General features: G+C 42.8%; 1 protein-coding gene across 3 annotated transcripts; it reads left to right on the forward strand.

Moving 5' to 3' along the window:
- The first annotated feature begins 7479 nt into the window (after positions 1 to 7479).
- SH3BP5 (SH3 domain binding protein 5) lies at positions 7480 to 58665 on the forward strand. 3 transcript variants are annotated; one of them, XM_015617886.2, is made up of 9 exons: positions 7482 to 7604; positions 9782 to 9844; positions 19888 to 20016; positions 38830 to 38994; positions 47001 to 47131; positions 51005 to 51047; positions 52928 to 53147; positions 56274 to 56534; positions 57208 to 58665. In XM_015617886.2, the coding sequence occupies exons 1-9, from the start codon at positions 7524 to 7526 to the stop codon at positions 57387 to 57389; spliced, it is 1275 nt and encodes a 424-aa protein (XP_015473372.2). In that variant the 5' UTR covers positions 7482 to 7523; the 3' UTR covers positions 57390 to 58665. The 3 variants fall into 3 exon arrangements, with proteins under 3 accessions (XP_033367821.1, XP_015473372.2, XP_033367822.1); XM_033511931.1 differs by lacking the exon at positions 7482 to 7604 and adding an exon at positions 9487 to 9653 and having other exon boundaries at positions 57208 to 57389; XM_033511930.1 differs by lacking the exon at positions 19888 to 20016 and having other exon boundaries at positions 7480 to 7604; positions 57208 to 57389.
- The last annotated feature ends 483 nt before the right edge of the window (positions 58666 to 59148 follow it).

The following is a 59148-nucleotide window of genomic DNA, read 5'->3' on the forward strand; positions in this document are numbered from 1 at the left end:
AATGCTGGGAGTGAGAAAAAAGGGGCTTTTTACACAGGAAGCATTTCACTTGTACAAATCAAAGACTGATATTTTTAATTCAAGTATTTTAAAGGTTTGAATTCCCTATATATGTGAAAGGGCACACTTGAAATATAGATTAGGATCTTGCAGACATTAAATTCAGATTTGTTAAACTGACATTTTTTTCTGTATCTAGATACTTCATAAGCTCATATTTTCTGGCACAAGGTAAAATAGGGTTATAATGAATCTGGAAACTAAAGAGGAGGGTATAAAAGACATTTTCTATTTCTCCTGTTGCTGCTTATAGGCAGTCAAATGTTGTTAGGAAGCAAATAGACAGCGCAAAGACCTTTCTTAATATCTTGCTAATGAGACTTGGCTGTGGAAGGGCCTGTCCCCATCTCTGGGCTTCCCAGCTGTCTCCCTCTTGGCTGCCAGTCTGCCTTCACAACTCAGAGGCAGGAGTTCCCCTTTGGTTGCTCATCCCCATCTTTTTTTTTTTTTCCCCTCTAGATATAGACCATGATTCTGCCTTTTCTCTTTGCACTTGAGCTGTTCATGATGATAATGAGATCCCAAATCTTCCTGTAGCTACCTGGTCTTCCCAGCCCTGTTTGGAAGCTTATTTTGAATAGGTATTAATTTCCCTCATCCTCTGGGCCATGCTTTTATTTGAAATGTCTATGCTGTTTCCCTCTGTTAATCAGTTGGCACTTATAAGAAATGGGATTTGTGCTGGAAACCAAAGGGAAAGGTTCTCCTTTCATCAGATTGCTGATGCTTGAAAGGAATGCTCTGAGATCTCCGACGGAAGCTCAAGATCTTAATGTGGTGTGTTCAACAGCTTAAAATAGGGTATGAGTGAATTTCCTGCCTGATAACAAGATTAGTAAGAAGCAGAGTCTGTGGCTGGAGAGCCTTCAGCAGTCACCTGGTTGCCTTTGCACAGAGCACTGCTCCAGCCCGCACACAGCAGGTACCTTTGCTCTGCAGGAGATGACTCACTGCAGGGAGTGGGTGTCGCAAAGCATCTGTCAGGAGCATTGCCTGGGACCAGGAGGCACATGGAGACCCTTTCCTGGTGAGCTGGAATGTGCCAAATGCATAGAGCAGCCATGCTGCGAGAGGGAAGGGTTGTGGAATTGCCAGCTTTAAGCAGCCCTTCGTGGCTCTCTCACAGAAAGTGCACCAGACACATGAGTACCCTGAACCAGACCCACAGGAACTTCACTACCTGGCGTTTCTTGTTTGTCCTTACATTTTCATAGGGACTCCTGCCTTCATAGGTGTTGCATTTGGTTTCATGAGCAGCATGGGCTGATGGCAAGAAACCTGTGAATGGATTTCATCCTTTAATTTATCAGTGAGGAACCTACTGATACAGTTAAATAGCCACAAATATGGAACCGGGCTGAACACTAAGAAAAGTACTAAAAAAACGAGATGCATTCTTGCACGTGGCTGATGTTATTAGAGATTCAGAGGTGGTTCTTTAAATAAGTGCTTTAAATGTGGTTTGCATAGATGTCTAAGTATAAAGAATAAAAGATAAGGGTGGGTGTTTTTATACTGAATAGCAATGATGTATCCACACCCCTGCAAAGTATTAGGGAATTGTCAGGCTGGGTTGAGGAGAATGGCACTTGCATCACATTTTGGCTCTCACGAGCCAATACCCCTTGTCTAAGATCTCATTTTGGGTACAGACTAACACCTTTGCATTTGATCCTGCTGCCATTGAAACTGATGTGAGGCTGCTTATTAATGAAAGCAGATAGCAGGACTAGGACCCTGAAATTGATATATTCAACTTAAAAGGGTGCAGTATAAGGTTTTTCCCTCTTCAAGTATGAAGCACTGTAAAAGGGATCTTCCTTATCTTTCAGCAGCAGATCTGAGGAAGAGGCTCATGTTATTCTGTTATTTTCTAAATCTGCAAAAGCAGCACACTCTGCATTTTGGCCAGAGGAGCAGCAGGACTGCTGCAAGTGTAGCGTCATTGTATGGATGGCTTTTTCCAGTGGGAAATTCCACCACCAGCAGCCCTGCCAAAAGACAGCTTGGAGAAGGAGAAAATTTCCTGTGATAATGGTGGTTCTTTCCCAATGAAATAAGAATAAGCAGGGAAATCCATCAAGCTGTTAGTCACACATTTTTTGCACATATATATAGCACAGTGCATGTGAGTGTGTCTATGTGTGTGTATAAAAAACTATAGTGCACTCACACTCTCTGTATGAAGCACCATCAATTTCAGGCTTCAAAATGATAAGAAAAGTAGCTCATGATATGATGTGAGATAAAAGTATATGCAACAGAAAATGGCCCAGCAGATAATTTTGTTAATAGTCTTTGTATTTCGTTTTTATGGAAGATACTAAGATTAGTGTGGCTTGAAAATAGATTGTACCTCTTTAAAATGAGCCTCCTTTCTTTGTAGCCCTGTGAAGCCTGGAGGTTATTTTTAATTTTAAACAGTGCTTATTAAAGAGAAGTGAAATCAAAGGGTATTTTGGAATGTAGCCTTTTCTTTAAATACATTCCTTGTAGGTGGGGAAATCTACAAGTTTCTTGTACCACAGATGCTCAAGCTCCATTAATATGTCTTTGTGTGCAAGTTCATAAGGCGATACCATCTTACAAACTGCTGTAGGAGAGATAATTGATTTTTAGTGCTTTCTAAAATGCAGAGCACAAACAGGCCACAACCATTGTGAGTATGGAAGCGTGAAAATTTGCTTGAGAAATAAGCCAGGGGAAGTTTTGATTCTGACCCCTTTGTGTTTAATACCCTGCATATGCATCCAAGAAGTTTAAAATCTTCAATAAATGCAGCGCATATCTGCCATAAAAATTTTGTGCTTAGCTTTCTATAAAAGATTAAGTGATAGAGGCCCAGGTCTTCAAATGTACTATGACTGTGGGGGATATCCCACTTAATGTTTAAAAACGTTTCCAACACATGCAGTAAACTTCTGAAAAACCAGGAAAGTATACAGGACTTGAACAATGACAGAGCAATGTCTTTGCTGCAGCTTGGAAGATAGGGATGGTGGCTCTGTGTTTAAATGAGACATTCCCTCAGTTAAATTTCTGGTGTAACATTGCAAAAGTCAGTGTAGTAAACTGCTCTTCAGGGTTAATTCAGGTAAAAAAGTACATGGTAGAATTTACTATGGTAGATTTTATGCTTATAAATGTATTTTGGGAACCTTGTTTGTTACTCCTTAGAATTGGACTGTTTATACTTCTGTGTTTGTTTGTTAGCAAACTATTAAAAACCAAATTGCAACAGCACTTCAACATTTGAAGCCAATTGGAAGTTAGCCTCTAGCACCATCATCAGTGGAAGCAGAAGAACTTTTCAAAGCAGAGCTGTTTCACCAGTTCCCTTGAGGAGACGCGCAGTGTTCTGTAAGCAAGGCTCTCTCTCTTAGGCTGTTTTCTCCTTGAACATTTCCATGAGCTGAAATGTGTCTTCAGTGATCAAATGTGCATTAATGAGTCCTGAACTCTGCTTAGTTTGCTATCAATGTTCAAAAAGAGAAGATACATGTTTATGAGGAAGGAAATGCAATTTTTGATTTGTATTTTGGGCTCTTGCCTCTAGTGCTGGGGCAGAAGCAAGCTTTGAGGGCAAATATGAGCAGAAATTTAAATGTAAAATGAGATTTGGAAAAAAAACAACTCTTCCTTAAATTCCATTCAGAATCTACCATTATCAAATATATGTAAAATTACACAATCCATTCCCTTTGAATTTTATCCCTAAATTAACTATAGTCATTAGGATGTTTCCTCAGGCAATTCTTCACTGATGCATACTTCTTCCCAGCTGATTTTATTTAAAATGCAACTTCAAGTTCCCCATCGGCTGTTCAGCAATGTAATAGTGAATCTACAAACCATCTTCCAGAATGAGGAAGAAAATTCTGCTCTGTATTCCTTCCTCAAAGTACAGACATTTCAATCTTTCCCTTGCCAAATCTTTCCCTTGCCTGTACACTGAGGATTTCTGTGGGACCAGATAATGTGGTTATGTAGCAACTTCCCCCAAAAGCAGAGCTGTAGCAGTTCTCTCAGCCAGAACATCACCCTTGCCTAGGGATTTCTGTGTTCTAGGGCATGATGTTAATGATAAGGCTTATACCCTAAATGGCTGCTGTCATGCCACAAGACACAGGTGTTGCCTGGTACATTTAAATCGGTTGCTGAAGCAACTTGGATCGTGCTTTTTCCTGCACCAGAACCTCTCCTTGTGCTTTTTAGTTGAGCTGTACCCTCTTCAGCATAGCTCATGTTAAGTTGCAGCCCAGCCTGACAGGTCTGGACTAATTCTCTGCTGTGGCCACTCTGGAATCCCATTAGTGAAAGAGCAAGCGGTTTCTTCCTGCCTTGGCTTCAGAGTGCTTTGCTCAAATATTGAATACTTGGGACTAGGGTTTTGAAATATTGATACAGGAGAAAGTACAGACTGTCTCGGTCAGGCCTCGTGCAAGCTTTGCTCAGACGCCTTGGCGCGCGTAGGGCCTGTGGGGGGAGCGGAAAGGTCAGCAGGACTGGCTTTCTGGGTGTGGGGTGGGGCTGGGGAGCAGTCTGGCCTTCAACAGATTGTGTAAGAGGGATTTGATGGGATGAGGTCACTCATGATTTGGCAAAAGTAATACCCAAATGCCATCTATTGCAGATCACGTCTTGCACAGTATTGACCTAAACAGAGCATAGAATCACAGAATGCTTTGGGCTGGAAGGGACCTGAAAGATCATCTAGCTCCATCCCCCTGCCATGGGCAACAATGTCTTCCATTAGACCAGGGTGCACAAAGCCCCATCCAGCTTGGCTTTGAACACTTCCAGGGATGGGGCATCCGTAAGTTCTCTCAGCAACCTGTGCCAGTTCCTCACCACCCTCACAGTAAAGAACTTCATCTGATATACCATTCCAGGTGAGGTCTCACCAGAGTGGATCAGAGCGGGAGGATCTCCTCCCTCACCCTGCTGCTTGTGCTTCTCTTGATGCAGCCCAGGATGTGGTTGGCTTTCTAGGCTGCAAGCACACATTCCTGAGTCATGTAGAGCTTCTTGTCAACCAACACTTTCAAGTCCTTCTGTTCAGTACATTCTCCACCCAGCCTGAATTTGTGTTTGGGATGGCCCAGCCTAGGTGCAGCAGCTTGCACTTGGCCTTGTTGAACTTCAAGAGGTTGGCCCAGACCCACCTCTCACACTTGTCAAGGTCTCTCTAGATGACATCCCTTGCCTCCAACGTGTATCACACCACACAGCTTGGTGTCACCAACAAACCTGTGGAGAAGGTGCTCATGTGTGAGGCCTGCCTGTGTGATACTCAGGTTTGTTCCTCAGGTGTTTCTTGGGGCCTGCTGCCCTCTGCATGGGACAGCAGTTTCAGCAAAAGCCATTCCATGGTGAAGAGAAGAAAATGAACATGTAAATAATAGCCTTGAGTCTTTTATCGATCCTTATGTGTACTGAATAGTCTCCCTTTCCCTGTTCTGTCAAATCTTTTCCTTCAGGCCACTTTTCTGTTAATGCTTTAGTGATGTCTGCAGTAATGACAGATGTGCATTCTTCACCGATTTTATTATATGTAGATCTTCCCAATGTATCGGTTTGACATAAAATGATCTCAATAGCCTCAGGGCTCTATGAGAGATTTCAGATTCATGGGAAAAGGGGCTTGTGTATCCACACCATCTCTTGCACAGTGCTAAGCTCTGCAGGCAGCTCTCCCAGCTCTCTAAATCCACTGTGCAGCTGAGGAGAGACACAGCTTGCTCTGCCTCGATGGTAGCAGATTGACGAGTTTGGCTGGAGGTTTTTGAGCTGCAACAATCACGAGGATTGTCACAGCAGTAATGGAAGAACAGGTTCCTCTGTGCAAACATAACAAATCCCTTTGGGAGTGCATGTGTGTGCAGGAGAACTTCTGTACCCCAAGCAGAGGGCAGTGCTTTTTGTGACATCACCGTGGGTCAGCCTGGGTAGGTTCTGGAGGAACATGGCATAGCTGCAGTAAATCTTTTAGACAGTCTTGCATTTTAGAAATCGAAGTGGTAACAGCAGGACTGTCCACATGAAGTCTTCCATGTGCAGCTTTGTGTTTTCATGCTGTTTTAGGATGATAGGAATGTTGGACATTTGACCATACAGTCTTGATATGAGCCACAGCACACCAGGGAAGAGAAATGCCAAGGCCCTGGGAACCTCTGGCTGTGTGTACACATTGGATTCCCTTAATGGACAGCAGTAAGAGTAAACACATGGCTTTGGCTGATTTGGTTTTTGGTTTGTTTTTATTTTTTTCCTCCCCTTTACATGATGATTTCTTCTGCTGTGAGCAGTGAAGATGTTGCAAACAACCCATCTGCGTTTTTGCAACACCTCCTCTGTTCCTTGATTATTTTAGTTTGTTGGTGTCACTTTGCATGTTTATACTATTTTCAAATGTTTATGTCACTCTCTTGCCATATTTTATTTCCACCCCCTATTGCTTTATAGCATTTAAAAGAGCTTGACTGCTTTTCTTTTGCCTCCTTTTTTACCTTAGTTACCTTAGCAATATTAATTTTATCTTCTTATTTTATCTCCCTCCTTTTTTAATCTTATAAAGAGATATGAGATTCTTTTTCACCTTCAGTCTCACAAAAGAAGCTTTTTTCTTCACCACATCAAAATTTTTCATTTTTTTATTACCTTTTGAGGATTTTTCTAACAAAAAAAAAATGGGGTTACATTAATAGTGATACTTTAGAGGTGGAAATATATTCCTCATCTGTTCAAAATTACTTGTTATCCACCCCTGTGATTAGGTAGACACTAATCTGAAGTGCTCTGCTAGACATGGGCCATGTATGTACATACTTCTTTTATGAAGTTCTTTTTTTACTGACAACAAAAGGATGTGTCTTCAGTATGTCTTCTGCTGCATGCAGTAAGTACAATAGTTGCCTGCTTAGCTGCCACACAATAGAAATCTGGGTTTCATTTGAATTTTCAAGGTTGTTGAAAGCGCCTTTAGTATTTTTCTCTTCTCCCTTTCCCCTGATTTTTTTCATTATTTTTTTTTTCTCTCCATAGGCATGTCAGCCTCCAGCAGAGCTTGAAAAAGAGGAAAGAAGAAAAGAAGGAGGGGGGCAAAAAAAATAAATTAAAAAAATCCAGCAAGGTGTCCTTAGCTCTTCCCCGCACCTGGAACTACTCACCCTGGTTTCACGCAGCGCCGTTGCGGGGGGCACCCCGCAATCAGCACGCCAGAAAAACGGGGTGTGAGGGAAGGTTAGGGCGGGGGAAAAAAAAAAAAGGAAAAGGCGGCGAGGGGGCGGGTGTGAGGGGGGAAAGGAAGGAAACCCCGCAATTTCGCGCTGCGAAGGCACAAAGAGACGGGGGCGCTGCGGGGAGGGAGGGGTTCCCCCGGAGGCGGGGCCGGAGCGGCGGAGCGGCGGCCGGGAGCGGCGGAGCGGCAGGCTGCGGCGGGAGCAGCGGCAGCGGGAGCCGCCATGGAGCCGGGGGGCCGGCGGGGCCGCCCCGCCGAGGAACCACCGCGCCCCGAGGACGAGGAGGTGGACCCCCGCATCCAGGTGAGGGCCTGACTCCCGAGGGGCGGCTGCGATGTTCTTGGGGGGGTTCGTTTCAATGTGTGCGTTGTGGCTCTGTGTAATAATGGGTGCCTTTTATTTCATTGCTTTTCAGGCGTATGTGCTATATATATATATATATGTGTATATATATATACATACATACACTTACGTGGACACAGGCATACATATAGACACGCATTTATTTATTTATTTATTTATTTATTTAATTCTATTTATGTAGTTAATTTTTTTCCCCCCGGAGCAGCCCCGGCTGTCTGGGCGCCCGAAGCGCCCCCGGGGCTCCCCAGCCCTTTGTTAGCCCGGGCATCGCTCCGCGCCCGGCTCTGTTGGCTGTCCCTCCTTCTCCTTCTCCTCCTGCTGAAATTCACCCCCCCCCTCCCCTTTTTAGTTTTGACCGTGGCACCGTGACCTTGCTTGTGGAGCGGGGCTGGTGCTCAGAAATTCATAAATGCGGGAAAGCGTAGGTTTAAAAAAATTATTTCGTTGTTTTTATCATTATTTTTTATTTGTTTTAAAAAGGAGCGTTAGTGGAATATGGTGCTTCCTCTCTGTGAATGCCTTCTGCAATGCTTTTTATTCTTGCGTGATGTCTAAACAAAGCTTTTCTCCCCAAAATCATGTCTCGACCAATAGCCTGGTGCAAACTTCAAGCATGCTGTGGTCCCTGAAATGAAATGTATTTTTAGGTCTCTGCAGATTTATGGCTTTTGCCTCCAGCATTGCTGGGACTTTTTGTCATGAATGAATATAACATGTGTGTACATTGCTGAGAGGATCCTTGGCATAGATCCCTGCTCGCTGTAATTGTCATTCTTTTCTCCATCGCGAGCATTTAGTTTTCCAGGGCTGCACAGAGCAATTGCAAAATTCTCAAAACATGGTTACACAGAACAAGGCCCTCAGCCAAAAGCCATCCTGGTACTGCCCTGATTTTAAGAGGCTGAGCTTGGTTGGTATCTATTGATCTAATTTTGGCCTTAGGTTCTTCAGCTTGCGACACGTTTCCACATATACAATTTGTGAATGGTCGGCAAAACAATTGTTTTTGTTAAGTTTTCTGTTTGGTTGGAAAAACAGGCTGCCGTGTCTGCTTCAATGTGAGCCGTCAGGTTCTGAGTAAGTGATAGTACGAGACAATTAGGTAATTTTTGGATGAGTGTTTCAGACAACATGGATACTCAAATAGGTATTTTCCAAATCCTAGGAGCAGGAAACGAAATCTGACCTCTGAGGATAAGAGAGCTAAACTGTTGTAATTAATTCCTTTCTGGTTGTAACCAGAGTCATTCTTGTAGTCTAGTGGGAAACTGCTCAAGTGACAATCAATTTACAACGTTCGGTTTGTACGGCAGAACATTTCAAGGCGTATTCTGTTACACATGCTGACAATTAAATAACATTTAAATTGGGGAACACTACTGTTAAAAATCTTATAATCTCTCATGAAGGAACATGTAGTTCAGATAAGGAGAGCTATCAGATATCCTCCTGAGGGCTGCTTTTTGTGGTAAGAAAGTCAATAAGAATGAGCTTTATTTTTACAATAACTTCATTCATGCCAACACTACTCTACTACATATTTATTCAAGGGATTTAACACCTTTGTTTCTGCTGTTAAGGGATCAGAATGTTGGCAGGAAGGCAAATTACATAGACATAACTGTATGTCCCATTGACTGGTTGTGTTATAAAATGGTTTGCCAAAATCCAAAATAAAAATGCCCCTTGTGTGGCAAGATGTGTTTCTTATCGGTTCTGTCCTTCCACTGCGTGTCTCCTGTGATAGGGCAAACTTTATGCTAATCTTTCGGGGTGGGTGTGTCTGTCTCCCCAGTACCTTGCTGATACTGGCTGTCTTGATTAACGAGACAGAGCTTACTGAACCTTGTGTTTATTTGTAATAGTGAAGAAGTAGCCAGAATAGGAAATGTATTGCCTTAACATAAAACTATAGAGCTTCTCTGCTTATTTTTTCTTTTCAGTAGCAAAGTAGAAGACCGGTGGCAAAGTTAGGCTGAACATCTCAAGGTTTCCTCTTTTCACTAAATTCATTAGCCAAAGCCCATGTGAGCTTTCAGTAGGGATGCTGAATGAACCTTCTCAGACATGTTTTTTCCCTGATTTCTTACTATGCATCTGACTTTCTTTCCTTCTAGGGGGAGCTAGAAAAACTGAATCAATCTACTGATGATATCAATCGCAGAGAGACGGAGCTGGAGGTACAGAATTTATCCTTGCATTTTCCTTTTGTGCATGTTGGATTTTGTGAACAAAAGGGACAGTGTTTTTAAGTAGGTTGCCTCCTGAATGGTAATTTTGCAGTAGGAGTCTGGTGATGATTTTTTTAAAGGTATGAATTGATCCAACAGCTGAAAAGAAAGGGAAAAGGCAGAGGTATGCTGACAGTGTAAAAACCCTATGTGGAGAACCTCACACACAACCACTGCCAGAACTTATTTTTGGGTTTGGACACTAAGTGTAGACAAGTTTTATTTTTACAAGTCACTGTTTTGTGTTTGTTGATTATAGACAGGGAAAGTTTATTTGGTTAAGAGGTTTTTGCCATACAGCTGTCTTCCAGGATCTTCTCTTTGGTGGCTGTTTGGGGTTTTTTTAGCTTGTTATCTTTGCCTTTTTTTGTCATCACTTCCTGAGCAAGGAAAGTGGTGAAGGAAAGTTGGAATAGAAGACTTCCTGGTTATACAGTGAAGTTTTCTTGGATACTTAAAAATGTAATAGCAAGTTCTGAATAAATTGGTTCTAAATCCCCAAATTTGAGCTTTATCTACTTGGCAATTATTCTGGAAGGCTCAACATTATTGATCTAATAGTGAAGCAAACCCAACTGTCCTATTTATGTGTCTGAATTTTCTTCTGTTTGTAAAACAGAGAAGATAAACCCGGTGGAAGTATAAGATGAATATGCTGCTAAAGAAAAATTGGCATAAAATATGACTTGACATCCTAAATAATTTTGATATCATTACATAGTTTTGAATACTGTCTCAAAACATGTTGAGATTGCAGTGAGGAACATACTGTAAATGTACATCTGTAGGTTTCTGTCTGTACCTTCAAAATGTCAAAGTTTGATTTGTTTGTCTGATTTTTACTTTTTAAAAATTTATTATTTCTAAATTTTTCCTTGTGTGTATCTTTTCATGAGATGGGCACCTCAAGCAAGGGGTGGTTCTTGGTAGAATTTTAGAATACTGAAATATCCACTGAGAGCACTGAACAGAAAATGGGGTTATGATCTTTGGAAACAAAGCAGCCTTGTCCTGTAGCTTTTTTCTTCTCCCCACTTGTTTGCATTTTCTGTCATTTGTGGCATGTAGATCATGAATTTATTGGTAAATAAACTTAGTTAAATGGGGAACTATTTGCTGTACAAAATTACACAGTATTTCTGCTGTGAAAACTGTTCGGTGTCACTAGCATGATTAAAATTTTATGAGTGAACTTTAAAAATCAGTATTCTGGTCTGCCACAGTAGCAATTAAATGGACTTCAGGAATCTTTATACAGATATATTGAAAAAAAAATCATTATATGTATCTTTTCAGTCTCCTTATTTCATGCTGAGGTACTGAAACTGAAAGATGGTGTTATGGATAGTTGCCTGGATTTCATTAATTTTGTCATAACCTTGCACTGAGGACATTTTATGAAGCAGATGGAATAGTAATAATAATGCAAAGGCATCCTCATGAAATAAATCCCAGTGACTTTAAGATGGGATTTTTCTGCTTGATTAAAATTATTCATGTGATCAAGTGTTTGTCAAGGCTGCAGATTTGTAGCTACAGTGTGTGTAACACGTGCTGAGCTGCAGAGGCTGAAAGGCTCCTGGAAATATGATTGTAAATAAATGAACAGAATTTCCACATTAGCTTGGACTTACCTTGTTGCTTACTCAGCCTAGTAAGTACCTGGTAGGTTAGATAGACAGAAATCACATAATCATTCTCTGCACTTTGCCATTAAGTGTTTATTGCAGATCTGTCTGTAGTACTTACTGTAATCAGTTTTTGATGGAATTAAGGTGAAATACCACCAAGAGTATGCTTTCTTGAATGTTTCCTCTTCACTTTTCATCCAAAAATCTTACTGGATGGATGCCAGTTTGTGGTATCATGCAGCTGCATAATTTTTAATCCATAAAAATTTTCATTAGATTTTCTCTGCTTAAATATTGAGGACAGATGCAGTTAGATGATGTAAGCAAGGCTTAATTTATATACAGGTCGATAAATGCATTTTAAATGGACTTAAAACCTTTCTGGGGGAAAGGAATAAAAAATCCCACAACACCCAATGCGTGTGGCTAGCAGAAAATCTCTGCATTCATACTCTGGACAAGAAAGAAAGAAAGATTTGCCAAGCAGCCTTATAGGATAAATGCAGAGTTTAGAAAGAGGAGTTTGGAGTTGGGATCATTCTGTTTCAAGGCTTTCAAAATCCATGAATAATGTTGAAAATGTGGGCTTCTGGGAGAGCCATGCTGAGTTTCCCTTTGAAAATTTGCACTTTTGGCTCTTACTAGCTGCTTTGGGTCCTTCTTGCTACCCCTTCCTAGTTTGTGGTGTTCTTGCTATATTTCATTGGAAGAAAGATGTATGTGGGTGTTTTTTAACCAGACAATGGAGTTATATTTATCCTGTTTTGCTAGCATCATTTTCTTCATCTTTTCAATATCTTTAATGGGAACATAGATGTATCATTCCATTATTTACAGCACAAACTGCTGACTGCCAGCTTCCTGTAGCATTATTTGTGGTCCATACATTCCCACTGTTGATTTTTTTCCCCCAGAATAATCTGGAAAAGCGATGGGAGTGTTTGAGTAGAAGGTATATTTCTTTGAAGGAAGTTCAGAAAAATACACCCATGTTTTTGTGACTTGATGTACTCTCTGATAAGCAGGAAGGGTAACCTTGTGGCATCTGAGTTCTGCAAGACTGTTCTGGACTTCCTGCATATAGCTTTATGTAGGTTGTTCTAAGTGGGACTGCTGGCTGTCTCCAGTTCCCATTAACTGGGAAAAAAAAAGCTGTTAAATCCTTCTAAACCCATGTTTCTATTCTTGCTGTGCCTCAGGTCTTCATCTGCAGAGTGGAAGCAATAATGCTGCGTTACCCAGTGGAAAATGTTGTGGGGCTGAATTCAGTAGAGGCTTTTAGGATTTTGTGGCTACGCTGTCTTGGTGTAGCCACAGGAATGTCCATGTTTCAGCAATGTAGAAAATACCGGTGTCTACTGCTTACAGAGGTGATAAAATGGGGAATTCTGTTCTAAGTTGACCAGCCTGCCATTTCTTTAAGTTCTCCACTGAAACTGCCACATGATCTGTTTTTAAGTTGAACAGCCTAGGATTTTTTAATCTTTTAAAATATGTTCTGCACCCACACTACCTGTGAGAGCACTGGATATACATGCATGGCATGACTCGAACAGATACATTGAAGTTGGCTACATCTATTCTTTTACTTGGAAGAATTACTCATTTTTTGCTCTTTTGATCTATCCTATTAAACCCTGAAGAAATATCCTGACCTGCTGACGCTCGCAGCCTGTTCAGGAGTTGTGGAGCTGCTGAAGGGCACTGAGTGGCTGGTAGTTATATGTTGTGTTAATGTATTGCCTGTTAATGAATCTTTGATTAGACTTGATTTAAAATCCATAATGCTGCTCCTACTGAGTGCAACACTGAGCATTACTGACACAGCAGAAGGATGATGAGGGTTCTCTGAGGGATTTAACACTTGGATTCTCTAATGTCCCTGTTTATGTTTGAAGTGTCTGTGAAGAGCTGGGGGAAACGTCTTGTAGGGGAGAATACAAGTGTGTTTTGGCAAGATGTAAGAAGTTTTTTCCTGTTTATTGGAAATGCATCTCCATCTGAACTCGCATCAGGGGCTGCAAATGTATTTAACAAATGTGCAGGATTTGCTTGTCCAGCCAGCTCTGGCTCTGAAAGTACAGCTCAGATGTAACAAATTAACCCAGGGACCCTCTGGCAGCATTGCGGGGAGGGGAAATGCAGCACATACCATTAAAGTTACCACTGGAATCCCAGCTATCCCAAATGTGGTTTTTGTTGGAGTTTTTAGTGTTGCTGGAGCTACAAGCTTGCCAATGTGTGTTGATGGGAGATACTGCACAGGAAAACTAGAGCTGAACAGTGCTGCTTTCAGCCATGCTCATTATTAGAGGGCCTGGTTGGGATCCTTCTTGTGTGCTTGCCTAGATCCTCCAGTCCTGATCTGCAAGACTTTGTTACTTTTAGTTCTGGATTTATCATAAAGGTCACCTTGGGCTGTTGTTGGATATAAGGAAAGGGCTTTATTAGCTGTGGTGCTCTTTCTCTTGTGAGCCTTGTCAGCTTTTGAACCCTTCTCAGAAGGGGAAGGACTTTTTCTCATGGTTTAACCCCAGCTGGCTGCTAAACATGACAGCTCCTTGCTCCCTCCCTGCCAGTGGGACCAGAGGGAGAACCAGAAGATTAGAAGTGAGAAAACCTGTGGGTTGAGATAAAGGCAGTTAAGTAAAGTAAAAGCTGCACACACAAGCAAAACAAGGAATTAATTCTCTGCTTCCTGCTGGCAGGCAGATATTCACCAGTTATTTAGAATGGCTTCTTACTTCTTCACTAAAATACTTGGTTTTAGGGAAAAAACTTGAGCTGTTGACCCTGTCACACATAAAACATGTAAGTAGATTAAAAAAAAAAAAAATCCTCCATCTTTCAGGCTTTAGAAACATGACCTCTCAGTGTTTGGAATCTCATTCTGAGCGTGCCTGCCTGGCTTGAGGAAACATCTCTCTGTGGAAACATCTGCCACCTTATCAGTATCCCTGTGCAGCATTTTCCAATGTCCACAAAAGAATGCAGAGATAAGGACAAAGCAGCTCAGTGGCTGGTGTTCCTGCTGGCTTTTGGAGCAGGATATACATGCCTGATGGATTCATCCAACGCTATCAGGACACATCTTTCCACATTTCTTTATGATCTACTTGCTTCCATAGGAAATGGCTCCTGTGTGTGAATTGCTTGTTATTTTGCCTTCTGCTTTCATCCAAGGATGAGTAAGGGAAGGCTTCTTCCTCTGCTGTGGCTCTGGAAAGATTTTGTCAACCAAATGAGTCAAAGGGCTTTACTTGATTCATGTTCTTGACGTAGAGAGGGGTTTCCAGCCTGGGAGAGGAAGGGTTAGGTGGATAAATCTTGCTTTGAAAGGAGCACCCAGTACCCTCCCATGGCTGCTTTCTTCTCTCTTCTTCTAAGAGAATTAAAAACTTTTGTAGTAAAAAGCATTGGTAATCTCAATTTGTAACTGCAAACGGGAGGTTACAGCAACTTTCAGGTACTGAGTTTTTAATAGTTCTTAGATGGCATATTAGTATCTGCCTAAAAAAACAACAAACCAAAGACTTTTGCCTTAAAAATTGAGATACTACTTACCCCCTGCCTTGCACTTTGTTTTTAAGGTTTGGTTGCCAGTCTGGCTTACTTGAATTGGTCAGGTACCAAAGAGATGTTAAAAGTGTTTTTAACTGGTTCGAGGCTTGGGGGTAGATTTCTGAGCTCACCTTGTGCATCTGTTTGGTGTGGATGTATGATACTGGTGCTGGTTTAACTTGGAGGTGAGCTTTTGCTGCTGGTAAGTCTTTGTAGCAGAGAAGGTGGGTATGGATACTGTCAGCCTCTTGGAAATAGGTGAAGCCTGTCTCTCAGTCAGCAATTCCACTTCCCGTGCACCTCCCATGCTTGCCAGAGGTTCTGCACACCAGACTGACAGAATGGTCATGGGACAACCTTTGTAAATGAAATTTAGATGTGCTCAGAGTGAAGATGATTCAGACATGGTTGATATGTAATGCTCATTTAAAAAATAAAATAGTTTGAAAATACATGTTTCGTTTGATGGGCAGAAATAGTTATTTGCTTGTCATCTGGCATCTAACACCAGCTCATCACCGTCATTCAGGAGTGAGGAAAACAGGCATGCTTTTTTCTCTGACAGGCGCAGTGTAGGTTGAAAATTGTATTTTAGTTTTTTCCCCACTTTTGAGGATGGATCTTCAAAATGCTTCCGTAAGGATGACCTGTCCTTAAGTGTGGTCCCTCTTTCTGGTGCAGTATCAAAAAGCTGCCCAACAGCATGGCATTACAAACAAAGTCTGCTTTTAATAATGGACTATTGCAGCAAAAACATAGATGGAGTGGAAGTCTGGCATGCTCCCTAAGATGGTGCTAGTGAAATCTCTTTTGAAAAAAAGTGCTAAGGATTTCCAGGAAGAAAGTTGATGAGTGTGGAGCTCTTGCAGCTATAGATCAAGATGTTGAAACATGAACTGCAGCTGTCCACGTGGTGCATTAAGGGCTCTGCCTGCTAGAGTGTGTGTATGACAAACATCTAGCTAGTGAGAGTCCACTTACTAAGGCTGTAATTTAGGTGAGAAGCTTCTCCTGCTACTTTTTGGTTTTTTAACCTTGCGAAACACATTGAGGATAAAGTGCCTTAATTGGCTTTTGTCCAACTTGGAAAAGGTTTATCATCATCTCATTTAAGCAAATAGGAGGGAAAAAATACTGAAAGCTGACTGGCTAACATTTTAAATGTTACCTTTCTATTTCTAAAGTCAGAAGCAAGGTGTTCTTAAAAATGATCACAGAAGATTAGGAGTGAGTAGATGGGAAAACATGCTTTAAAAGTGTCAGGATGTTTGAGATGTCTCATGGCAGTTGCATTGCTTCTGTTAGAGTCTGTGTATGTATTCAGTGCAGTGGTGAGAAAAACACAATGTGTTTTTAAAAAACAAAAAACCCAAAACACAAAAACCCACCCAGAAATGAGTGTGACTCACATATTACCTAAGGCTGCATACTTGCTGTTATCAATGAATAGCATTTCTGCTGGAATGAGTTATCTTTCAAGAAACTGAAATACAGAAACTAGAGATTGAGGACTATGCTAGAAAATTTCTGTGGCATATTTTGCACTCTCTTGGTTTTGCTTGTGACTAGTTGCAGGAATCGACATATTTTCCTTTCTCTGTTATCCCTGTGTGCTAGATAAAGGTCTAAATGAAGCAAGAGTTTGGTAGTTAAATAGTAATGCTAGTATGGAGGGGCAGGTCATACCAGAGGATTTGATAAGTAGCTTGAAAGTGTTGTGGTTGTCTTTCTCACATGGATGTAGGACTTGCCCCGTGCTGGGACCCTGGATGAGCTGCAGTGATGTGCTGTTCACAGCCTCTGAGTTTCTGATGTGAGTGTCCTTACAGAAAACACCATTAAGAGGATTTATAGTTTTGAACCACTTCACATGTGGGTCAGTGTCTCACTGACAGTAACATGGGAAGTCAGACATAAAGCAGTGAATTAAATCAGCTCCCAGGTTGCTGCCTTGACCACAGGCCCATTCATTTCCAGGAACAACAGATGAACTTCTCATGTCCCTTAAGGAGTAAGTGCACCAAGCCCAGTCCTACTGGTGCGATTATCTTGGTGCTTCTGACCTTCCTATTTTCACATGAAGTGTAAAAATAACTGCTGCACCTGTAGCTCTCACTCAGACTTCCCCAGGACTACCTGCCTGGGGAGTTCTGCGCTGTGCCAAGGGTGATGACTTCTGCAGATGCTCTGCCAGCGTGTGGCCAGGTGTTTGCAGGAGGGAGCTGTGCCCCTGCTCTCAGGAGGTGTTCCTGTGGCTCCCAGGTCAGGAGAGCTGGGTCACTTTGGTTTTGTTTGTTTTTGGGTGATGTGAAGGTGCTGCTTTGCCACAGGAACACACACTGTAAATAGACAGTGTGGGATTGTCTGCTTTGGTAGTGTAGTTGGGGCTGGTGGAGGGTAGAAGTGGCATGTGGAGGGCTGCAGAGGGCATGGCTTTGGAATCTCACCTCAGAGACCTTGGCATCCTGCTCCTGGGATGGGATGGCTGGAAGCCTTTGGTAGGGGGACTGATCGCAGCAGAGAATTGAGCATCTGCTTGTTCTGTCATGCAGAAGGTGTTGGAGCCTGCAGGCTTGTGTTCCTGACAGTCAGGAGCCTGAGAATAAATGTCATTTAAAATAAGTTGATGATACAGATACTAAGTTCTGATGTGTTTTGGTTTTCATTACTGTTCTTCACCGCAAGAGTGAGGGTGGTCAGACCTAAATGAAGCCTTAAAAGGAGAACCAATCATCTTTGGAGGAAAAATGATAAACTGGAATTTCACACCAGTGTGTTTTTCAGCTGAAGCTTCCTATTCTGTGTAACTAAACTACTGTGTGGAGTTGTGCTCATGGGCAAATGTGTATTTCACCATTTGTAAGACCTGTGCTTCAGGCACCAGTTAGAGGAGCACCTGGAGTTCAGAAATTTGCATCTGCTTCATCAGAGTTAAAGGGAGATGAATAGGTACAGAAGTTGCTGTTAATTTCACTGCTTTGTTCTTAGTATCTTTTGGTTTTTGGGGTTTTTTTTTGACTGTTTTAAACTCCTAGTGGGGACTAGTCATCTTTTTCCTATTGGATAGGACTGTATATAATTATTACATGAATGAATTTGGGGTAGGTCTCCAGGCACAGATTTATAGCGATGATTTCTTTGTTCCAAGTGCTTGTCTTAAAAACATGGGAACTGAACTTTCTGATGAATCACTGCACAAGGCTTTTTTTACCTAAACTATTTGCTTTGCATAACTAGTATCCTTATATGCAGCTTTCACAAAGAGAGTGAAATCTTCCAGCTCATTCATTTAGAAATAAGCTTTTAATTCTGTTCCTACACCTGCAAAGAATTTTTCTCTTTGTTAAATATATTTCAGTACTTAATACTTTTCTTGCAATATAGTCATCATACTTGGAATATTTTTTTCAGTTACTACAAAGCTCATTTTGAGCAGTGAACCATGTATGGTCCAGTAATTTAATTGGAAGTATTCAAATTCTTCTCACTGAGACAATCATTGACTCAATTAATATTGTTTAAATGATACTTTTCAGGCTTTCACTGAGAAATGAGGTTATTGACTGGATTTGAGTTAATGAAATAATAAGTTAATGTCCATTTAATTCTCCATTTTTGACCTTGTTATCCATTTGAATAATTCCTTAGAATAAATTGGAGTACCATAAGAATCCAAAGCTATTTGCCCTGGACTAAAATAATGCTGATGCTGGTTCAGGTTTTACATAACACTAAAAAGGGAGCAAAGCTTTTGCAGAAATAAGTTGCTTTTTCTATAAAAAACGATATATTGTTGCATTTTTTCCAGTTCTGAGAGCACATTAGCAACTTGGAATGTATTTTAAATCTTCCAGTGAATAAGCAGTTTTGCATTCTAGAAATCCTTAACAATAATGACAAAACCCTCCTGAATTAGGGCACTTCTTCAAGCCAGCTGCTTCCTGATTATCAACATGTCACTCCAGCAGTCTGCATAAATGCAGCACTCTAATTAGAGTTACAAGCCTTGTTGAGAGCTCACATGGCCCTTCCTCTTCATCTCCTTAAATCCTGGGCCAGGTCCCAGTCTGAATTTGCATCAATCTGCAATAATTTCATATATTTCAAGTCTGTGGTGGATTCTGAGATTGGAATCAGAATCACTTTGCTTACATGTGTGGAAATTTCACTGGAGCAGAGAAAATATTTTAATTGCTTTAGCTAATCATGTAAGGAAGGAGTGCAGCTCATCCCATTTGGAAGTTGCTGGATTTTTTAAATATAGAAAATATTACCAGTGAAGTGGAATGTAGGTGCCCTTCTCCATTGATAGAAACCATAGCTAAAAAGATGGGCTTTCTGTGCCAATTCCAGCTGATGTGCCAGCCTGCTGTGGGGATTTGGCCTGCCTGCTAGCACCATTCTAGCATTATCTGTATGAGATGTCTTTGCTATTGAAGTCCCTCTCAGAACTTGTTACACTGCTGTTTGACTTCTCACCGAGTGAGTAGTTTACAAACAATTCCTCTCTGAGAAACCCTGCCAGAGGTAACATCTAGAACAGGCTGTTGTAGGCTTTATATAAAAGTGTCACTGAAAGAAAAGATTTGGTGTCCAGGATGTTGGCTTTAGGATTTGGCTCTGGGTTCCAGGGTTCCTCTGCTGAAAAATTCTTAGTCCAAATGCCAGTAACTCTTTTGGATGTGTCAGCTCCTGTATGAATCTAAAGAGGAACCTGAAGGTAGGAAGAAAAAGGTGGAAATAATTTTTAAAGCTCTAATCTGCCTTTGCCCTTTCTTTCTTCCCTGCAATGTTTTGAAGGATGCACGCCAGAAGTTCCGCTCTGTGCTGGTTGAGGCAACAGTAAAACTGGATGAACTGGTAAAGAAGATTGGAAAAGCTGTAGAAGACTCTAAACCATACTGGGAAGCTCGGAGGGTGGCCAGGCAGGTAAGAACTTTCTGCCTTAAAAGCTTGTGGTGGTAATTGGAGGGCACACACTGATGGTGTTGCTTTCCTGCTATTAATAACATCCTGAGCATATGAACTTGGCTGACACTGGTCTGTGTCTTCAGTTGCATGTCAGCCATGGGAATTGATGACAAAATGGATTTCTTCACAGCCACAGCTGCACATGCTCTTCAAACCCAGAAGAGCTACAGCAGACACAATAACAAAAGACTGCTTCTATTCTCTCATTATAAATGGCCTTTCAGAGCCCTGCTCTTTCCTATCAGTGGTTGTACTTATTTGAAAATACAGTGTAGACATTGTGTATCTGGATTTTCTTCTTAAAGCAAAATGCTCAGCAGCTAAATGGCTGCAGCTGGAAGCTGCAAGGAAGAAGGCCAGAGTGGGGCAGGTTTGGGGAAACCAAACACGTGGTTTGGTGCTGATTGGGTTGTGATGAAGCAGGAATGTGCTAAATGTGGCTCTAAAGTGTTCTTGGTTTGGGGACAAACTCTTTCTCTGTCATCAGGGCCTTACTTCCCATGCCCCAGCTACTACTTGATTGTTGATAGGCCTGTTTAGCTCAGGGGAGGATGAGGTGTGGAAGGAAGAGTGTGACCTGGTGGATGAAGAGAAAGCCAGAAAGCTTATGACGTGTCAGGCAGCATCTCATTTTAGAGAAAAAGCTGTTGAGAGTTGGGTGTGTGGTGGCTTAGGCAGTGCTTTTGGTGGGTGTTTGTGGTGGGGCTTGCTGGTCTGTGAGGCTTTTTGTTTTTTCCCCGAGGGAAGTGTGTTCCTGGTTGCTATTTCTGTTTTCTCTGCAGGCAGGAAGAATCAGGAAGAGCTGCCTAGAGCTGCTACTTCTGTGTTTGGCTTGAAGGATGTGTGGGGTGGCATCTGTGGCTGGGTAGCTGGGATGTGATTGTGCTCAATGGGAGAGTGAGAGATGGGGCGGCATGTGTGAAATACATGAAAATTGCAGAAGGATTTTGTTCATAAAAGTAGGTAGAGGGATGAGAAAAGTAGAGTAGGTTTTTGCCAGGAGGCAGAGAGTAAACTGTCACAGTAAGAGAAGAGGAGGGAAGAGAAGGCATCCTCAGAACAGCACACAGGAAAGGGAGGGATGAACAAGCTTTATTCCCGTGAAAGCCGATGAAGCAGGAACTGGAATTGATGGGGTGTGTCATACAGGATAATATGTGACTATTGTGATGCTTTAAATTGTGTAACATTGTTTTGGAGGCATTGTCTCAGGCGATGGGGATGAGGTATAGGGGCTATTAGGCTTAGTCCTGCAGACTAGAAGTGGCAAATAGGTAAACTCTACCCTGCTTGCTGTGCTTTGAAGTATCTACCTCTCATCTGTAATTGCTCTGAAGCCCTGCTCGCGAGGACTATGGTGTGCGCTAGAGATAAACCAGTGGTGAGCTACAGAAGTTAGGGATTGTGTAAACTAGTATGTGCAATTTGGAAAAACAATCCCTGTGACCCTGCCTTGAGCATGATCTTATACTTCTATTGCTATAAATAGCTGGGTAAGGCACAGCATGCATAGAACTTCAGGAGTTACACTTGGAAAAGTTAATGGTAGAAGCACACACTTTGCAGTACAAAAAAACCAAAACCATCAAAAGATCAATGGACTTTGAAGTTTGTGACATCACAAACTCAGAGCAGTGAACTTTGCTCTCTGTCCTGAAGCTGGCAGCAGATTATGTTCTGGAAATGGAATTTTGTATTGTTATGTCTCTGCTACCCCTGAAATCCATTCAGTCATTCTGGTTCAAAGATACTTTGCAAGGCCACTAAGAAACTGAAGTTCCTGGAGGGCCTTAAATTAGTAGAATCACTGTACCAGTAGTAGGCTTGTTAGAGGGAACTGTATTTTTCTCCCAGTCCATTCTGTCACTAGCTAGGTTTAATGCTATTTATCCAAGATCTGTTCATTTGCTACACATTCAATTGTCTTTTAATTCCTTGATGGCATTTCATTTTAAAGCAGGGGTTGCCCTTCTAACCACTCATTTCACCTTTTTTTCATTTTGTATAATGAATCTGGTCATGGAACAGATACATGCTTTGTATCTGCTCAGGAGACAGAGATAGAAGACGATCTCTGGTTTCCCTTTCACCCTTTGTCTAATAACATCTTAAAATGGAAAATGTGAGGGCCAAGAGGAGTGCAAGCACTGAACGATGGTGAACCTATCTGGAAGCTGGGAGATTGGAAAGATTGATGCCAATTATCACTAAAGTACTGCCTGAAGAGTTTTTCTAGTTTTAATTTAATCTAGAAAAGTTCCACTTAACTGGGTGTGAATCCACTATGATAAAGCATGGAGAAGGGGTGAATAGGTAAGGAAATATGAAACTGGAGGAATGTACCAGAGTATTAACGTGGATAGGTGCCAGTCTGCATCTCTCTTTCTACTTTGATTTGCAAAACTGTAGAGAAATCATGGGAAGAGCTTGTTATTTTTTTTTTTTAATTAATAATAACATCTAGCCTATGAGGAATTGTCTTCCTCCTCCTGTCTTTATAGTTATTTTAGAGCCATTAGGTTGCCTCCAAAAATACAGGCACAAGGTTCTTGGGGGCTGAAACAGCTTTAATTAAACAATAAGTGAAAAATGAGTGACTCTACCGGTATGAGAAAGGGAAGTGTTAATTCCTGTTTGTTGCTCTCAATAAGGGGAAGTAAAAATATGACCTATACATTTTAAGCCTTTTGGAAATACAGAATTGCATAATTAATGACTCTTAGTTTGGCAGAAATGCAAATGAGTAACTCTGGAGTTGTCCAGAGTTACTTGAGTTTAAGATGTCAGCGGCAGGGTAAGTTACTTGATGCAAGCTGCATTAAGTCACACTGAGGAGCTTGCTTTCACTTGGCAGCAGCAGGAGTCTCTTTTGGAAAGACATGTTTCATCTATTAAGATAAAAACCCATTAAGGAGGTATGAGGGTGGTGATGTGGGGTCATCATAAATCAGGTGACCAACTGAAGTATAACACTGGAGAAGCTTTAGGATCTTGAGCCCTTTTGTCTACTCACCCTTATCCCCATCTTGTGTAATCCTGTGTTGGCAGAAGATGGGGAATTGAAAACAAATTAACTCTCCTATGCAAAAGTCCTGTGGGATCTTGTTTGTGGAGTGTTTGCCAAGAAAGCCATGGCTTAGCCTATCTCTGGGTGTAACTTTGCTTTACCAGAACATTGGTCCCCTAGTGTTATGATCTGAGTACTTTGCCCTCTGAAATCGTGGCACAGGAGGTCAGGATGCTGTCTGTGGGTATCAAAGCAGTAATATTTGGCTTTTGCTGGGACTCAGGTGAGATCTAGCTAATGTTCTTGCTCAAGGAGATAACATGTGACTTCTGCCAAGACAGAGCTGTTGTGACTCCTCATTTGGTACAGCAGTGAGCCTTTTGTGTTGATTTAAAACACACCTTACTGTTTTGGAGCATTCCAATTTGTTGTTTAATCAGATTCTGAAGTACTTGTGCTGTGAGAAGGTACTTTGTTTGGTATATTGTCTTTTCATGTTGTTCTTTAACATACGCAGTAATGCAAATCTTCAGTGGAAGAACCTTGGCACACAGAGGATTATGCATGTACACAAGCAGTGCCCACATTGCAGCAATATGAAATTCCTGTAATCCAGAAGGTGGCACAGGTTCTAAACATTCAGAATATCAAACTTCCCATGTCTGTTTGGTTTGGGTGATGGTTTCTTCTTTTTTCTTTCATTTTTTCCCCACTATTAGCTTCTTCCTTAGTTGACTAGTCAAAGAATTAGACTTTTCTTGCCCAAAGCTAATGGGGAAGAAAGGTGAAGTTCCCAGGAAACATTAATAATGTAAACAGAAGTCCTGAGCCTCTGAGGTAAGGAGTGTCTTAAGCCACTGTTGACTTAACATTTTGCAGGGCTGGGGCTGGAAAGTGCCTACGCAATCGTGTTCACAGTAGTGTCTGAGCAAGCGACAGAGCTGGGAAGTGTGTTACCTCCCTGGTGACAGGATGCTGTGCAGAAGCAAGTGTGGTCTAATGCATAAATCACTGGGCTGGCAGGAGCTGATTTTGTGCTGCTGCATAGCACAGATGGATGACTTCATCTCTCTCTCGGTTCCCATGTAAAATGAAGCTGTCAAGCTGCTGTGAAGCTGAGTTCATTAAGGGAAGTAAAAGCACTTTGGGGTCACTGGGTGAGAGGTGCCATTAAAACACTGCTATCCATATATCATCACTTGTGAACCCATAGACAAACTGAACAGGAGATGTGCCTTTCTGCTTTGCTTCTGCTGGAAAAAGAATCTGATAAAAGTGTGTTACCACCCCCACAAATGAAACAAGCCATGCATTTTTAGTGACCCTAACCTGCTAAAAGCCCTGGGAGTATTGCTTTTTATTGAGTTTCAGCATTTTTTTGGTTAATTTTTATTTGGTGGTGGGCTGGTTTGGTTTGGTTTTGTGGCAGGGTGAGGGGTTACATTTTATTGGCTTAGACTGGGAGTAGGTGAGAACAGTACTCAGCTTTGGTACTGATCCTATTTGGGAGAGACATGGTTTTGCTTTGTGATACTCCCTTCACCCTTCTGCCCCCCTGCCTCATTTACCTTTTACAAAAAAGTGTCACAAAACTTGCTTCAGGCAAAAATAGGTGAAAGATCTGTGCTAGGTCATACCTGTCTGTACCACTCACTAAAGGACCCACCTGAACCACGTGTTCATACGGCAGTATGTTGGGGGGATATGCGTGTTCCGCTTCCTCTTGGGTCAGTCTTCCTGGGTTTTAAAGCTAATTCTTTTTTCGTGTTCTTGGCATACTTAAGCAGCACTCTTTTATCTGAAAAGGCTTGGGAAAACCTGCTGGAATGAGTATTTACAGCAATTCTTCTCCATTGATGTCCAGGCATACCCAACAGGAAGTGCAGTTGATAGACAAGTAGGGACAGCTGTCCCATCCTGTTCACTGCAACTTTTTATGTTGTAGAGCTCCTTTCTCTCACCTTACTAATAATCTTTTACTCATGTAATACTTTAAGAAATCAGCTGAGAGAATAAAGAATTAGAGGTGAGCTTTCAGATATTCAGATCCTACACCTCCATTCTGCTTGTCTTCACAGAGCTGAGGGGAGCCTAGTTACCACTGGGAAATTATTTCCTCTCAAATGTGAGTTTTGATATGATTCAATGAATTTTTTATTCCAAGTGAATCAGGATGAAAAGCAGCTGCTGTAATCTTGCAGAACAGGAACGGAGGAGGAACTGAGCCACTTTGTGGTGAAGGTGGGAGGGGTGTGAGCAGATAAGAGCACACCCACCTAGCTGGAAGAGTCTTCCTCAGCAGATGAGACTGATACCCTTCTTTGTAGAGATCAAGCCACTAAATGAACAAAACTTTCTGCAGTGGCCAGCTCAGCTTCTAAGTATACAGCTTGAGATGTCTGAAAATAGTGTGGCAAGTATGGAAAGTTACAGATAGTAACTTCCTTAGCTCAGAAAACAAAAGCTTTTTAAATTCATGTAACTTGGAGGTTCAAAACTGCCAAACATGTTTAAAGATTAATTAGGAACTGGCAACTGTGGTCTTGCCAGTGTCAATTCCTGCAGCACCCAAGTTTTCTATCCAAATTCACTCAGTGAGTGAGAGCTAATGGGATCACAGCACCAGCTGGCTCTGCTGGGAAAAGGAGGGCAGCATTGAGTGTAGATGACAGCTCCTGGGTCCAGTTCCAACAGTGGTAGATATCCAGGTCTTTCCCTCTAGTTCCTAGGCACTAAATGTTTATTATTATTATCCATCTATTACAGACATCTTTAATGTCTTTTATGATTATCCATCAGTATATTGACTTCCCATCTCGTAAGGAGTCTCCTTATCTGTCCTACTTTTATGAGCTGAAGTCCTGATGCTCATGTTTAGGACAACAAAGAGTTAAGACTGATTTATCTAATCTGTTAAGCTTAACTTGGCAAAAAAAAAAAAAAGGTGGAGGGAGAAGGAACTTGAGAAGCAAAAATTAAATGTCAGCAGAACTGTGACAGACTTGCATTCTTGTTTGGAGACTTGCCATGGAGCTAGTAAAAAGCAAAATTACTGGCACAGTTACAGTGGAACAACCAGCTGACCTCTCCTGGCTGAAGCAATGTTTCTGGTTAACTGTTTATAAACCAAATAACTATCATGTGGATTCACATTTTGAAAGGAAGGAATACAGAAACTTGAAAATAAACTTTGCCAAACCTTCAATTTTTTCCAAGTGTTTAATGAAAAAATCAGGCACTCAGAGCACTTGACTGCTTTCTGTGGCTGAAGTTCCAGCCCACCTGCCATGGGCGCAGGTGCCACCCACTAGACCAGGTTGCTCAGTGCCCAAGTCCTTGAACACTTCCAGGGATGGGGCTTCCACAACTGCTCTGTGCAACCTGTTACAGTGCCTCAGTACTCCCTGAGTAAATAATTCCTTCCTAACATGTAATCTAAATCTCTCCCCTTTCAGTTTAAAACTGTTTCTCTTGTCTGATCACTAGGCCTTGGTGGTTTTTTTGGATTTTGTATTATTTGCATTTTGGATGGATGTTGGTGCTCTGGCCTTTTGCAGTAACCAGTCTAGGCTGGTAGGTTGTGTTGTTTGTGCCCTGCCTGTGCTGTTTGCCCTTTTAACTGAGGATGTTGTCTTGCAGCTGCCCAGGTGGGTCTCGGGAAACCTCTTGGCAGTGGGAGACGGGAGGGAATGATGTCTGGATTAGAAAGGTGGGGTGAATGGCATGAGAAGTGACTTGCTCTCCAGGTCTGTAAATCAACCATAGGGAAATGGCTGTGATTTTTAGATTACTTGGATTGGTGGGATGGTGAGGCAGAGGAGCAGCTCCCTTCCTGAACTGGGACTGTCCTTGGTGGTTGAGAAAGCTGTCTGTGGGATGGAGGCTGATGCCATGGCCTTGGTTATTAGGGCTGCAGCAGGCCAGGCATGGGAGGGAGGCAGGCAGCATAAGCCTTGCCTGGGAAGAGATGGCTGGTGTGCTCTGAAGGGAAAAAAGACTTCAAAATTTCACTGTGAGCAATCAGGAAGCCAGGAATAAATGGTAAGGGAATGAAATGTAGGTGAGCTGTGCAAGAAGTGTCTGAAAGCATAAAGCATTGAGGCTGTCTGTTGTACCTGTTTGCCTACGAAGTTTTGTGTGTCCTTTTTTCCTTCTTGCTCCCTATGGGCCTGCTCTAGGTCTGAACCCCTTCTTCCCACCAGTGTTTTTGGGTTTTTTTATTACAAAACACATCATTAAATCTTGGGGAAACCATGTCGATGTGACGTCAGTCCTGTGGTGAAATGTGGAGTTCCCACTGCTGTGATCCCAAAGGGCATTCCCAGTATATTAATCTCCCTTCCCACATGATGCATGGCTGAAGAGGGCATTAGCCAAGCAAGGGACTCTGGAACTATATTGCTGAGGGTGAGGAGTCACTTCCTGGACTTTCACCAGGGAACCCACTGAATTTTGTAAGCTTTTTCTAAAGCAGGATGTACTTTGGATTCAGTCAGGCAAATGTTTTGCCATGCTCAGAGTTCGGTGGAGTGCCTCGGGTGCTCTCCTGTCATGTTTGCACAGTTGCATCTGAAACAGGGTGAGCAGCGTGTGGGAGTCCTTACCCTGCCATCAGCACTCAGTGTCTCACTGCTGCTGCACAGAGCTTGTGCTTGGTGTGCTCTCTTTGTTCCACCTGAATGCTTAGAACTTGAAAACTGTATTTTAAGTCTTGAATCATGGTTCTGTTGCATTTTCCTTCAGGCCAAAGTAGCAACAAAGCCTAGGAAGCAGGGAACTCAGGGTCACTTACCTGGGTCAACAAGCTCTAGGTTTTGCCTGGCTGATTTAACATTATTTATTTACTTAAAGCCTGGATCAGTGTGACTTTTGTGTTCTGGCTCTGTCACCTGGTTGAGCAGTGTGATACTGGAGTGTGTCAAGCTGGGTGTCCTTAAACTGCCAAGAAGATGACAGATATTGCCTGGTTGGCTTGGGAAAGTTATACCAAAGATCTGATCTGTGAAAGAAAGCTCCTTAATGTGTTTGTCTTCCCATCAACCCTACTAATGCAGGACAGTAGGTCAGTGTGGCTGGCAGGTTTTTACCCTCTTAATCTGTCCCATGTTTGGGAGCACTGACAACTGCTACTTCTCAGATGCACAGAAAAAAAAAATCTTTACCTGATTCAAATTTACTGCTCTGTAGCTTATATTTCCTGCAGAGGAGGTGGCATCTGTAATAATATCATCTGCAAGTACCATGTTCCTGGCACATTTGGATAGTGGGAACTAATTTTAACCACTTGCTTGTTGAAACACCTGTGTCAGTAAGTTCTGTGCGTATGTGCATCCCCCTCTAAAAGTTAGATCACCTGTATCTCTGAGCCTCTGTGGCTCAGTGAATGGGTCCAGTTATTCTGGGTTGGTATTCATACATCCTACATTTCTGGTTTGTGTGAGCACTGTTCTGTTGAGGGATGGTTGTATAAGCTGTTGATACAGAAACTGTAATTGGCTTTCTAATGGTTATTCGCTGATATGCTTTGCAGGGCTCCATCATGTAGATTTGTTGACTGTGCACTGTAAATTAGAGGTTCTTCCTTCTGCTTTTCTTTGCTGAAGTAGAAGAAAATACTTCTAATGAAGTATTACGATTAAACTGTTTGGAAGAATTTATCTAGGAAAGATGAAAAAAAAAATGACTCTTTCTTTTGGGGTCTCTTTCTCTGACTTTCTCCAACCCTATCAAGCTTCCATCAGTTCTCAGCCATAGATGATGGCTGTAGTTCAAAGCCAGATGCCTTTTCAGCCTCTTCTCCATTAATTGTTGGGAATTAAATGACCTAATTATTTTTCCTACCTTCAAGAATGCTTTGGGGTTTTTTTCCTGTTGTGAAATACTTAAAGTATTGTGCAAGTAGGTCTGAAGTAATGGAACACTGGGTTAATTTGGTGTGGAAATACCCTCAGTTCTTTGGAGTAACAAGGAGAAGGCTAGTGAAGAAAAATTTGGGGGTTTTTGATATATGTCAGATGATTTAGGCAGAAAGAAGTGATATAGGTGGTTTGGCTATTATGCTTAGCCACAGATACAATAACAGATGCTGGAAATGGCAGGAAGGTGTAAGCAGCTCTCAAAGGGTGCTGGAATGTGAAAATAGAATGGAGTCCCTTTTTTCCTCTACTCTTGTATGGAGATTTGAGTAACATCATTTTGCATCCTTTTCAGTTTGGAAAAACCTGGGAGATTAGGTTGTGCATTCCTTTGTGTGGCTGTAGCACTCGCACAGCTATTGCCAAAACACAGAACTACAGGAAAAAACAATTTAAAGGAAAGGTTGCTTTCCTTTGTTGTCTGTCACCGTTTCCTCCCCTGATTTTTTTTCCTGTCCTCTAGTAAAGGCTATTTCAAGGGATTGTAAACCACAGACAGCATAATCTGTTAAAAATAGTAGTTGTCATCTGAGCCTGGGTGGCTTGAGGTCAGGGTGATATCCTAAGTACCTGTTTTGTGTGATAATTGCTCAGGGATGACTGCTGAAGGCAGCACAAGTATTGCAACTTTGGAGAATTTTTTCAACCAACCAAATGTTTATTGTGTACAGTGGTCTAAATAGGTGGGAGTTTATTTTGGAGTGATAAATGCTCATGCTAAGGTCTGCCACCAAAACAGATGTGATATGGATGTTGGTTATTGCCTTCTGGGTGTGTTTTGTTGTGACTTCTAGTAAAACAGTATGATTTTTGGAGCTTTTGTCTGTTCTTGCTGGAAAAGATGGCTCTGCATTTACTTAGTTTCTGTAAGAAATACATCTCAATAACAGCAAAAAAAAAAAGTTGTACTACTAGACAAGAAATTTTCCTGCCAGTATGTGGAAGAAATGTCTGCCTCTTTTAGCTGTGTCTGTTTCTGGCGGTTGTTTGTTTATTGTTTTGTTGCTGTTTGGTTTATCTTGGTATGTTCTTTTAATTTGGTGAAGTGTGCTAATGGCTTGTTCTCAAAGGAGGATTTTATTGCTGTGAAGTGTAATTGACATATTCCCTATTCCTGCTGCTACCTAGACTCTTTCCTTTGAGGAATGGACTTAGCCCTTCATTAGTCCAGGACACAGTCTGCACCTTTCTTGTTTAAGTGAAGCAAGCCTGTGCTGTGGAGTTGTGCAGTTCAACTAGGAAAAATATTGAGGGGTCAGTAGTTAGCTTCAGTGTGTCCCTTAGGAAAATCACTGTCTCAAAAGTATCTGTGAGTATGCAAAGGCGGACAAGGTCAGCCTAGAACTTTCTTCCAGAGCATATTCCTGGTATTGAGGACAGGCAGTTGCTGGTGGGTGTGAGGCTTTCTGGGAACTGGGAGAACACATCTGGAACAGGCCATTAGCCAGGTGAAACTCATACCCACGTGCCTTGTCTTTGCTTATGCCAGTATGCATGCACAAGGTGAACCAGAACCAGGCTGCCAATCCATTGCCAACACTCTGGAAATTTCTACTTAAAAACATTTGCTGCTTTGGTGGCAATTACATGAGACAACGATCCAGTGTTTCTGCTGAACATACCTGTTGCATCTGTATGTGCTGAATGTTGATTATCTTGGACAATTAACAAAAGCCACTAAAGCAGGTGGTGTACCTCTTGCAGGGTGTATTTGTGGGAGTTGTTCCTTGCTTCTATATTTAATTCCAGAAAAGCAGGCTGCTGCCAGGTGCAGATGAGCATGTAGAGCCTCTGTAAACCTAGAAACCGGCCGTAAGCCCTAGCCTCGCTGACTCACTGCCTAAGCTGTCAGAACGCAGGTGCACAGAGCAGGGAGGATTATCTCGGTGTTTTTCTCTCTTAATAAGATCTTTTACCTTGGAGATCAAAACTGGGACATATTCTATCATCCCCTCTTCCAGAAAGCAACAGCTTAATAGTTTCGGCCACAAACAATTGACACAACTAATAAGCAGACGTCAGTGAATGCCCAAGAAAGCTGTGCCTGGATGGTTCTAGACTGAACCATTTGTCATGTTCTGGTGCCATAGAGTGGTTAATTAGTGTGAGTAACTCCAGGCACACCAGCATCTCTCAACAACCACATGAAAAACAAAGGAGGGGCAGAAGGCTTGGGGTAGTGTCTCCCATGCAACTTCTGCACCCAAGTGAATATTGCCTCCCCATTCCTGTAAAAGGAGCTACATCAATTAAAACCAGTGAGGAGACCAGCAGGTTTCAGATGACTGACTTCACAGTGGCAGTGATCAGCTCAGAGGTGATATTCTTGCCCTCATTTCACAAAATCCTGGTTACAACCTAGATGGGAGCTGCCAGAGAACAGAGAAGAGCTGGCAGCTGATTGTTCAGTCTAGTCCTGGACTGGTCGTAACAGTGTTTAAGAGAACTGTGTGTTCAGATATTTTCTTTCTCATTTCCTTCCACAGCTCCTAAAGAAGGGAGGTGGGATTCTGCCTTTGAGTACTCCAGCTGTCTGCATGCTGGTGAAAGAAGCAGCTAATGAATGAGCTCTTGGTTGTGCCCTGAACCTTCTGGGTCTTCAAACACACTCATGATCCTGTCTTAAAGGAGTTACACATACAACCTAACTTTAGCACAGAGCTAGGTGTCTCTTGAAACATGCTTTGTAGGTCTGCTCGTATTTCCTGTGCCTCTTTATAGACTACAGGAATGTAACGCAGAACCAGGAGTCAGGTCAGTTCTACAACAATCTGCTGTTAGAGGAGAAGGGCTGGATTAACGTAGGGGACCAAAAAGCCCAGCACAAGAATAAGTCACCTAATCAAAAGCAGAGGCTAAGGGACACATGGTTTTGGTGTTTCACAGGCGTTTCACTAGTTATGCAGCATGGAGGAAATGGTTTGTGTTTCACAAAACTCTAGCAAGTCTTGTTTTCACCTTTTCCTCCCCTTTGCCTTCTCCATCTAGTTAAAAATCTTTGAATCTGCTTTTGAAAAAACAAATTCTAACCATTCTAATTCATGTTCAATTGCATAGCTTTATAATAAACTGCTTAGGGAATACAAGGGTAATTCAGACTAGACTCTTCAGAGACTATTTTTTGATGCAAGCAGTCATTGTAGATTATATATATAGCTCAGGCTTTGTAGATCTGTCAAAACGGGGTCACTCCCAAGGCCTTAGATTTTAGAAGTTGTGTATAAAAGTATAGCTAGAAGGGGTTTTTGGGGTGTTTTTACTACTTTCCAGTTTTGGTTTGGATCAGAGTTTTTAGGCTGTAGGGAGAGGGAAAAGGAAGGTCATGGTCCTTAAAAAAAGCAGACAGAACCCTTACCTCCCCAGTTGCACCATTAGTCTGTTTATTCAGTAAAATAGATGCATCTGAGTATCTAGGAGAATGTTCAGCATCACTGCAAAGTTTTTGCAGAAACATTCTTCAAATTTTGAGAAACTAAGAAAAAATGATGGTATGTGATAGAAATACTGGTTGTACAGGACCTTTGGAGGTCATCAAATCCCAACTTTCTGCTCAAAGCAGAACTGTCACATTGCTGGATTGCATCAGCCATGGCTTTGCCAAGTCTTGAAGACTGCCAGAGATGGGGATTTGAAACCTCTGTGTGTAACCTGTGTGCAGGATTGGCCAGCCATGGCTCTCTTCGTTTAGCCTAGGACATGGTTTGCATTACTGCAGTGAGACTGCTCCTTCTCAGCTTTCTCAGCCTGACACCTGTTGTAACGTGCAGGCCCTTTTTGACAGGGCTGACCATGGGATTATTCCACCCCAAGTGCAGAACTCCACAGGTCTCCTTTTAAAGTGTCTCTTGGCCCTCAGGTTTCACAAGGTCCATCTAGGCTGAGGTTCTGCCTTTTCTACCACATCCTCTGACTTAATGTCATTTTCAGATTTGCTGTGGATGGAGCTGTGCCATTGTGAAGGTTGTTGTTATTTATTTGGATGTTGAGCATTATGGACCCCTGACATCTGGGCTGGTGCTCTTGTTCCTGCCTGCCAGCTAAATTAAAGCAGGTTGAGGAGAACTGAAGCCAAAATAGCAGCACTCAGTGGCGGGTTGCTGAGAGTGGTGCAGCGAGCACTCAAATGCCTTCTCCTTGTAGACTTCTGAATTACTGAATGTGCTGCAGTGGTGGGTGAGATGAGGATGCTGTGGTCAATGAGTGGTGATCCTGCCATCCTCATCCCTGCCAGAAACATGTGCAGAATGCCCTGGTACAGTCCCTGCAATTAGAGGGATCCCTGAAGACAGGCAGTGCTGCAGCCGCTCTCGTGGGCAATTGATTGAGTAAAGTTCCTGTTTCAAAATGCGTTCCCTGTTGTAATTTGCACAGCACATTAATGTGGGATGTTGATAAAAGAAGGAAAAGGGGCCAGAATGAAAATATCTGAAACTTGATTCCTTCTGAAGAGTGGAACTGGAGCACAGATAATCATTATCTATTTGCTAGTAAGCCAGTACATGTTTGCTGGTAGCAATTAAACTATTGTTTTAAATATTAATGGGTGGGAGAAACATTGATTTCACAGTAACAAACAAGTGCTTTCTAGAGCAAAGGCCTTGGGCCAGCATGTGGTGTGCTGGTGCCTTGTTCTGAGCAGCATCTGTGTGTTCCCATCCCATTCCAGCTTATGGTGATTTCATAAACAGAGATTGTTCATGTCTTTCATTGACAATAACTCAGAGATGCTGAAATAAAGTGGATGTCAAGGCCTTGGCAGTGCAGGATGAGATAAATTCACCTGGATAAATGAGAAGCCAATTTTGAAAATACCTGATCTTTGCTGACTGACGTTTCTAATGGGAAAATTTCTAGTTGTGTTGTGATGTCCTTTTCATTTAATATCAATACTTGAGGTCTGGTCCTCTGGTGAGGCTGGCCAAAGGAAGAAATTCTGCATAGTCTTGTCTCCCCAAAATAAACCCTCTGCATCTATTTGGGGCAGCCTGGCTGGGCTGTTAGCTGTGTGCAGGTGTGCTCATGTGTCAGAGGCTGAGCAGTGCCTACCAGGGTACACTAGATGCTGGCTAACCTCAGAGGAATGTTATATCTGTGTTGTACCGTGTTTCAGTGTCAGTGATACTGTGCAGAAACAAAAACAAAAATCAGAGATGAAGTGAAATGGAGATACATCATGGCTTCAAAATATATATGGGAGGGTGGGGGAAAATCCTCTATTAGCACTGGGCAAGGGCTTGGGTCAACAGAAGCTATGTGGACTAACCAGAAAATTGTATTTAATAATAAAAGTGCATAGTTTTCTGCTCTGAAAGTGGACAAGCAGATGTCTGTGTGCTGCTGCTGGTTCTGGGAGGACTACATTTAAAAAGTGCCTAATTGTTATCTTGTTTTCTTGTTAGCTTACTATGGCCTAGCACTTATTAAATTTCCAGCTGGTAGCATAACCTGGCTGTTGTGCATGTTTCCCTTCTGTGCAGGGCCCTCTGTAGGGTAAAAGAGGACTGCCCATGAGGGTGCAGCTTTTATCCCCCAAAAGGGATTTGTCAGGACTGAGCACCTTTCAGCAATATATTAATAGCTTGCAGTTATGAACCCTGTCAGTAACCCTTTAATTTTATATAATTTATTTTCTAAGATGACATGTTTTATACCACAGTGCACGATTCATTTCTGTGAGTGGTGCTACTGCATCTCAATTCTGAGTCTTTGGGGGTTGTATGGGAAGTTCAGAACTGTGCCTGTCAGAGCCAGAGAGATCAGGGAGACAGATGAGCTGATGAGAGGAGGTCACACGTGGGGATCAGCACAGGGTGGGCAGAGGTATAAAAAGAGCTCTTGGCCATGAGGAGGGTGCTGAGTGGGCAGAGCAGGACTTGGGGATGTGCTGCTGGTTGTTGGGAAGGGATTTACTGTTATGGGAGATGTGTTTGTGGCTGGTTGCTTGCAGAAGTCTGAGTTGCAGAGGAGGGACAAACAGAGTGGCGGAAGAGTTGGTGCTCTCTATGGATGGTGTGTGACAGATGTGCTGTGGCAGTGGGATTCTCCTTAGCTTCAATCTCTGTGGCTGCCTAGTTGTGTTTCTGAAGGACTCCCATTTTATATTTTACACTGATACAGGAAGGGTCTGCAGTGGTGAACACATTCAATTGAGTTTCCTGGCAGAAAGCACTGATCGGGAACCACAATTAGCAGTGTCACTGTGGCAGTGTGAGCTGGGGCACAGGTCACCCAGTTCCCAAGGTGTCAGGACTCACTCTTTTTTGAAAAGAACTTTCACTGGACTGGCTCTTCTGACTACAGTGAAAGAGATTCTCACTTCTGTATTGGGTAGTCTCCATCAAGCACCAGCCATGTGCATGACAAGGCAGAAAGCTGACATCCTACTTGCCTCCAACCTCCCTCAGCAATTTCTGTCCTCATCCCTAGTACATTGTCTCCCATTCTACCCCAAGGCTAAACCCCTCTCAACTCAAACACGAGTTTGTGATGAAAGACAGCCTAGTTTTCAGCCATTCATTTGAATTTTGGATTTTAGTCTGAGAGAAGCAGCCTCTGTCTAAAGTGGTGAAGTTTATGTGCAGTATAAGGAGGCTGGATGGAGATGTGAGCTCTTGTTGGTTTCTCTGCGGTTTTAAAAGCACATGAAGAACATGGGTGCTCTCTTTTCCACCAAATAGAGTGAGTTGTGGGCTTAGGAATGAGAGCAACCTGTTAGTGATGGTGCAGAACAACTTGTATGTGCTGTAGAGAGTTTTAAATGAAGGGTAATTATTGGGTAACTGTACAAGAACACAAAAGAAAGTGTTTGAGTATCCTTTTTCACATTGGCAAAGCAAAAAACCTGTTGATGTTTTTCTAATGACAAATGTGTCACTCTTTACCCTAGCATTTTTTTTCTTTCTCAGACTTCCAGTAAGCTGCTTAAAGACTGCAGACTGACTTCAGATAACTGTTGAAGTTAAATTGCTATTTGGACTGTGTTGCTCAAAAACAAAACAGTGGTTCCAAATTGCCACTGCAGAGCAGTATTCAACAAATGCAGCTGGGAGGGAGTGTTTAAGTATGGCTTTGTTTTAGTTTTCCACTTACCCACACAGTTAGAGGGCATGAAGCTGAATGGATTATGGGCCTAGACTTGTGGTCCTGCCTGTTAACAGCTGTGTTAATGTCCTACAGGTCCAGGTGCAAGCAGAAATCTAAATTTACAATTTACAATTCTAAATGAATTGTAGATTTGGCTTCTGGTTTTTTATCATAAAGGCAGTTTTCCTGTTTTAGAGTCAATTGTCTTTTAAGGCCTTCATCAGAAGAGCTGTGAGTACTGCAAGCTGCCACTAAATGTTGTTTTCCATGGGGATTAAGTATCTCAGCTTCTAATGCTCTGCAGGCTTTTTGCTGGCTTGGATGTCTTGATCCCTGACCCAGGTATCTGTGCCAACAGAAACTTTAAAGTGCTGATGCAGTTATGGTGAGAAAACCGTACTTCTGTGCTTTCTTTGCCCCTGGGATCTGCTTGTACTGAGTTTCCAAAGCAGTTACTTGCTGAGGAGGTTCTGGCTGTGCTAGGAATGGGTCTCCAGTCTGTTTGTAAGTTATTTCTTGCATGGGCAGGCCTGCTCATGCAGCCAGGGCAGCCATGGAGCTGAAGCTGCCTTCACAGCCTTCTTGCTGGAAGCTACTGGGACCTGGCTCCCTCTTGTAGAGCCTTCCATGAAAACTGGTCTTGCTCTTCGTCCAAAAATCCTACAGTACTTGGTGCAGCCTCTTACTGGACTCTTTAATTTTATTTCCCTTAAAAATCTTAAAATTCCATCTCAAACTACTTCTATGGGAAACTTTTGGCCTTTATTTGTATTTGATTCCTTTACTAGCATAGGTCAAACTGACTGTATGGACAAAAAAAAAAGGTTATGAATTTTTAGAAACTTTAGTAGATATTAAGGATGAAGATTCAGGCTTTTTGCTTTTCTTCTTTGTTGGAAGTCTAGGTTGAGCCTTGTTTAAAGATCCTCAGATGGCTTTTGTTTGCCATGGCTTTTGTTTGCTGGGTATCATGGTTTAGGTTAGTTTGTGGCTAAATAAAAATATTCTATAGTCAGGCTTATTCTGAATTAATAAAATGTGTTAATACATTTGAACTAGGGAGCTGGTGAGTGGGGTGATGACGAGATGTAACGTGGGGGTTTTTGCAGAGAGAAGAGATAATGTTGGCATTGAACTTGTATGAATGATGCTGTGCATACACTAATCTTGGCCCAAAGATCTGTGCTGCCTTGGAATGTGCAGTTTTGCGTGGAAATTAACACTTTAGTGGTCTGGCTCTTCACAGAGGCTGTAGGCAGGGTGATATGGTGTAAACTGCCTGAAAACAGCGAAGGGCATGGTTAGATGAACTTCTCTGTGGAAAACACCACCAGCCACTTCAGAAGGAAATGCATCAGGGACCTTGGTTGGAAGGAAATTACTGCTCTGATTGTGATGACTTTTATTTCCCTCTCTAGCTAGTAACTGAAGGACCTCTGACACATAACTCCTATTTTTGTATGGTTACCTTGGGGTGAAGTACTGCCATGTGAGAGAGGAAAGGAAGTAAGAAAAGCTTGCTGCTATTTCAGGACGTGGTGAAGGAAACTTAGTGTGCTTTATTTCCCTTTGAGACTTGTGTTCAAATTAGGAGTCCATCTCCCCTGCCCTGGGGCAGGGAGGGAGGGGTTTTTTCCATTACCTGTACAAATAACTGTGGTGTCTCAAGTATGGAGGTATTTTCACGTGTTGAGGGGGTGTAGCCAGCTGTTTGCTAAAGAAATGAACCGTTGTTCCACTTACTTTGTATCAGGCATTTTTAGCCACTTCCCAAATGACCACCATTTCTTCACACTAAAACCTCTTCCTTTATTCATACGACTTTATCTTCCTCAGTGTCATATTCTGTATGTCAGAGTCCTTTCTCGTGTTTGGGTCTCAGACTCCTTCTGTGTATATCATGATATGTAAAGTTTTATTCATTATTTTGTTCTGTCAGTCATGTCTGGTCAAAGACATTTTTCATAGGTAATTTCATAGACATTTTTCATGGGCTGGATAATTACGGTTTATTTTTGAAAAATCATTGAAGTGTAAATGAAAACTGTCTTCACAGTGCTGGATGTTCAAATAATTGAATGTGAGGCTTACATTTGAGCAAAGTAGCTCAAAAATACTGCTTTAAATAAAAATCTATGAAATATATAATGTAGAAAAATTCAGGTAAATATTTTTTTATAAAAATTGCCTTGATTATTCTTGTGTCTCTGTGCTGGGGACTTACTGCACCAGTTGTGTTCCAGGGATAGCAAAGTTAAAAACTGCCCAGAGTTAAGCAGTCGCCATCTCAGAGAACTTGTTTATTCTTTATAGCAAGGTAATAATTCCAGCATATTTCCTCAGCATGATTAATGGTGTATCAGATAAAAATCCACCCTGACTAAACTCAGGGAGTGCCATTCTCAGTGTATTCTTGACATGCCACTAGTTTGCTATTTCATTTTCTTTTGATTTGTTTATCAAGGATTAAACCTACATCATTAGGTATTATCTCTCAGCCAGGTGCTTATTTGCAGGCCATCAGCTGTGAGTTTTTTGACCAGGAACACCATGAGACACTTCTTGGCAGATGACATCTTTGGGTGGGGATTACTGTCTTAGCAGGACTTACTCCAGTGAAAAATACGTCATTTCAAGTAAAAGTTTGAGAAAAACTGTGTGGCTGTTTTAAAAAGTCTTGGGATTAGTGTCATAGATCTTCTAAATGTAACTGTGAGGGTTCCTTTGTCTTTCTTTGATCCCAACATTTGGTTTTTTTCCCTTTAGGCGCAGCTGGAGGCCCAGAGGGCGACTCAGGACTTTCAGAGGGCCACTGAAGTGCTGCGTGCTGCAAAAGAGACCATTTCGCTTGCTGAGCAGAGGCTGCTGGAAGATGACAAGCGTCAGTTTGACTCTGCCTGGCAAGAGATGCTCAACCACGCTACTCAGAGGGTAATACAAACTTCCCCCAGCACCTGCCTTTTGCATACTTTGTGTTCTCCTGTGGTGTATGAGGCCCAGTTTCTGAAAGACCAAGTTTTTCTTTTGGTCCAGACACATGACGTGTAGGAAATGAAGCTGTGAAAATTATGAGGCGTAAGGTTAAATGATCTGGACCTTGGCTGCTTCTGGGACAACTCTAGTTCTCTGTCTGGTGGTGCTATAGTAGAGAAGTAGCTCTCTTCAGAAAATGAAAAGAAAGTTACTGCCATCTATTTTACAAGGATAATCAATGTCTTAAGGCATATCTGCATTTGGAGTTGTGCCAGAATAATTGCATGGGGATGCCTGTTCCTGAATATGTGTGTTGTGGGAATGTTTACCCTGGAAAAACAGGGACAAGTTCCTGTTTTAGTATAACCTGTTCTTAGTATGGACTATATTGAACAAGTCACTTTGCTTCAGAAATGTGTGTTTGAATGTAGAATTACTCAAAGTTGTGTGTTACATTTAAAGCTTGCATGCTGCTTTATCCTAAATTAGCTTTGGAAGTTAGACAAGGTCCTACCTCCTTTGTAAAGTCTTTTTAAACCTACAGAAGAGATGCACTAACAAAGAAAGACAGTATTCTTTCTAGCAGATGTCAGGAAGAATTTTCCTGTCATTTGTCTTCTCTCTGTTAAAAAAAGAAAGGCAGAAAGGTTTACTTTAACATAAAAGAACCAAAAATTGAAGTTAAAAACCTTTGTTCTGTCATTTCCTTAATATGCCAGTGAAGCTGCACTTGCTATTCCAAACATGCTATCATGCCATACAATGCTCATATTGTCTTTCAGTCCTCAGTGCAACAGCTCTGTTCTGTTGCAGAAGCTTCTCAGTCACAAGAAAGCCTCTATTTCAGAGTGAATTTTAAAATCCAGCTGACTGAACAGAAGAGATGTTGACTGTGTGTAGGGGAGAGATAGAAAACCTGGTATATATTAAAAAGAAAATGAACTCCAGGGTACTGTTTGTGTCATTGTCCCTGTTATAATTTGGTATTTGCAGATCTGGTGACCTCTGCGTTTATGAGGGGAACTCCTCCTTTGCAGTGTGTGTGTGCCAGCTGTTATTTTCCTGAGCTGTAATCCCTGCTCAATATGAGCAAAGTTCTAAAATAGATAATTTTTGATTCTCAGAATTGATAGGTGGGAAAAGCAGAAGTGTCTAAGGAGCTGCTTAGAGAACCTGACTGCTGAACTGCTGAGTTTTAGTGAACAGTGACAGCAATCACATCTGCCACCTACTTCCCTCTAGCTGGCATAACAAAAACTTGTTTTGGGGTGGGTGAGGAAAGAAACAATGGCAACTTGAGAGAACAAACGAATTCTTTTTTTTCCTTGGCTATTTCAAAGGCATCCTTGTGTCCTCCTACAACCCTTGATTGTTCCCTGACAGTCTGTGAGAGGTGTGCACCTGAGATGAGTAAACCCAGTGATTCAGAGCAGCAGATGGCTGCTGGCAGTGTTTGGTGGAGTCCTGCTGGTGGTGTTGATAGGCATCATCACTGATTGCTGGATACCTGCTTGTTGGGGGGCTGATTCAAACCTTAATGTCTCTGCTTTGTTACAGCTGAACAGTAAATGGGGAACTTAGTGTACTTACTGCAGCTGTAAAATCTCCTAGGCACTGACTGGGAGCGTATAGAAGCAGCTGAGGGTTCCATGAATTGAAAACTTGTCCAGCAGTTCCTGGTGTTTAAAATAGTCTGGGTAAACTCAGTTCCCACAAAGCACCCATCTGTGCCTTGCCATGGTGCAGCAGGTTTTGAGAGTTCCATGGAAGCTTGTCTTGGGATTTTCATTGGCTGTGGTGGAGGTCTGAGGGCTAAGGCCAGAGCCAAAAAAGGGTGAAAGTGCTGTTGGAAGTCTTGACTGAACACACCCAACTTGAGTTAGTTTGGAGTGCTTGACTGAGTTTTATATCTTCTCTAAGAGCGGAGTGAAAACTTCACTTGGCTTCAGTGCATGCAATTAATGAAGTGCTTAGTGTTCAGTGAGGCTGAACTGGCATCTCAGGGAGCAGAAAACATTGACATTCCCCACTAAACTATGGATGAAAAGAGGTTAGAGGATGAGATCTTTTAGAACAAAAGCTCTTCTTGATTGCCACAGTGTTGCTGACAACTCAGATCATTAACTATTAATTACACTAGAAATCACTAATGGAAAAACTGTTTCTTGGGGTGAAGGCTGAGGATTAAGAAATAGACATCTTCTATTTGCACATATAAAATTGCCCTTGGAGAAAGCTTTTGCACTCTGGTTATTTGGATTTTCTAGCTTTTTTTGCATGCATTTATAGATGATAGTTTTATGGGGCAGAAAGTAACCTTGCAGTGGGCCTTTTGCAGCAAGGACTCAAGTGCAGAAAAGCACCTTTGAGCTAGATGTTAGAAGTGGCCTACTAATTCATTTGTTTCTCCTGATAGAAATGGCAGACCAGAGTAAAGTGTTTCTATTTTCTGTTCTTAGGCAGAGGGAGCAGGCTTTACTGAATTAATCTGAAACTTGGAACCAAACCTGAGCCCTGTAGCAGCTTGGTAGCTGACAAACACCATAAACAGAAAGTATACAGAAAACAGCAGGCAAGAGAACAAATGAGAAACTGATTTCTTACACAGCTATAATGTGTGCAAATGCTGCCAGGTTACTTCTGCACTTGACCTAATGGATATAGACAAAGACTTGGGTTCCAGGGTACCAAACAGGAAATGCTGTTTCCAGACCTTCATTGGGAGGAAATAGAGATAAGGGTTGTATGTTGTAATTGCTTTTTGATGTCTTGATAGTCTGAAAAGCCATTAACACTATTTTTAAAGTCACAACCTTTTGGGCTTTTTAAGCAAGACTTCTGTAGCCACTGATCTAGAAAATCATGCAGTTCAACTGATGTGGAACAGGAGAATTACTGAAATTTTATTTTTCCTGGGGGAGCTGGAAATACAATGTGTGGAAAGTCTATTCATGGAGCAGATAGAACCAGCATGAACATGTACATGGAGTATAGGCTGTCACTTGAGAATTTCTTTGCACCTTGCAATTTGAGCTGTGTTTCCAAAGAAGGCTGGGAGCATAAATAGGAGCTGGATTCCTGCCTACCTGCCTGTGAAGATGCAACTAATCCCTGCAAATGTCTGTGCTTGAGCTAAGTGTTCACAACAGAGAAGCACTGGACTATGGTGCAATCCTTGCAAGTCAGGCAGCTGCTTTGCCCACTTCTACTTTTAACTTGATGTGTATTTTGGGGTAAAGTCCTGTGGTTTTTTCCTAAATGTTCGTTTTTCCACAGATCTCAGAAGTGTAATGACACTTAAATTGGAATTTAGCTCCTTATTGTCTAGAACCTGACTGTGTATCAAAATTATTTGCCAAAAGCTCCATTGTGATGGAAGGCAACTTGATCAATAAGTGGTGTCTGGAGAGCAATATATGTGTCCAGAGGGGCAAGTTCATTGTAAGATAAATTCTCTGTTGATTATAATGGAAATGTAGACAGGCTTGATGAGGTCTTAAGCTGCCTGGGGAAGAAGAGTACTGTTCCCTCTTAGCCACTGGCTTACCAGGATTTTGGTAACTGCAGTGTCTCTTTAAAATTTGGAGATGATGTTTTTGCTAGTGGGTTACCAGCCTTTTTGTACCTCAAATTATAATGCTGCAGTGTGGGGTGCAGAGAGCAGGGCTGTGAAAAAGAGTCCTGTGAAAGGACCAAAGGACATTGAATTTTGGATGGATGGAGGAAAAAGATCTTCACATTTATGCTCCTATTGAAAATAATTCATAAAGATGTACAAAAGGAAAGTACTGACAGATGTGTTACCTCTAGTTTGACACAAGCTGGAGCAGAAAGGAAGACCCTTCATGAATTTCAAGAGAAATTGCTAATTTCTAATTGCTGATGGAATCTGCAGTCTAAAAAAGGTTCTGTTTTTACAGTCTTTCCTGAGATATGATGAGTTCATAAATTCTGGCAGGAAGAAGAAATGTTTTGGCTCTTGATCATGAGACATTTTAAAAAGAAGAGGATGAGGGGAGAGTTAAGAGGGAGGAGGCATGCTCCCTCTTGGATTAATTTGGCTTGTGAAGCTCCCTTTGATATTACACTGTGAAGTACCATCTGTCAGTGTAAAATGTGTGGGTGCTTTCGTGATGTAGAGAGGAGAGATACTTCCTGCAACTAGAAAAACTTAGGGGAAAAAGAGGGAGAAGAAAAATCTGTAAAAGAAACAACACCCCCCCCCCCCCCCCCCCCCCCCATCTTTCCTTGTCTAGATCTCTCTGTCCTTTATCCTGGAAATGCAGTGGTTTTTTGCAATCCCTTGTATTGTTGATTCTCTCCTCCTGGTTTATAGATACTGCATTGTCTCTTTCCTCTTTTATTTTTAATTTTTCCCCTAGAAGAACAATCAATTTAATGTTTTGTGAAAGAAACAATCCTCCAGAGTAATTCTCTGGCTTAGGTGGTCAGCTTTGCTCAACTCCACTGAGAAAATGGTTTTTTTGCGTTTGTTGTTGTTGCTGAAATTTTGCCTGGAGTCCATTTTTACTTCAGGATATGTAAACATTTTGAGTGGAACAAAGCTACTTGTACAGACTTACTGATGGTAAATACATACTCTACACTGACTTTCCTTTTCCAGAAAACTGGGTAGGAAATAGAGGGTAGGGGGGAAGAGGAATTGATTAATCCCTGTGTTGGTGGGGTTTGCTTGCTTTGTTTCCCATTACTTGTATTTTATAGCCTGTGCTACCTGGGAGAGTGAGCTCTGTCTGGGGTGTGTGATCCAGCAGTTAGGGACAGGCAAGGGCTGCAGGAATGTCTGGTGGTTGTGTGGGTGTCCTGGAAATTCATCCATTCTGGGTGTTTTTGTCCAAGAGTGTGTCCCCTGCTCACCCCAAGGGTGAGCTGGAAGGCAGGTATGATGTAAGGAGGTGAGATGTGTCTTGAGCAGCCTTTGTCTGAAAACGTGTCATCCTCACTTCTTTTTCTGCCTTTTTCTGAGTGATGCTGTTGCATCTGTGATGGCTTAGGAGCATCTACAAGGGAAGGTAGAAGTGGTAGAAGCACTTGGGTTAGACAAACCGGCTTGTTTGGGAATGGTGACCTAGAGCTTGATTACAAGTCCATATGACACTGCAGTTTTTTCACCAAATATATTATTAGCTCTAATAAAAACTACTTTCCTATAAAAGCCTGTCTTTTTCTAAGCCTTCTTAAGGAGGTGAGGGGTTTGCCTAGCTGGTCTTACATTGAACTTGCCAGCTGTAGAGGTGGCAGCATCATTTGTAGTTTGTTTCTGTCCGCCAGCCCTGGCGGACAGCTTCTCCATTTAAAGGCTGTTTGGCTTTGGCGGAGGGGTGGAAGATATCTTTCATTTCTTCTTGTTAAATGAAGTGCCTAAATGTATCCTGGCAAGTGGTGGACCTCTGGTACCTTACAGTCCCCCAGGTAATATCCTCAGCTTTGGGCATGCACCTTGAGCTGCTGCCTCAGGGAAAGGAGCAGACTGTCTCTGCAGTCTTGTGCGGATAATGTGAGCATGAGGACAGAATTCCCACAGAAAAACAAGGGTGTGTGGGGAGAGAGATTTTCTTACATCACTGATTTCTCAAAAGGATGAAGGATAGCCTGGTTTTCCTCTTTCTTTCTGGAAAAGGGGGTGGGGATTCATTTCCTTTCTGGAAATGAATGTGAGTATATATGGCCAGCAGCAAATTCCACATTTTGTCAGATATTTTGAGGTGATTGCAATCTGTCATCCTCAAATCCCAGTTCTGCAGGGTTCAGCATTTCTGTCATGTTTGATATGAAATATTTGAAAAATCAGCATGATACTGGACACCTAACCTGCTTTATGACCCTGGTGTTGGTTGTACTTATTAAGTGATTTATCCCAGATATCAAAGTTTATGCTAATTTTGCCCTAAGAACGGATGTGAGGGACTGACATGTAACTGAGCACTGGCAAGTTCCAGTTGCTCCATTATTTTGTAGCTTACAGCATCTTTAAACTGCAATTTCCTTGCCAGACTAGAAAGAAGATGAACCACCTTCTGTGCAGTCTTGGGAGACTGCAGTTTAATTTAAGAGACTTCCATGTTAAAACCAGCCTTGTCTGACATGTTTCACTAAGGCAAGTCATTGCACCAACTGGCTTTAAAACAGTTGTTTGAGATAAGAGGCTGCAGTTTATTTTTCAGGATGCAGGAGAAAATATGTTATGAGCCTGATAGATTTTTATTTTTTTTTTCCTTTTCTTTGAAAATGGATGCCTTATGTATATGAGAAAGTTGAAGGGTGTTGGAGTTGAGTATATTATTTTGTATCTTATCAGAAGATCCTTTGAAAATCTTTATTTCTCATAGGAATTTCTACAGAATTTTAAACTTTATTTAATAATGAGTGGTATGTGTGGATAAGCAAAAGGTGGCCTCCAGTTGTGGCAGCAAGAGCTCTGAGTTGATGCTTATGGCTTTAGCCAGTTTCACTCTTTCATTTAGGCATCAGAAAGGGCAATATGACAGTTTTCCTGAGAGGAGCAGTGATCCAAGTGAGTCAGAGCTGACCATCTCTTTTCCTTGTTCACTTCTGCCTGAGGGTCATGAGAGCTAGCATGGTTTTTCAAAAAATTACCTTTATGGGTGGGGTTATTTAAAATCAAGCTATTTTGAATATTCTCTCTGCATATGAGAGCTCAGATGCAGTCTTGTGGTGGGAGCCAGGTGGAACAAATTTGCATGAGGTTGCAGAGTAGTTGGTATCACAGCTGAGGCATTTCAAAACCCAGTACCGGAGACAATCAAGTCCTGCCATTTTTTGTATTAATACCTTCATAGCTGCAAAACAGGAAGCTTAAAAAATTGCCTTTAAAAAAAAATCAGTTGCCTCCCTGTCTGGATACTGACTGCTAATGCACTAAACAAAACACTTCTCTGACTTACACCTCTAACATCTCAAATTTGGACAACAAAAGTACCCTGCATAAAATTACTGGCAAAGCGTGGCCATGGAGTACCAACAGTGCAGCTAATGGAGAGACATTTACCTTCCTTCTCCCAGTGCTTGACAACCCTTTTCAGTGAAAATTTTTTTCTTAAAACTCAATTTAAGCCTCCCCTGGAGCAACTTGAAGCCTTTTCCTCTTTCCTGTAGTTTGTTTCTAGGGAGAAGAGGCTGATTCCCACCTGGCTACACCCTCCTTCCGGGGGGTTGTGGAGAGCAGTAAGGTCTCCCTGAGCCTCCTTTTCTCCAGGCTAAACACCCCCAGCTCCCTCAGCTGCTCCTTATCAGACTTGTGTTATAGATCTCTTCATACATGAGGATAGGGGACTGGTCATCAGCATAACTTTGTTGTCTGTCTAGTGGGGGTGTCAGCTCAGGGCTTGAACCTTTGCATTTTCAATATTGAAACTGATTTCAGGCATGTCAGCTGTTTTAAGAGAAGAGCCATCTCGGACAAAGTGTTTTCTAGTGATTGGTTATTCAGGCTGAACTGTATTTGAGTCCTCCCTCTGCTGTGGTTGGTGTTCAACCCTTTCCAGAGTGATGGGGCTGCACTGGGAGCTGAGCAACCAGCAAGCTCTGCAGGGAAAGCCAAGTTACCAGGAGAGAAGCAAGAGGAAACAGAAACATTACTATTGAATGTAACTGGGTGACTTCTGCTAGTGTTGCTCCACTTGTGAGTGGATTAAACTGGATTAAAAAATGGATGGTCCAAAAGCTGAGGGTCTTCTGAACTTCCTGTGAGAGAGACTATGCGAAAAGCTCTAACACCTTTGTCATAATTTACAGTGTTTGAAGACCTGCTGCTCTTTTTGGGAAAGACTTTTAAGTAGGTTCACTGGGAATGTTTTTTTCTGTACCCTCACTTTCCTGACATGAGCTGATTGGAGAGATTATAAAGTTGTTGTTGTTAATTGAAATGATAAGAAGTCAATCACTGTGCCTTGCTGCTCAACCTGTTTTTTCCCCTCTTGAAGGTCATGGAGGCGGAACAGACCAAAACGAGAAGTGAGTTGGTTCACAAGGAGACTGCAGCCAAATACAATGCTGCCATGGGAAGGATGAAACAACTGGAGAAGAAGCTGAAAAGAGCCATCAATAAGTCAAAGTATGTTTTATGCTTGGAGAGTAGTTTAGTGGTGAAAACTGTTTGGGGGAAATACCTATATTATGGGGTTTTTGAACTTGTGAAAGTGTATTGCTCTTTGGGTTTCTCTATGTGTAGCAGCCTGACAGCACAATTGGTACTGGTATTTGTCCTTGTCCTCCTAATGAAACACCTGGTGAACTACATGGGATAAGAAACCATTTCTGAGCAGCACCTTGGTCTTGTTCGAGTGCACTGAACTCTTTGGTGGTGTGTGATTTGAGGAACAGGTGCATGGGATCCACACAGGTGCTGACTGCAGAGCTCTGTGTGGATGTTTCACAGACTGGGATTGTTCACAGTTCTTATTTTTAGTTAGGAGAGCAACAAAGCAAGTGACAGAAAGCTGAAAGGTGTGAGACTGCACGGGTGAAAGCTGCTGTACACGAGGCTTATTTACTTCCTGCCACTGCCATGGCAAAGCTGTGTGAGAGCTGTTCTTGGGGAAGGAAACACCCTTTGGAAGGCATAGCTAAGCAGCTTGTGTCATTAATAATTGTGTCTGCATTTGCTGTGCAGTTTGGCTCTGTTGCAGAGAAGGGAAACAGCTTTTTGCTCAGAACTTGTTTAAAATTTTGGCCCTGTTTACAACCAGTTCTTAATCCTCTTTATATTTCACAATCTTTTTTTTTTTTTTTTTTAATATTTCCAGACTGTGGCTTGTCTAAACAATCTGCTTGCTGTATTTAGCTTTTAATCCCCTCCATCTAAAAATGACTTTTTGGTGAAATCGGTCAACTGAAAATCTATTTTGACTGGTGTTTGCTCAATTCAAGAAAGGATTAGCACTTCTCAAGCAAGATTCAAGCATGTTTGCTGAAATAGTGTAGTGGTGTGACTTGCTAGAATGAGCTGCATGCTGTTTGTCTAGCACTGCACAGGGGCTGTGAAAACCATCATCAGATCACTAAATGACAGATTCCTCTGGATAAGGCCAATATCTGAGAACAATTTTGGCTGCTGGGAGTTCCTTCCCTGCAATAAGATTTAAAATAAAGACTGTGATTAAGTTGTCAGTGGGGTCTTACATAGCTTTTTATGGTGGTGTGGAGTCTGGTGTCCCTGCTGCCTCTTGTGTGACATGCCTTTGAGTTTTCATTTCTCTGCTGGAACTACCTTTGGAGGGGTGTCTTGTGCCGTTCTCCTCGGGCCAAGCTGTTTGCCACTTCTGTGGAAGGATCCCAGTGTATTCTTCTGTCTCACAGCAGGGCTGACTGCAGCATAAACCATCTAGGTAGGGTGTTTTGGAGGTCCTTTAGTAAAGGCTGTACAGAAATGCCGCTTCTAACCTAGCACTGACGTGAAAGATGCCTGGTGGCACAAATAGTCATGGATGTCTTTAAAGTTATGCTACATAGGGATGTTGGAAAGGTCAGTTGTCTTCCAGCATTGCAATTTTCACATAAAGGAGAATTGCAGCTGAGCTGAAAACATACATGATGTCAACTGGCTACAGAAACTGGGAAATGAGGCTGCTGGATTTGCAGCTCTTTGTATTGTAGGGTGTAGCTGGCCTCTAGCTGCTTTTCAGGAAGGATTTAACACCAACATCCTGCTCTGACCTTCTCCCTGGGTAGTGTAGGAGCACTGGCTCTAACACCTAGGCCTTTTTGGCCATTTATTCATCTTCTCTTTAAACTTGTGGATAACTCCCTGTTATCCACAATTAAACTCACTGAATAAGTTGCTCTCATGCGGGCAGGAAATGATTTGCATTTGCTCCTTGCTTCAGTTGGGATTAAGATGCTTAAAGCCTTATTATTTTGAAAGCAAGACTGGGGCATCCTGGAGGAAAGTAATTTAGATGATTTGCCCTGTAAAGTTGATGAGCAAAGGATTATTGGATAGTTTTGTTTTGGTTTTGCTTTTAATTTAGTTTTTGGGTGCTTACTTGCTTGTGATCTATGAATGTGCATACGGCTGCATGTTCTTAACAGTTACCAGATCTTCTCAGTGCCTCTGAGCTGTAGGATAATGAACCCTCCTGTGTTAGCTGGTTTCTGCTCTGGTGGCTTGGGCAAAGTGCCTTTCACTCTTCCTGTCATCTACTTGAAAAGCACTTTGTCTGTGCAGTGTCCTGGGCTCAGCCAGCCTATGATGCTTGTATCAGTGAGCAGTTCCTGCCCTGCTGAGTTCCAGACCAGCCCTCAATGGGTGCAGGGCCAGGGATGTCAGGGAATGAAGGGACCCTGGGACATGGGAGTGCCTTCCCTGCCAGTGCCCTGGTTTGTGCTGGCATCAGGTGCCTGGCTATGTGTGAGCCATGAGTGAGCAGGAGTGTTTATGTGCGAGCTCCTGCTCTTGGTCTCCGTTCAGTGGCTGAGGTGGTTTTTTTCCTACCTGTTGCAAGTAAGCATTCCTGTTTGTATGTGCACATATGTGTCTTTGTGCATATACACACATGCACGTATGTATTGTTTTTTCACACCATGCAAACACACATATGCTTGTCACTGATAGAGAAGGGATTCTTCCCAAGGCTTGTAGAAGCTGGTAGGAAGTTAGGACTCGAGCCTGGTTGTTCCTCCCAACTGGCACCAGGGTAAGGAAGGCTGAGAATCAGGTCCTTTGAGGTGAGTGGTTTTCAGTGTGTTCCCTGTGCGTGTTTCCCTGCAACACCATTCTGTCAGTATCTGCTGCCATTGCTTTGGGGTACAGCTGTAGGAGTCCTTTATCTGTTGGATCCAAATTCTCAACTGCAGTGTTTTATTTGGCCTGGCAGGTGCATCTGTGTAGCCTTTGGCAGGGTGATGTCCCACTAAGGGAAGGTAGAGGTGCATTTTGATGTCATTGGAAGCATCAAGACTTGGCTGTGTGCTCCTGGTGATGGTGGGAGGGTGCTTAAAAATATCAGAACTGTAAATAGCCTACTCTAATGGAAACACAACTCAGTTATTTTGTGCATGACTGTGTAGTGAATTCAACCCTTCAAAGAACGTAGGATCAGAAAGCCACAGTTTCACACTCCTGAATTCCAGTGCACAGTCCAAAATGCAGCTGCAGTGGGGCTTACAGCTCAGAAGAGCCTTGCTGTCAGGGTAGAAACACAACAAGGGTGGTTCACATTCTGTTTTGTGTAAAGCCATATCCAATTGCTTATCTCTCCCCTACTTTCCACGAGAGCTGCTGAGTGGGGAGAGGAGGGTAGTGAGCCCTGCTGAAATTACAATTTGGGTTTTTGTTTGTATCTTTTTTTTGGTGTTGTATCAAATTATTTTGGCTTGTGGGCTTCAAAACTTTGAGGGTGGAAAGGGGTTTCTAGGCTTTGTACTGCACTTCCCCTACCCCTGTCCTCTTGCAACCTTACAAGCAAGTTTAGGGAAGTGCCTGGTGGGCCACTGTTGGGAAGTGCTGTGCCCTTGTGTGTGGTGCTCTGACTTCTCTTCACACTCTCTCCTTCACTGAAAAATCCAAGTACTGCCCCACCACCCCCCACACTTGAACATGGAGTAGGTTCACCTTCTGTAGGAATTTACATGTGCTGTGGGCTCAGAAATTAGCTGGGTAGGGAGAGGATGACTGTGCCTGAAGCTGGATGTTACATTTAAATATCTTGCAGAATGAAGGCCTGGGGGAATTACGCTGTGAACTCCAAAAACTGGAATTTTGCAATTTGAATTTAGGTCAAAAGACTCCTGAGAAATAGATGCATTAGGGACTACAAGAGAGACACTGAGAGCATATGTAGGTGTTCCATCATCTGGATAGTGGTCTCTTGGGATTGCAGTGATACACAAAATAGCTGTGTTAATGCTACAAGGAGAGCAACTCCCACGCCAGTACACTGCGTTCAGTCCCAGTGATTGTAAACAACTGTTCTTTGTATTTTCACAGACCTTATTTTGAACTCAAGGCGAAGTACTATGTCCAACTAGAGGTATGTATATAATTCAGATCCATCTGAAACTCTTTACTGCTTACAGTAAATACTGAAATTACATCTCAAGTGCTCTGACAACTATGTTGTGTTTTTATACAAAACCAATTCAAAACCTCTTGAGCAATTTGCTAAGCACATTTTAAAGATTAAAGTCTAAGATAGTCTTTGTTTTTTTGTGTGAAATAAGAGCGTTTGAACTCTGTCAGAACCAAAAGAATACAGTTTGACTGTCTTTGCTTCTTGTAGTTTAATGTGTCTGGAATTTATTTGTTTGTTGTGGGTTTCGTTTTCCCCCCTATGTTTTATGCTTCAGACTGTTTAACTGTACTTGGGGTGCTCTTTTATGTTCACTGGTTGGATCAATTAACAGAATAAGTAGCCTGCTTGCAGTGCTCAAATATTATGCAGATGTCAATTTCTGATTTGGGGCTTGCCATAAGAGGAATTTGGGACTTGGCTGGATATGCTTTCAGGGCTTTTTGGCATCTCTGCACTGCATTCTGTGTGGTGCAATGATGTCTGGCCATGCTTGGCCATAGCACATGCCTTGCAGAGCACAGTGGCCCTGGGGGCAGGCATGGCAGTTGTGTGTGGGATGGTAATCCCTGCTATTACAGCCAGTCTTGGAGCTGCCAAAGATGGGGGCGGGCAGAGTAGCCCTAGAAATTCAAATGCAAGAATCATTCTCTTTCTGCTTGAGTGGATTTTGCTGCATGTGGCCCCCAAAACTGGGAACCTGGCTCCTCACAGTTGGAGGGTAGTGGCTGGTGCTGTTGTGTGGCACGGGGTTTAAGTGGAGCACATTGCCTTGGACTGCTGGCCCAGGGTGCAGGAAGGCTCCAGTGGGGTGCTGGGTCAGTAGGATTCTACCTAGAAAATGATTCCCATTCATTTTCTGGGGTTCAAGGCATATTCCACAACAGTTTTGTGAGCCCTTCTCTGGGCTGCCTGAGATTGAACAGCATTTTGTAAACCTCAGAGGCTCTGGTGTGCACCTTTCTCCTTGCCTGGTTCCAGGCTTGGGTGCCCTCTCCTCCTGTGCCTTGCCTGCCTGCAGCTGCTGCTGCATCAAGCTGAACCCTTGCCTGCCCTGGGCTGGGTGCCAGGCCAGTAATCCCTGCTGCCTAGAAGCATCTTTTGAGAAATTCCCTTTTTTCCATGGGCAAATGCACTGTTTGTGGGCCTGCTGCTTCTCCATGGCAGCTGCTCAGTGCCCTCCTGAAGCAAGGTAATTGTGTAAACTGTATGAAAAAAGCACAGATTGCTTTTAATACACAAAAAAACAGCTTTGGGGGAGCTACAGACACACAAGCAGTGTTTCCCCTTTGGGAAATGGGATGTACAACACTCCTGTCCTTGCTGTAGGGTGGTGTTTGTGCCTGGGGACACAGGAACTGCTGTATTACAGCTGCCAGGGTTTGGGGTTTGCAGCATTCTGTTCTGCAGGTTTAGTGAGCAGAAGTGACAGGTTTGGTGCTCAGCAGAGAGTGAGGCTCAGCCCCCTCTGGCTGCCAGCAAACCTTAGGGGTTCTGGGATAAGCAGTGCCATAGCTGAGAGCCGCATTCCTGTTAAGGAGACATCCTGCAAGTTCACATCTTAGCAGGGCCTCGGCTCTGTGCTTAGCCAGGGGCCATGACCACACTCCAGAGGCAATCCCAGTCCCTAGCTCCTGTGGTTGGCCTTGCTGTTGTCTCCTTCACAAGTGCCACTACTTGTGCTAGGGTGCTTCTGAATTGTGAGCTCTCCCATCCCACAGATACCAGCCCCGGTTTGTGCTTGCCTGTGCAGAGCCAAGGCACCTGGACACATAACAGGGGACTGTGTGCTGTGTCTTGTTTGTAGTGAAAGTCCATCTAATACCTGTCTCCCTTGTCAGCAACTGAAGAAAACAGTGGATGACCTGCAGGCCAAACTGGCCCTGGCAAAGGGAGAGTATAAGACTGCCTTGAAAAATCTGGAGATGATCTCAGATGAGATTCATGAGAGGAGAAGGTCCACTGCCATGGGGCCCCGAGGATGTGGCGTGGGTGCCGAGGGGAGCAACACCTCTGTGGAGGACCTGTCAGCGAGTAAACCGGAGTCAGACACCGTCTCCAGTGAGTACAGAGCATTGTTGTGCTTGGGAATATCCCATGGGCGTTGTAAGAAATGCTGACATTAGGGCTGCTCTGCGTATTCTGCAGTTTTGAAATTTGCTGGCTGTTGTGGGACTATGGCTAAGTTGTGACGCTTCTTGTTATTGCAGGAGTTGATTACATTCTTTAATAGCCAGATTTCAAGGGAAAGGGTAAGGAGTTAAAGTGCATCAGCCATTCCCTTAACATCTCTGTAGTTTTTTGTACGGTGCTGTATGAAAGGAGCAAAATGAACGCACTTCAAAGCGTTTGTCTAATTTTATGCCGGTGGTGCTGCTGTCAGTGACTCGCCTGGGGTGGTCGCAGGCTGTCACAGATGATTCAGCCAGTGTGGGAACACACCCTTTGGATCAAGTGCTTGTGTTCCAGTGCTGGGCCTGTGGCAGAGGGAGCTGAAGTTGTGGCTACAGCAGTACAGAAAGGTGTGATGCTCACATGGAAGCGTGTAAGGATACGCTCCTTTGTGCTGCAGTCTTTTGCCAAGGTGTGATTTCAGCAGAGCAGGTGGGCTGTGAACAAGGGAAGTGAAGAAGCAGCAATATGCTGCTGCAGTGTGCTGAGGGGCTCTGTAGGAGAAATGGGTGACAGCAACAGCCTCCAAGGAAGCTCCAAACAAGCAAGGTAACCTCTGCTTTCTGATGGCACTTGGGGACCTTGTGCTGCAGTGTCTGTTGTGTGTCGAGTTTGCATTTGTCCTGGCTCTGAGTGAAAGTGGAGAGATGGATTACATGTGGCCTACTTTTTCCTCCTTCCTGGACACTTTCTCCCCTTCTTGATGCAGAAAGTCTTTTTCTTGCTCCCCAGTCCCAAAACCACCAGTTTTATTTGTATTTCAGCTTCGTTTCTGCAGGGAAAAGTTTATGTCAGGATTGCAGGCTTCCGTGATTGCACAGCCCTGGTGCCCAAAGGCAGAAGATGCAATTTCCCTACAGACATCAGTGTGTACTGGCACTGAGGCCTTGTAGGTCCTTGTGTGAGCTGGGAGGCTGCCCTGGGCTGGCCTCCACCCTCTGCAGTGGCAGGAGTTTCTGCACAATGTGTTGGAGCTCTCTCACTCAGTACTGCACAACTGGGACCTGAGTTGCAGCAGCAAGTGGGTGCTGTGTCCAGACAGCTGATGCAGCCAGGTTTCAGTATGGCTGCTTATCTTCTGCCACCCTGAACTCCTGAGGCTGACCCTTTCTGACATAGGCAGGAATTACCTCTTTCGGATACTTGCAAGTCCCCCTCCTCGTGCAAAAGGCCTCGTGAAAGCCTTAGCTATAACTGAATTTTAGGGTATTTTATGCTTTAGGAATTCAGGGACCTGGGATATAGGGGCAGAAAGAGCCAGAAAAGTTAGTATTAATTAATTTTATTTGCTGGCTCCCCTGGCTGCTGCTGAGGCTGCAGGCAAGGACCAGCAGTGTGGGCTCATCCCTCTCTTGAATTGCACAGTCTGACATGAGTGGAAGGAGATCAGCTTGTGTCTGGTGCCAACACAGAACTGGGTTATGACAGGGCAGCACTAGCAGCCTGGATTAAATAATAAAATAGCCTGGATTAAGTTCTCATTGTAATGTGGGGGGAGCTTTCCACCGAGGTCCTTTTATATCTTGATTTCTGTCTGCTGGAGTTGGATAAAACACCTCGTCATCAGCAAGTTTCTTGGCCCTTGCAGATGCTCCTGTTACAGTGAATTTAGATTGTGAAAAGGAAGCTACAGTTTAAGCTGTGCCAATTGTATACTGGCTGATGTCACTGCTTCTTGCCAAGCAGAGGACTCTAATTGGAAACATTTTTTGCCAAACTTTTTATTGGTTTTTCCCCCTGCAGTTATCTGTACTGCTCACCATATATTGATGAAGCACAGCAAGTGAAAAGGCGCCTCTGCAGACTTAGGTTTGAGTTCATTAAAAACAAAACAAAACCCCAACCACAAGAAAAGCTGTCTCAATATGAAGTGCCCTGGAGAGGACTCAGGAAGGTGGATAACATTGTTATCCATTTTATGTTTGAAGCCTTTTGGGTCAATTTTGCAATGTGTAAATGCAGTTCTGCAATCTGCAAGTCCAGCAGAAAGAGGTTGAACATCTCTGCCATGACCACAGCAGTGGCAGCCTCTGTTGGCACCTTTGTGTCCGAGCAGTGCCTGCGAGCCCCAGGCTGCCAAGGTGACAGAAGAATTTCTTTGAAGCTTCTCCTTTGAGCCATTTTGTTAATGCTGCTGCTTTGCTCCTGCTGCTCTTCCAAAGCGATTCTGAGCCTCACAAACAATGGCAGGAATCACAAGGAAGAGGAATTGAAGATAACCTCGGGTCACTGTGGATGTCTTGCTGTGTCTGGGACTTCTTCAGGTCAATGTGATTCCAGCACACACTTGTGTGGTGCAGAGGCTGATGTGTGTAGAGAACCTTCTGATCCCAGTGGGACTGCTTGTGTGCAGAAGTCTTTGGTCCCCACCCTGCAATGAGCCTCTGAAGTGTGTTTAACTTGAGCAAAATCTATACCCTTGTGTTGCACAAAATGGAACCTTCTTCAATGGGTTCCTCCTCTTCTCCCTGTAGCTTAATCTGGACAGATAGTTTTGGTTTGCTTTAATTAGAATTCAGATCTGTGCAAACATAAGCAGGGAAAAGAATGTATGTTTTGTCTTGTTTTTTTTTAATTTGGTGGTGGTTGGTGATCCTCATTCAAAAACAAATCCTGGGACCTGCGTCTTTCTAATTAGTGCCTTAAATAACCAGGAGGCTGCGCTGGGATCAAGATAGTGCTGGGGGAGGCAGACACAGGGAATTAGGCTCTAACCTAAGTTGTCTGCTGAAGACCACAAGTAAGCAAGGCCAGCAGGGCCAGTAAAAATCTAAGAGCTTCTTAGCATGAGGAGCAGTAGCTGCTGCAGAGCTGGCCTTGCATGGCCTGGCTGGCAGGTGTGCTGCTCCTCTGGGCAGATCCAAGCTAAGGCTTTGCACAGGGGACAGAAAACTAGAGGGGGCAGCCCGTGGGTTAGCAGTGTGTCCGTGTATGGAAGATGAAAACCTGAAAAACTGAAACAGGTGCTGGAGGGGAGGCTTAATTACTAACTGGAATATTCTTTGAACATTGCAGTGGCTTCAGAAGTGTTTGAGGATGATAATGGCAGCAGCTTTGTATCCGAAGAAGATTCAGAAACTCAGTCAGTTTCCAGCTTCAGCTCTGGTCCTACGAGTCCCTGTGAGGTGCCCACTCAGTTCCCTCCTGCAACACGACCTGGAAGCCTGGATCTGCCCAGCCCAGTCTCCCTCTCTGAGTTTGGGATGATCTTCCCTATCCTGGGCCCCCGGAGCGAATGCAGTGGGGCCTCCTCCCCTGAATGTGAAGCTGAAAGAGGTATGCACAGCTGGATGCGCCCTGGGCCAGTGTTTCTCAGCTTTATAAAGGGAGCAGGAAAACCTTCCCAGCCTCCCTAGGCATACGCCAGGGAATGCTCTGAGCTGCTGGCCACTTCTTTGGGGAAGGCCCTGTGTCTCAAAGTTAACAACAATCTTTATAATGTATTAATTATTGCTCTGGCTGCAAACTTTCCCCAGTTTTGTCTTAGTGCAGGGGTTTGAGATTTCATCAGTGGGATTCTCATGGTACATTTATTTGGAGGAAAACTTGGAATTAATTTATTTAAGTTACTGCCCTGCATTATTTGAAATTTTGATTGATTTGATGATTTTGAAAATCTTGCATTCCAGGGGGGAAGAAAAAAACCCACAAAAATAACATGCCAGAAGGAGCTTCTTGCAGGCTCTGCCAGCCTTGGCTGACTAATTCAGACTAGAGGATTACCACTGCCCTTGTCTGCTCCATCCTAAGGCTGTTCTCACTAATTTGCTGATGCAGTGCACAAGATGAGCACGGCTTGGAAGGCCAACTTGGTTTTGTTAAAGCGTCTTGCTCCTGCTCCTGTAATTTCTGTGTGCTTTGGCAAAGGAAGCTGCAGAGGCACCTGCTTGAAGCTTAGCTTGCAGAATGAAATCCGGGTTTAACATCCAGTTTAATCCTTTCTTTGCAGGGGATAGGGCAGAAGGGGCTGAGAACAAGACAAGCGACAGAGTGAACAAGAATAGGAGCAGCACCAGGAGCAGCTCCACTGAAGGGCTGGCCCTGGATAACCGAATGAAGCAGCTCTCCCTTCAGTGCATGAAAATCAAGGAGGGAATTTGCGCGGGCAGGAAAGCTGCCCAGATTGGCTGAGGCCTTCTCGTGCCCCGTCCTGAATAATGGGAATCTAAATATTTATACATGAACTTCTAAGTGTTTGAAGAACGTTGTGCCAATAATATATGCCAAATCTTAAGCGTTTACTCTGAGAATTCAAAAATGCACTAAGAAGTTTAATTGATGCGGAGGGCTGAAGTTTTTATTCAGTAAATCCTTTGTAGGCCGGACGAGTTATCAAATGTTTAAGCTGTGCTCATATTTCACAGACTTTGTAAATTGTTTTGTAGCAGCCTGGCTGAAGCAATAACTAGTAATGTTCCCGTGTAAATTCATGCCAGTCGGGGGTCTGAAATTCAAGCCAGACTTTTGCAGAGAGCGGTTTGGCTTCGGTTTTATAGAATGAAATGCTCTTTAGATACAACCAATCTCTTGAGTACAAGTGGCATAATCTTTAAACATCTGTATTGGTCTGTATTATGCTGAAACTGTAGAAATATTTTGTATACAGGAAAGCTGTTGCATGTGTGGGGTCTGAAAGCCTTCACTCTTCCCTTGGTGCTCACAGAAAGGATAAAACGAGTCATGCCTCTAAAAGCCTATAAAACAGATGGATGTCAGGAAGGGGATGGTAATGCCCAGCAGTGGGAGGCCCTTTCTAGACACCTTCCTGAGTCTGGCTTGGACTCTGCAGGTGATTCCAGTGACCAAAAAGAGTTGATTGGCCCCTTGCCCTTCTGCTTCCCTGAGAAGTGAAGTATTATTTTTCAGCACTTTAAGTGTTTTTTGTTTTGTTTTTTTTCCCTCAAAAATGGGAGTCATAGATGTTTTCAGGATGATTATGATAAGGGGTTTGCCCTTGAAATATGCATGAAGAAAAGGAATTGCCAGTGTAGATTGACAATGTGTTCTTAAGCTTCTCTGTAGGTTGTACTGTGTGGGGGTTTATAACTGTTAAAGGGACTTGGGATTTTAGTATGCCCTAGACAAAGTGTTCAATAAAACTAGAAAGGGCACGAGGCATGTTTTGCCAACAGCTGTTAGGCAGTAGTAGTGTCTGATAATTATGCTAATAAGTGGTAGTAAAAATCCTAGGACTCTTCAGTTTTGGTGACTAAGCATTTCTGAAAGCACCATTTTATCTAAAATGTCAGTTTCTATTGTTAATTTGATGGGAATCTTAGTATTGCCCAAAGTATTTTCTATTCTATGTTTTTGCAGTCCTGTTGTATTTCATCCCTGCCACAGCTTGTGTATCTATTCTCAAAGTTAATGTAAAATTCTTCACACTACAGTAAACATTTTTGTTTTCCACCTTTTGAGTCTGTGCAAGTGAAGTTTCTCTCAAGTGCTGGGAATCAAATATTCTCCACAGCAAGTTTAGCCTCCAAATATCCACTTCCAGCTGGAGACTGCAGGCAGAGCTCACACGTGTTAGAATCCATTGCAGTACGTGGGCACCTCTTTCCAGCTTTCCAAATCCCTGCATATGTGTCTCACTTTTTATTCTGAACTGTGCCACAGGACCAGAGCTTTAGTCAAGTTCTCCAAAACCCCCTTAGTGTGCAGAAGGAGGGAGAGGTATTCTGTTACTTAAGACCTCTGTACCTAATGATGCTGAAATTGGCTGTAAAGCTGTGCAGAATTGGAAGCAAAGAATCCTATTTTCATAAAAAAATAGATTCCTCACATGATAGGTGTTAAGCTGTAACTGTGTTAAGACTTTTATATGTTTACATCTTCTGAAGACCTTAAGGCTGAAACCTTCTACTGCCAGCAGTTCCCAGGCCCAGAA

The sequence above is a fragment of the Parus major genome, chromosome 2 (assembly GCF_001522545.3).
Source record: "Parus major isolate Abel chromosome 2, Parus_major1.1, whole genome shotgun sequence".
Taxonomy (NCBI): Eukaryota; Metazoa; Chordata; class Aves; order Passeriformes; family Paridae; genus Parus; species Parus major.

Bases quoted from the DNA above. Each gene is read 5' to 3' on its own strand.
- SH3BP5 (XM_015617886.2), top strand. From the start codon at position 7,524: ATGGAGCCGGGGGGCCGGCGGGGCCGCCCCGCCGAGGAACCACCGCGC. The intron at 53,148-56,273 runs GTGAGTACAGAG...TGAACATTGCAG, and splicing joins GGAGTCAGACACCGTCTCCA to TGGCTTCAGAAGTGTTTGAG. The intron at 56,535-57,207 runs GTATGCACAGCT...CTTTCTTTGCAG, and splicing joins TGAATGTGAAGCTGAAAGAG to GGGATAGGGCAGAAGGGGCT.